This window comes from Pteronotus mesoamericanus, unplaced genomic scaffold (genome assembly GCF_021234165.1).
Source record: "Pteronotus mesoamericanus isolate MK-2021 breed Mesoamerican mustached bat unplaced genomic scaffold, CSHL_Meso_final contig_639, whole genome shotgun sequence".
NCBI lineage: Eukaryota > Metazoa > Chordata > Mammalia > Chiroptera > Mormoopidae > Pteronotus > Pteronotus mesoamericanus.
Window position 1 is genome coordinate 692,075 of NW_026555223.1, and position 64,990 is coordinate 757,064.

The 64,990-nt window shown below is 51.9% G+C and overlaps 4 protein-coding genes across 17 annotated transcripts in view; 3 read left to right on the forward strand and 1 right to left on the reverse strand.

The window, feature by feature from the left end:
- The window catches only part of PRX (periaxin), a 14,297-nt gene extending 3,937 nt beyond the window's left edge, over nucleotides 1–10,360 (forward strand). For 3 of the 4 annotated variants that reach the window (XM_054580763.1, XM_054580764.1, XM_054580762.1), the window contains 4 exons: nucleotides 1–71; nucleotides 2,096–2,252; nucleotides 5,472–5,668; nucleotides 6,294–10,360. The exon at nucleotides 1–71 is cut by the window's left edge and continues 55 nt beyond it. In XM_054580763.1, coding sequence (XP_054436738.1) covers nucleotides 45–71; nucleotides 2,096–2,252; nucleotides 5,472–5,668; nucleotides 6,294–10,172 — 4,260 coding nt within the window. In that variant the 5' untranslated portion in view covers nucleotides 1–44 and the 3' untranslated portion in view covers nucleotides 10,173–10,360. Of the gene's footprint in view, nucleotides 72–2,095; nucleotides 2,253–5,471 lie in introns of all 4 variants that reach the window. The other variant, XM_054580765.1, reaches the window with a different exon arrangement.
- A 2,834-nt stretch (nucleotides 10,361–13,194) lies between these two features.
- On the forward strand, nucleotides 13,195–18,826 carry HIPK4 (homeodomain interacting protein kinase 4). Its single transcript, XM_054580843.1, has 4 exons — nucleotides 13,195–13,659; nucleotides 15,884–16,240; nucleotides 17,250–18,083; nucleotides 18,647–18,826. Exons 1-4 carry the CDS (start codon nucleotides 13,195–13,197, stop codon nucleotides 18,824–18,826), a joined length of 1,836 nt encoding a protein of 611 aa, XP_054436818.1.
- A 1,112-nt stretch (nucleotides 18,827–19,938) lies between these two features.
- PLD3 (phospholipase D family member 3) lies at nucleotides 19,939–37,450 on the reverse strand. Of its 8 annotated transcripts, XM_054580766.1 has the most exons (14): nucleotides 37,337–37,450; nucleotides 36,316–36,445; nucleotides 28,084–28,116; nucleotides 27,102–27,193; nucleotides 26,936–27,010; nucleotides 26,703–26,845; nucleotides 26,097–26,280; nucleotides 24,644–24,764; nucleotides 24,439–24,566; nucleotides 23,154–23,354; nucleotides 21,835–21,974; nucleotides 21,061–21,226; nucleotides 20,509–20,608; nucleotides 19,939–20,425 (listed from the first exon to the last, which is right to left on the reverse strand). In XM_054580766.1, the coding sequence occupies exons 4-14, from the start codon at nucleotides 27,126–27,128 to the stop codon at nucleotides 20,238–20,240; spliced, it is 1,473 nt and encodes a 490-aa protein (XP_054436741.1). In that variant the 5' UTR covers nucleotides 27,129–27,193; nucleotides 28,084–28,116; nucleotides 36,316–36,445; nucleotides 37,337–37,450; the 3' UTR covers nucleotides 19,939–20,237. The 8 variants fall into 8 exon arrangements, with proteins under 8 accessions (XP_054436741.1, XP_054436743.1, XP_054436746.1 ...); XM_054580768.1 differs by lacking the exon at nucleotides 28,084–28,116; XM_054580771.1 differs by lacking the exon at nucleotides 36,316–36,445 and having other exon boundaries at nucleotides 37,381–37,400.
- A 239-nt stretch (nucleotides 37,451–37,689) lies between these two features.
- Nucleotides 37,690–58,757, forward strand: CUNH19orf47 (chromosome unknown C19orf47 homolog). Of its 4 annotated transcripts, XM_054580777.1 has the most exons (11): nucleotides 37,690–37,743; nucleotides 39,316–39,417; nucleotides 41,974–42,025; nucleotides 47,636–47,723; nucleotides 47,848–47,962; nucleotides 49,539–49,620; nucleotides 52,597–52,734; nucleotides 54,492–54,644; nucleotides 55,935–56,005; nucleotides 57,559–57,907; nucleotides 58,576–58,757. In XM_054580777.1, the coding sequence occupies exons 3-11, from the start codon at nucleotides 42,007–42,009 to the stop codon at nucleotides 58,671–58,673; spliced, it is 1,113 nt and encodes a 370-aa protein (XP_054436752.1). In that variant the 5' UTR covers nucleotides 37,690–37,743; nucleotides 39,316–39,417; nucleotides 41,974–42,006; the 3' UTR covers nucleotides 58,674–58,757. The 4 variants fall into 4 exon arrangements, with proteins under 4 accessions (XP_054436752.1, XP_054436750.1, XP_054436753.1 ...); XM_054580775.1 differs by having other exon boundaries at nucleotides 57,559–58,716; XM_054580778.1 differs by lacking the exon at nucleotides 41,974–42,025 and having other exon boundaries at nucleotides 57,559–58,716.
- Nucleotides 58,758–64,990: the final 6,233 nt, after the last annotated feature.

The window sequence follows — 64,990 nt, forward strand, 5'->3', positions numbered from 1 at the left end:
AGAGAAAGCAGAAGCCTGGTGCCCAGGTGACTCCCAGTAGCGCCATGGAGGTCAGGAGCCGGAGTGCTGAGGTGAGTACCCACACATCCTCCAACGGGCACTTGTGGGGCCTGGGTGGGGGGTACAGGCTGGGGAAGTGAGGATACACTCCCTGGCTTCTCTGTGCCTCAGTCTCCCCATGTGCGAAATGGAAATAGCAACAGGGCCTATTTTATGGGTCAATGTGAGGGAAAAAAATGTAACATATGTAAAGTGCTTAACACAGTGCCTGGCACAGACTAAGATTCAAAGCAGCTAATTCATTGGAGCAGAACGGAGTTATATTAATAATGAGCTAAAGAAAATTGATCAGAAACCCATCATTGGAAGCAGCAGGATGGTACAAGGGTTGAGGACATGGGCTTTGGGCTTAAATTCCAACCCTACCACTTCAGATGTGCAGCCCTGGACAGGCGACCTGACCTCTCTAACCTTCAGTTTCTCTACCAGTAAAATAGGGCATGATCCCAACTTCTGAGGGGTGTTGAGGACTCACATAAGATATCTGCACAGGGCCTGGTGCCTAGGAAGCCTCCTTGACTGTCAGCTGCTGTCACTGTTAAGGAGATAAAGCACTGGCATTGATTGCATTCTACCTGATGCCAGGCACGGAAGGGGTCTACTTTTACAGGAGCCAAGCTGGCTGAGGGGTGGCAGGTTGTGTAAAGTGCAAGGAGGTCACTGCCTACAGAATGGTCTATGGGCTCTGAGGTCACAGACCTGAGGTTGAGGCCCAGTGGCTTAACTTGCTGTGTGGCATGAAGCAAGTCGCTTCACTTCTCTGAAACTTTGTGTTCCTGTCCACACTGTGGGAAGGATGAAATGAGGTGCTGCACATAAAATGTGTAGCCCAGGGCCTAGGGATGGTGGCGATCGTCACGTCGCCCCCTGCTGCCCTTATCACAACTCTTCTTACCCTTTCTCTGCCCAGCCCTCTAGTCCCAGAGCCACTGCTGTGTGGCATCTGGCTGAGACCTACTTTCCTCCCTCCAGCCCTGGGCTCAACTCCAGTTTGTGCCAGCCTGGGTGCCTTGCCCAGTACAGCATCCTCTCGGATGCCTACTGCTTTAGGTCTCAGCTCACAGTCAGAGACTCCTTCCAGTACACCCACGTTACCCTACTCGACAGTAGGGAAACAGGCCCAGAGAGGGCAAAGTTCTCCCCCAGAGGCACAACGCAGACTGGGTACCTAGGCAGTAGTGGAACTGAGGTCTCTCGCTGCCTCTTCCGGGAAGCCCAGATGTGAATCCCACAGTGTGCAGCGGGCCCAGGGGCAGGTCAGCCCCTTTGACAGTAAATACCAGGAATACCAAGTCTGCTAGTCCACCACTCATTACCCTTGCGCCACCCTTTCACTGGATTCCCTCTCCCATGGGCGTTCTGCAGGTCTTGGGGTCATAAGATTCCACAATAGGGCACAGTCTCACACACATTCAAGCTGCCAAGGAGGCCAGTCCAACCCCCGCCCCTCTGTTTGGCACCACTTAAGGGTCCGGAATCCCATCCTCATCCCTACCCCTGTTCTGCGGTTATTAAAGCCCCTCCCCATTGCTACTGAGACTCTGGGTCCCCACGCCACCGTCACACAGACAATCTAGCCATACCCCTCTCATACCTTTGGCCCCTTTGCTGGAGCCCGTGCGCTCTACCCGCTTGTGCTCTCAAACTGAGCGCCACACTCCTAGCCCCGCCCTCCGGAACTGGCCACGCCCCATTGAGGGCACAGCTCCGCCCTCTATATCTGACCCGCTTCTCAGTCGCAACTCAGGTTCCCTCTGGCCTCCCCTACCCACCCCGCCTCGCCCCCAGGGGCTTCGGAAAAACCGCGAGCCAGAACTGCGGCTGAACCTTTCCGCGGGGCCCTCCTGAGCAAGCTCCCTTAGCGCTTCATTATAGGGAACATGCCGGAGTGCGTGGGCCTGTACGACCTCCCTGAGCCTCGCAGAAGGATTTGTGTCCTAAGGACCGGTTTAAGAGACGCTTTTAAGCGGGATGGCGGGCTCTGGGCGAGGTCTCGTCCTAGCGTCCAGTGGCGACCTCCCACCGTCCTCCACAGGAGCTGAGGCGGGCGGAGTTGGTGGAGATCATCGTGGAGACGGAGGCGCAGACTGGGGTCAGTGGTATCAACGTAGCGGGCGGCGGGAAGGAAGGAATCTACATCCGAGAGCTGCGCGAGGATTCGCCCGCTGCTAGGAGCCTCAGCCTGCAGGAAGGTGGGCGGGGCGCGGAGGTGGGGCGGGACCTTACACGGGGGTGGGGTTAGGAATCCGCCTCGGGCCCCGCGGGAGGCCCGTGACCAAGAGGCGGGGTGAAGGGCTTGGGGCGGGGCTTTGTGTGTTGGCCTTGTGGTGCTTCATTGTCTCAGAGCTGTATTGTTTACTTGTGATCTTTTTGTGCCTCGGTTTTCTCATCTCTAAAATGGATTCTGGTACTTACCTCAGGGGGTTATTATGTGGATTAAATGAGTCAGCATTTGAAAACACTTAGCACAGCTAAGTGACACACAGTAAGCACTGTGTAAGTGCTAGTTATTGTTTCTGTTGTTTGGCCTGGAGAAAAGAGGTGGAGTTAACAATTTGGAGGGAGTGGAATGGTAGCTTAGTAAGGGATGTCTTAGGTAAAATGGATAAGACTGATGTGATTTATTTATGCAACAACTATTACTTAAGGTCTTCTATTTCCAGATATTGTAGGTGCTTGGGCTACTACAGTGAACAGAACAGATAACACTCTCTGCACTTATGGAGCTTACATTCTAGTGGGGCAAAAGTATGTAAAATATATACTAAGGTAGAAGACAATATATACTGTAGATGCTGGGGGAAGCTGACTTTTTTTAAAAAAAATTTTTTGGAGAGAGAAAGGAAGAGAGAGAGAGAAACATCAATTTGTTGTTCCACTTATATATACATTTATTGGTTGACTCTTGTATGCGCCCTGACCAGGGATCAAACCTGCAACCTTGGCGTATTTGGTCAACGCTCTAACCAACTGAACTACCCAATCAGGGCCAGGAAGCCGAATTTTTAAATAGGGTGAGCCAAGAAGGGAGGAAAGGCCTTAAGGAAGTAAAGGAAGGAGCTATGTGGCCATCTGGAAGAGGATTCTAGTGCAAACACCCCAAGGTAGGCCAAGATAGAAGTGTACCTGGCTTGTTGGAGGGACAGCTAGGAAGTCAGCGTGGATAGAATAGTCAGTGAAGAGGAGAGAAAGAGATGACATCAGAGGGAGGGAAGTTTTTGGAGGACTTTATAGGTAAGGACTTTGGCTTTTAATCTGGGACAGTTGTGAGTGGAGGAATATTAACTGTATTGAACTAGTATATTAGAGGTAGACAGTAGGGGCGGGGGTTAAGCAGTAGGGAGACCAAAAAAGAGGCTACTGTGATTATTTAGGTAAGAGATGGTAATGCTTGGGCCAAAAAGATGTTATTGGAAGTGAAGAGACGGGTTTGGATTCTGGATTTATTTTGGAGGAGGAGCCTTCAGGACTGGATAGAGTGTGATGGAAAGAGAGGAGTCGAGGAGGATGGTAGTCTCACAAATGGAGCATACTGGGGCTGGAGTTTGTTTGGAGGAAGACCAGGAGAACAGTTTGGATTTGTTAAATGAGAAGTACCTGTTGGACATCAAGATGGAGATGTGCAAGGGCAGTTGGACATATAAGTTTAGGCTGGAGGAGAGAGTGCCGGGCTGGAGAGATACACTTGGGAGTTGTCAGCTTATTAATGAACTTTAAACTCCTAAATCTGGATGAGCTTCTCAAAAGGGTGAGTAGAGCACATGGGTGGAGAAGACAAGGGGTCTAAGGCCTGAGCTCTGCGTCAGTGGATCTTTAAAAGATCAGGAGGATAGGGAGGAACCATCCCAGGAGGTTCCAAATGTGTGGCACCCTAGAAGCCAAGCCAAGCAAGTAGATGAAGGAGAGAGTGAAATTTGGTCACAGGCTGAGGGGATAAAGTCTGGGACTTGACTATTGAACTTAGCTATGTAGATGTCATTGCATTGGACCTTGAAAGGAGCAGTTCAGGGTTCTGGGATGGGGTGTCAGAAGTGTGATTGGAGAAGCAGAAATAATGCAGCTAGACAACTCAATGCATTTTGCCATTAAGGTGAAGAGATAAATGGGACAGGATCTCCAGGTAGAGTGATATCAAGGCAACCTTTCCTATGTAAGAAACAATGATATGTTGTATGTTGATGGGAATAATATAGAAGAGAGGGACAAATTAGTGAGGTGGGGAAAGAGAGGAGCATTGCTGGAGGAATTGCCCTGAGCCAGGATTGGGCCAGTTCACCTTTAGGAACAGATGGCAAGTAATGGGGTGGAAGCTGCTGGAAGTTCTCTTCTGATTCTGTTTTTTTCAGTAAAGGAAACAAAATCAGGGTCTAAATAGCTTCTCCCCTCAGCTGCCCATTCCCTTTTTTGAGCAGTCCCCTCTTCCCTCACCTGCCAGGACTGAGGGAAAGGAGTGCTAGAGGGTGGAAGCGGGGGAGCAGGGGAGAAAGGCTTCACGGGACAGGTTGGGGACAAAGTGATGCCAGCTGTGCTGAGGGGCAGATGGAGAGGACAGTGGGGGACAAAGCTTGGGTAGACACTAGCAGGAAGAATTTGAAAGACGTATGTACCGTGACTGGCTAGAGGGGACCTGAGCCTATAAGGAAAAGAACCATGTCGGGAAGGGTTTTAAGGGACACTAGTGGAGGAGAGACTCCTTCTCTGCTGGCATTTTGAGTTGTTAGTGGGGTGCTGTCTTCCACTGACAGACAGATCCAGAATTCCTGGTCTTGGCTCCTCAGCACTTTGCCTCTTGACCATTTCTTCTCCCACCTCCACCTATGGAAACTTCATTCTTTCCCCGCCGCTTCTGCCTGATCTAGTTCCTCCCCAAGAAGCCATGCCCTCTAAATGCTAGGGCTCTGGGCCCTGAACCCTGTAGACAGATGTCCCACAAATTGGGGCATGGGAGAGGGGCTGGGGGACCCCATGACTCAGCCATGGATTCCAATGCCTAGCCCTCTCCCCAGAAGTTTCCTGACAGTCCTATGTCTCCACCCTTCACAGCTCTACGTACATTTTTAAACTTGGCCAAAGATGAAGAGAATATTGTAAATATAAAGTTTAACTGTTTTTTTTTTTTTTAAGTCAGTGTCTGTAATGTGAGGATGGGGGAGGGGAGTGGAAAGACGACAAGCGTGGCCTGAGTCCGTGCAGATTGTTCGGTAGGGAAGGCGGGGCTAAGGCCAACGGGCAAGGCTTCCGTAAGTGTTTGAGCTTCAAACTGGGAGGCTTTGCGAATCCCGCTAGGGGATGGGCGGAGACAAAATTTTGGGCGGGGTCTCGCTGTGCGGGCTCCTGGGTGAGTGGGAGGAGCCAGGCCTGGGTGGAGCCGGGAGATGCCCAGGCCCCACTCACCTCCACCTCGCTTGCAGGGGACCAGCTGCTCAGCGCCCGCGTGTTCTTTGAGAACTTCAAGTACGAGGATGCATTACGGCTGCTGCAATGCGCGGAGCCTTACAAGGTCTCCTTCTGTCTGAAGCGCACTGTGCCCACCGGGGACCTGGCGCTGCGGCCTGGGACCGTGTCTGGCTACGAGATCAAGGGCCCACGGGCCAAGGTGGCCAAGCTGGTACGCGTGCTTAGCCCGGCCCCGACGCCGGACTGCCCCAGTGATCCCGTCACTGCGCCATGAACCCTACTCCCTTACACTGCGGGCCAGCCTTGCCCTGTGTCTTGTCACTAACTCAACCCTAATCCCACCCTTTATTTCCTGTTCTGTGCCCTCTAAACTCCTCCCTAGGAAGGGAGACCCATCCATCCCAAACCGGGGACCTCACCTGCTTTGGAGAGGTATTGTCACCTTCAGCTCCAGGCTTACTAGGGGTCCTGAACCAGGGGACTCCAAATTAAGATGGCACATTTCAGCCTGATTGCTTCTCACTCAACTGCTGAGTGGCCCTGGATAAGTTTCTTTCCTTCCTTAGGCCTCAGTTTCCCCATCTCTAGAATGAAGGCATTGAGGAAAATCCTGAATTTCTACTTCCCTGTTCACTTACTGTAAGATTCTAAATTAACGTTTTTGCCTTCAGGGGCAGTATGGTGAAATGGCAGGCAGGTAGTGGGGATAGTGTTTTGAGGACCAGATGTTCAATTCATCACATCCCCAACCTGGTACAATACCAGGTGGGATTCCCCCTGCCCACCCCCGGCCTCCCACTGTCCCACCGCCTCCTGCCTCTCTCCTCTCTCCCCAGAACATCCAGAGTCTGTCCCCTGTGAAGAAGAAGAAGATGGTGGTGCCTGGGGCCCTGGGGGCCCCTGCAGACCTGGCCCCTGTTGACGTCGAATTCTCCTTCCCCAAGTTCTCCCGTCTGCGTCGGGGCCTCAAAACCGAGGCTGTCAAGGGTCCTGTCCCAGCCGCTCCCACCCGCCGGCGCCTCCAGCTACCTCGGTTGCGAGTCCGAGAAGTGGCTGAAGAGGCCCAGGCAGCTCTGCTGGCAGCCGCTGCTCCTCCCCCAAGGAAGGCCAAAGCGGAAGCTGAGGTGACAGCAGGGGCCCGTTTCACAGCGCCCCAGGTGGAATTGGTTGGGCCCCAGCTGCCAAGCACAGAGGTTGGTGTCCCCAAGGCCCCAGCCCCCAAGGGGCTGGGGGAGGAGGCTCCAGCAGCAGAAGCCGCCACTGGCTTTGCCCTACACCTGCCAACCTTTGGGCTAGGAGCCCCTGCTGCACCTGCTGTGGAGCCTGCAGCCGTAGGGATTCAGGTTCCCCAAGTGGAGCTGCCCACCTTGCCCTCACTACCTACTCTGCCCACACTACCTTGTCTGGAAACCCGAGAAGGGGCTACAGCAGCACTGATGGTTCCCACCCTGGATGTGGCAGCGCCTACCGTGGGGGTGGACCTGGCCTTACCAGGCGCGGAGGTGGAGCCCCGAGAAGAGGTGCCCGAGGTGGCCCTGAAGATGCCCCGCCTCAGTTTCCCCCGCTTTGGGGCTCGAGCCAAGGAAGTAGCTGAGGTCAAGGTGGCCAAGGGCAGCCCTGAGGCGAGAGCGAAGGGGCCCAGACTTCGAATGCCCACCTTCGGGCTTTCTCTCCTGGAACCTCGGCCCACTGCCCCTGAAGCCGCTGTTGAGAGCAAGCTGAAGCTGCCTACCATCAAGATGCCCTCCTTTGGCATCGGGGTCTCGGCACCTGAGGTCAAGGTGCCCAAGGTCCCTGAAGTCAAGCTCCCAAAAGTGCCTGAGGCCGCCCTTCCAGAAATGCAACTCCGAGAGGTGGTACTTCCAAAAGTGCCAGAGATGAAACTCCCAAAGGTGCCCGAGATGGCCATGCCAGAGGTGCGGCTTCCAGAGGTCCAGCTGCCAAAAGTTTCTGAGATGAAGCTCCCTGAGATGAAAGTCCCCGTGATGAAAGTCCCTGAGGTGAAAGCCCCGAAGGCACCAGAGATGAAACTCCCCGAAATGAAGCTCCCGAAGGTGCCTGAGATGGCCGTGCCTGAGGTGAGACTTCCAGAGGTGCAGCTGCCGAAAGTCTCAGAGATGAAGCTCCCGATGGTGCCCGAGATGGCTGTGCCTGAGGTGAGACTCCCAGAGGTGCAGCTGCCGAAAGTCTCAGAGATAAAGCTCCCCAAGGTGCCCGAGATGGCTGTGCCCGATGTACCCCTCCCGGAGGTGCAGCTGCCGAAAGTGTCAGAGATGAAGCTCCCGAAAGTGCCCGAGATGGCCGTGCCCGAGGTCAAACTCCCAGAAGTACAGCTGCCGAGAGTGTCAGATATAAAGCTCCCCAAGGTGCCCGAGATGGCCGTGCCCGATGTACCCCTCCCAGAGGTACAGCTGCTGAAAGTGTCAGAGATGAAGCTCCCCAAGGTGCCCGAGATGGTCGTGCCTGAGGTGCGACTCCCAGAGGTGCAGCTGCCGAAAGTCTCAGAGATAAAGCTCCCCAAGGTGCCTGAGATGGCTGTGCCCGATGTACACCTCCCGCAAGTGCAGCTGCCAAAAGTGTCAGAGATGCGGCTGCCAGAAGTGCAGGTGCCAAAGGTCCCAGAGGTGCAGCTTCTGAAGGCACCTGAGGTGAAGCTGCCCAAGGCTCCAGAGGTGCAGCTAAAATCTGCCAGGGCAGAGAAGGCAGAGGGGATGGAATTTGGCTTCAAGATGCCCAAGATGACCATGCCCAGGCTAGGGAGGGCAGCGTCCCCCTCACGAGGCAAACCAGGTGAGGAAGGGGCCGAAGTCTCAGGGAAGCTGGTGACACTTCCCTGTCTGCAGCCAGAGGTGGACAGTGAGGCTCATGTGCGTGTCCCCTCTCTCACACTGCCCTCAGTGGAGCTAGACCTGCCAAGAGCACTCGGCCTGGAGGGGCAGGCCCCAGAGGCCAAAGTGGGCAAGGTGGACCGAGCAGAAGGCAAAGTGGCAGCAGGAGCTGGGGAAGGGGCCTTCCGGATGCCCTCCGTTGAGCTCGTCACTCCACAGCTGCCCACAGTGGAAGGCGAGGAAGGGCGGGTAGAGGTGATGGAGATGAAAGTCAAACCTACCTCCAAGTTCTTCCTGCCCAAGTTTGGACTCTCAGGGCCGAAGGTGGCCAAGGCAGAGGCTGAGGGGGCTGGGCGAGCCACCAAGCTGAAGGTGTCCAAGTTCGCCATCTCACTCCCCAAGGCTCGGGTGGGGACTGAGGCTGAAGCTAAAGGGGCCGCAGAGGCAGGCCTGCTGCCTGCCCTCGATCTGTCCATCCCGCAGCTCAGCCTGGATGCCCACCTGCCCGCGGGCAAGGTGGAGATGGCAGGGGCTGATCTCAAGCTCAAGGGGCCCAGGCTCACCCTGCCCAAGTTTGGGGTCAGAGTCCGGGACACCGAGGCAGGAGAACTAGTGCCAGGGGTGGCTGAGTTGGAAGGCAAGGGCTGGGGTTGGGAGGGGAGGGTGAAGATGCCCAAGCTGAAGATGCCCTCCTTTGGGCTGGCTCGAGGGAAGGAGGTAGAAATCCAGGGTGGGCATATCAGCCCTGGGGAAAAGACAGAGTTTATCGCTGGTCAGCTTAAGATTCCCGAGGTGGAGCTGGTTACACTGGGGGCCCAGGAGGAAGTGGGGGCAGAGGGGGCGGCGGCCATCAGTGGGGCACGGCTGTCGGGCCTGCAAGTGCCCATGACCAGGCAGACAGGCACTGAGGGCCAGGAGGGGGTGCTGAGGATGCCCCTGGGCATCTCCCTACCGCAGGTGGAGCTGACCAGCTTCAATGAGACCAGTCTAGGTGCCACCTCAGGGCAGAAGGTCGAGAGTGCGGTCCCTTCAGCAGAGGGCACAGCAGGCTACAGGGTCCAGGTGCCTCAGGTGACCTTGTCTCTGCCCGGAGCCCAGGCGGCAGGTGGTGAGCTGTTGGTGGGAGAGGGTGTTTTCAAGATGCCTGCTGTGATGGTGCCCCAGCTTGAGCTGGACGTGGGGCTGAACCGAGAGGCACAGGTGGGTGAGGCAGTCACAGGTGAAGGTGGGCTAAAGCTGAAGATGCCCACACGGGGGGCCAGAGCTGGGGCTGGAGTTGAGGGGCCTGGGGACCAGCCCGCAGGGGTCCCACGAACCTTCCACCTCTCACTGCCTGATGTGGAGATCTCTCCACCTGCCATGGGCAGCCATGCTGAGTACCAGGTGGTAGAGGGCGAGGGAGATGCTGGACACAAGCTCAAGGTGCGGCTGCCCCGGTTTGGCCTCGTGCGGGCCAAGGAATGGGGTGAGGAGGGTGAGAAGGCCAAGAGCCCGAAACTCAGACTGCCCCGTGTGGGCTTCAGCCAGAGCGAGGCTGCCACTGGGGAAGGCTCCCCCAGCCCGGAGGAGGAGGAGGAAGAAGAGGGCAGCGGAGAAGGGGCCTCTGGTCGTCGAGGCCGCCTCCGAGTTCGCTTGCCCCGTGTGGGCCTAGCCACTTCTTCCAAGGCCTCTCGGGGGCAGGAGGGTGAGGCAGCCTCCAAGTCCCCTGGTGGGGAGAAGTCCCCCAAGTTCCGCTTCCCCAGGGTGTCCCTAAGCCCCAAGGCTCGGAGTGGGAGCAGGGACCCAGAAGAGGGTGGATTCCGGGTCCGACTGCCCAGTGTGGGGTTTACAGAGACAGGAGCTGAAGGCCCCACCAGGATGGAGGGGGTTCAGGCTGCGGTTGTCTGAAGTCCCTGGGCAGAGGGAGGCTCCCCTCCTGTCTTCCATCCCCACCCCTGTTTTGTGTGTGATATAACCAGCACTAACCCTCAGAGGGCAGGGAAGGTGGTGACTGATGGGGAAGGGCCGGGGAGGCCTCATGCCGCCTCATTGGCAAGAGTGTCTGTATCTTGCCATACCATGTGAATAAATAACTCAGAGGTAGCCTTGTGTCCGGTCTCCTCTGTACACGGCGGGAATAAGGGAGGGTGCAGAGAAAAAAATCCCTGAGAAGGAAGGAGGGTGACTTGAGCCCGGCCTGAAGGAAACCCGTGCTGAGACACAGGCCGGCCCTGGTCTGAGGAGAGTCGGGGCGGCCTTGGGGCCTGCCCTAGCCCTTCAGAATTCCCAGGAGCCTCTGAGCAGGACTCTGGGAAGTTCCCCAGCAGAGCACAGAGGCAGGCCCCCTCTGCTGGGACTACACCTGTCCTGGGGAACCCCACACTAGCCAGGACAGCCCCAAGGGCCCTAAGAGAACAGACTGATTGCTACCCACCTGCCCTCTGCTGGCCATTTCTCCACCAACAAGCGCGCCGGCACATCCTGGCTGTTTGCTGTCTGGCTGGTTTGACTGCCTGGTCCACCCGGCCCCGCCCAGGAAGGCCCCTCCTGGCTCTCCAGCATCAGGGGTTCAGAGCCTCCACTCCAGACATGTGGCTCCCTCTTAGGACTAGGTTCCTGGTGCTCAGCCTTGGCTCTTAGGGACCCAACCTCACTCCAGATTTAAGCCCCTAAGCACCTGGCCAGCGCACCCCCCATGCCCAGCCCCCACATCTCTGCCACATCCCAGACCGGACTAAGAAGACATGCTGTTCCAAATCACCCCCTGATGCCCTCATATCCACCTCTCCACTCTCCTCCCATCCTAGAGGATGAAGGGTCATGCCCTTGAGTTGTCGCAGACCCCCCACTTACTCTAACAACTTCTCTCTTCAGGCCAGCCCCCCTTGGGTCACTACCCTGTCACATGCTTTCTCTTTGTCTCCACCAAACATGGCAGGAGTTATCTACCCTCATGGCACATACCCCCTGATCAGACCCCCAGCATTTAGTGTTCTCCTTCCACCACAGCTGACCTGACCTGTCAGTGTCCAAAGCGACCCCTCTGTGGTCATGACAAGGGCATCCTCGGTCTCCCTTGTCCTGACTTCTCAGGACCGCTTTCTCCTTCCTGAACCTCTTCCTCTTCTCCACTCCTCTCTTCATGTCCCCCGGGCTCCTCCCAGGCCCTCATCTGCTTCCATACCCACCCTGCGCTTGTCACCCTCTCGGAGGCTCCCACTCCTCACCCCGGGTGATGATAATTCCCAAATTCTTTCCTGGGTCCGTGAGGGGGCCCAGTGGCCTCTGCATGCTCCCCCTGGACATCTCCTGGGCACTAGGAGGATGTGTGGGGTGGCGGTGGCACAGAGCTTGGCTCTGGAGCCAGGCTCCTCGCAGTCAAAGCCTGTCTCTGGCTTTTAAAAAACTTTAAAAACCCAACTTTTAAAAAGACTTTTGTGCCTTGCCCTGGCTGGTGAGGCTCAGTTGGCTGGAGCATCATTCCGTAACTGGAAGGTTGCAGGTACGATTCCCAGTTCGGGCACACGCCTAGGTCGAGGGTTCGATATCTGGCCCCGGCACGTATGGGAGGCGACCGAGCAATGTTTTTCCCTCACATACATGTTTTTCTCGCTCTCCCCCCGATTTCTTCTCCCTCTAAAAGCAATGCAAAAACGTCCTTGGGTGTGGTTAAAAAATAAATAAACTAAAAACTTTTGTGCCTTGATTTTCTCATCCATTAAATAGAGCTACTAAAATGTATGTTGTAAGGATCAGATAAGGTTTTCTTTAAATGTTTTACTTTATTGATTTTTAGAGAGAGAAAAACATCAATTTGCTGTTCCACTTACGTGTATTTACGCATTCATTGGTTTATTCTTGTATGTACCCTGACTGGGGATTAATCCCACAACTTTGGTGCATCCTTGGCATATCAGGACGACAGTCTAACCCACAGAGCTACCCAACCAGGGCCAGATAAGGCTTACAGAGCACTCAGTATGCGTTTAAACGTTTCAGTGTTCAATGTCCTAACTTAACCTCAGCACCCTGTCCCCACAAGTGCTCCTGTTTACGTCCCTGCTTCAGGGACCATTCCACTTTGTCCTGGACAGCTCTCTCTCTTCCCCACAGTTTGTCAGTCTGGCCTCCTAAATGTCTCATCCACAAGCCTCCCCTTCTCCCTAACCTCTCCCCTCTGGGCCCTGCTCTGCGCTCAAGGCCTCCACTCTCGCCCCCTCTAATTCACCCTTCTTCACATAGTATCTTTCCGACACTCACACCTGACCCTTCCCTCCCTTGCTTTCCAGTGCCGTCAGAACAATTCCAAAGTCCTTAGCTTGGCATTCAAGACTTTTATTACCTGGACCTGCCTTGGCCATACCTTCCCTCACTGGCAGCCACAGGCTAGAGCAGGTGTTTTCTGAAAATTCACACACACATACACACACACAACCCCAGAGTTTGGAAAGCCCCTTTTCTCGCCTCCGTTTGGGAATGTTCCATGCTTCTGCCCGAGGTCCACCATCAGACTTCCCTCTCAGTGGACCCTTTACCTCTCTGACCTCTTCAGGGTTCCGCCACCGGATGGGGGAGGGGGACTTGAACTGCCACCCCACCCCCCATTCCACCCAGGGGCTCAGGTCTCCAACAACAGAACCAGAGCTACTCAGCAACGCTGGAACCCATTTGGGGGGGCCTGGGGCCCCTTGTCCCAAGCCAGGAGGGCTTTGGGGGAGGGGTGCAACCCCTGGCATATTCCCCTTGTGGCCCAGGGGTTGGGGGGTACCCGGGAGGCAACGGCAAACCTCGCAGGGGTAGGCACGAGTGCGGTTCTCTTCCCCCACTGAGGGTACCTTGGGGCCGGTTCTGGAGGGGGGCCGAGAGGCCTCAAAGGCAGAGCCTGTGGGGCGGAGGTGGTGGCAGGGTGGTGTCTGGCAGCAGGGGCACCATGGCCACCATTCAGTCAGAGACTGACTGTTACGACATCATCGAGGTGTTAGGCAAGGGCACCTTCGGGGAGGTGGCCAAGGGCTGGCGGCGAAGCACAGGTGAGATGGTGGCCATCAAGATCCTCAAGAATGACGCCTACCGCAACCGTATCATCAAGAACGAGCTGAAGCTGCTGCACTGCATGAGGGGCCTGGACCCTGAGGAGGCCCACGTCATCCGCTTCCTTGAGTTCTTCCATGACGCCCTCAAGTTCTACCTGGTTTTCGAGCTGCTGGAGCAAAATCTTTTCGAATTCCAGAAGGAGAACAACTTTGCACCCCTCCCGGCCCGCCACATCCGCACCGTCACCCTGCAGGTGCTCAGGGCCCTGGCCCGCCTCAAGGAGCTGGCCATCATCCACGCCGATCTCAAGCCTGAGAACATCATGCTGGTGGACCAGACCCGCTGCCCCTTCAGGGTCAAGGTGAGGGGTCGCCCTGGGGTAGCAGCATTGCCTGTTTCTGTCTCCTCCCAGCTTTCCCCAGCCCTGGATGCTCTGGCTGTGAGGGCAACAGACTGGAATGGGGCAGAAGCAGGAGGACGGTGAGGGGTGACTGCACCAGCCCAGATGGGAGACTTGGGTGGGCAGGACTGGAGACGAGGTAGTGCGAGGAGGGCGCAGGGGTGGGTCTGAGGCGATTTTGGAGCTGGAGACAAACAGGATTTGCTGGCAGGTCTCACATGAAGTGTAAGAGAGGACTTGAGGGGGGATGAAAGCCTGTTGGCCTGAGTAACAGGAAGGATGGCAGAGCCATAGCTCCTCACAGGGAGTGTTTTGGTCAACAAACATTTCCTGAATGCCCGCCCTGGGTCCGACCGCTCTGCTTCAGGGTTTGTTCCTGTCTGGTGATGATAGGAACTAGGAGCACCTCGAGGGCAGGGACAAGGCAGTTTTGGTCACCACTGTGTCCTTGGCATCTCCCAGCACAGCACCGTTGTGGAGTCAGTGCTAAGTGAATGTCAGACACAGAGCGATACAGGGACAGGAAGAGGCAGAGCACTCTGCTGTGAGAGAGAAGATGACAGAGACCCAAGGAGGGAGAGACCTGCACAAACTCAGCAGGAGACAGGACGGGTCCACGCCACCCTACCATGTCTGTGGAATGAATGAATGGATGCATCCCACTGGCATTGACTCAAGCTCTCCAAGATTCAGGCCTCGGCAGTGTGCATTCAGGCTGGTAACCATTTTGTCCTACCACCTCCCACAAGTAGAAGATGAGGGATGGCTGACTGAAAAGCAGAGAAACACAGGGGAAAACTGAGGTGGGGATCAAAATAGAGTCATGGAGGTAAACAGATAAAACAGAGTCAGAATAAAAATGGCAGATAGCTCCTCCCAGAGCCATACGGAGAGACAAGGGCTTTCAGCTACTCCATGTTAGTCCAATAGGTGTTCGTCAAGCGCCTGCCACGTACCAAGGTCCTGTGTGGGGGCAAACAGTGCTTGATGATAGGAGGACCTGGGCTCCTGGAGATGTGTTTCCAGTGAGTGAGTCAGAGGCAGATGGAGAGAGACACTGAGAGATGAGAGACAGAGACAAGCGATGAAGAGGCAAAGAACGTACAAGGGAGATGTAAGCAAGAGACAGAAAGACAATAATGGATAAAAAGCCCATTCATCCATCCGTTCATTCATTTATTCATTCATTCTGAGCACCTGCTCTGTGCCAGGCATTGTTCTAGGCATCTAGGGACTCAGCAGTAAACAGGCAAAATCCTGCCCTGGTGGGGCTCACATCCTAGCTGGTTAGAGAAATTAATGAACTCATTAAAAATGTAAAATATATAGTTTGTGAAATGGTGTTGAGAGCTATGGAGAAGAGCAGAGGACTAGGAAGGCTAGGAAAAGCAGGGGTCCTGTTTTTTTTTGATAGGATGATCAGGGGAGGCCTGAGAAGGTGACAGGAAAAAAGACCTGAAGAGATGAAGTGGAAAGTGGTGTGTACATTGGGGGGAAGAGCATTGCAAACAGAGGGAACAGCCAATGCAAAGGCCCTGAGCTGGGAATGCGCCTGGGCTGTTCAGGGAATAGTGAGAGAGGCCCGTGTGGCTGGAGCAGGGTTCCTGAGGGGGAAAGTGGGAGCAGCTGAGAGATGGGCAGATCATAGGAGCCTTCGGCCTGCGGTGAGGACTTTAGCTTTTATTACAGGATGTGGTAAAGCTATAAGAGGATGCTGAGTAGGGGAAGGACATGACCCAACTCAGGTGTTCACAGGATCTCTTGGGTACATGTGAGGAACAGACTGGGGGGCGGAGGCGGGGAGCAGGGAGAGCAGTCTCAGCAGGAAGTGATGGAGGACAGGACCAGGGTGGGGACTGTGGCTGGGATGTTCAGTGGGCAGATTCTTGATCTGTTCAGAATGTGGAATCAACAAGATTTGCTGATGGACAAGGTTTGGGGTGAGAGAGAGAGAGGTTCTCATGCTCACAGACATACACTCTAGTGGAAAAAAATAGAGATACAGACAGATAAAGCAAAGACCAAGGCTGGAGGAGACAGGAACATAAACAAGAGAAAAGACAGACACAGTGACGGACAGTCAGATGGCAGATGCAGACACACAGTGGGGAGAGATGCCAGGGGAAGCCCAGACCTCCTGCCCTCACCCCTTCCCTTGTACACTGGCCTCCCTTTCCCCACACAGGTTATTGACTTTGGCTCAGCCAGCATTTTCAGCGAGGTGCGCTACGTGAAGGAGCCATACATTCAGTCGCGCTTCTACAGGGCTCCCGAGATTCTGCTGGGGCTACCCTTCTGCGAGAAGGTGGACGTGTGGTCACTGGGCTGCGTCATGGCCGAGCTGCACCTGGGCTGGCCGCTCTACCCAGGCAACAACGAGTATGACCAGGTGCGCTACATCTGTGAGACCCAGGGCCTGCCCAAGCCCCACCTGCTGCACGCCGCCCGCAAGGCCCACCACTTCTTCAAGCGCAACCCCCACCCTGACACCACCAACCCCTGGCAGCTCAAGTCCTCGGCTGACTACCTGGCTGAGACCAAGGTAGGGGGGCAGGTGGAGCGAGGCCAGTCAGTGTGGGGGTGCCACATCAAGGGGAAAGAAATCTAGGTTAGACCTCAGGGAGGCCTGGAAGCTCGGGGGGTCAGCTGTGGGGTTTTGTCACAAGAGGGATCTGGATGAGACCAAAGGTGGGACTGGAAGCTTGAGGATCACTGTGGGGGCTGCTGCAGCAAGAGGGATCTGGGTTATATCACAAGTGTGACGGAAAGGGTAGGGTAGCCCCTCTGCCAGTGAGGCAAACTCATGCTGTGTGAAGGATCTAAATGAGGCGCGGGGCTGGGGAGCTCAACATCTAAGACTGTCTGCTCCCCCTGAGGCTTCAGTCAGCACACCTGGGCAGCAAGTCTGGGTGAGACAGCAAAGGGCTAGAAGTTTGGACCAGCTGTCACAACAAGAAGGGTCTGGGGGAGAGACCAAAGATGGGACTGAAAGAAGTAGCAGCTCCTCTGATAGCTCCTTGCCTGGGGGTTCATCAAACTAGTGTGGCAAGGAGTTTGCACGCCTGGAAGGCCGGGAGGGCTGGGATTGGGTGTGGGGACTATAGCAGCAGCAGGAGGAGTGTGTGTTTGACTCCAAAGAAGACTAGAGGCTTAGGGCGGTCCCTCTGGCTCCAGCTGGTAGGGGCTGGACCCACAGCTCTGGGCAGGGGCGGAGGTCTGGGATGAGGTGTGAAACTTGAATGATAACTATGGGTTAGACAACTGGAGGACCAAAGAACACTTTCAGGTGTACTTCCAGCTGAAAGAAGGCTCTGGATTAGGCTAGAGAAAGCAGGTGTGGCCCTCCCAGCAGCAAGAGGGCTCCAAGCCAGATGACAAGCAGAACTGGAAGTCAGAATTTAGGTGTGTGGACTTCATAGCAACAGGAGAGCTCTAGACCCGATTGAACGGCCAACTGGATTTCAGGGGGTCGTCTGTGGGCCCCACTGAAGGAGAGCCTAGGGCCCCAGGCCTGGGCTTGGTGTTGACCCCTGCCCCCTGTGTCCCACCAGGTGCACCCCCTGGAGCGCCGCAAGTACATGCTCAAGTCACTGGACCAGATTGAGACAGTGAACGGTGGCGGGGCAGCTATTCGGCTGACCTTCCCGGACCGGGAGGCACTGGCTGAGCATGCTGACCTCAAGAGCATGGTGGAGCTGATCAAGCGCATGCTGACCTGGGAGTCACATGAGCGCATCAGCCCTAGCGCAGCCCTGCGCCACCCCTTCGTGTCCATGCAGCAGCTGCGTAGCGCCCATGAGACCACTCGCTACTACCAGCTGTCGCTTCGCAGCTGCCGCCTCTCACTGCAGGTGGAGGGCAAGCCCCCTACACCCGTGGTGGCCACTTCAGAAGATGGACCCCCCTACTACCGTCTGGCTGAGGAAGAGGAGGCCATGGGCCTGGGCAGTGTGGCAGGCAGTGGGCCTTTCTTCCATGAGGAGAAGGCACCGGGCATGCAAAAGGCCATTGACCAGCTGGACGACCTGAGTCTGCAGGAGGCAGGCTGTGGGCTGTGGGGTGAGACCCCCGATATGCTGGCCCCACTCAAGGCAGCCGTTGCTGGCCTCCGGGTGCCCGACTCGGGCCCTGAGCCCATCCTGGCCTTCTACGGCAGCCGCCTGGCTGGCCGCCACAAGACCCGCAAGCTGCCCGCAGGATCCAAGTCTGACTCCAACTTCAGCAACCTCATCAGGCTGAGCCAGGCCTCGCCTGAGGACGATGGGCCCTGCCGGGGCAGCGGCTGGGCAGAAGGAGAACACCGTGGGGCTTCCGCCAAGCCGCCCACCATCGCGAAGCGGGACGGGGATGGGCCAGACATCAAGGACATGACCATGGATGCCGAGGTAAGTCAGGAAGGCAGGAACGGTGCAGGTGGTTCTGGGGTCAGGGGCTCCCCCCAGAGCTCCAGTGTGGGGAGCAGAGTGAACCTGGCCTTGACTCCCCACACAGCTGTGTTGCCTACAGCTGGCTCAAGACTCAATACACACTAGCCCACCCTCAAGATGTTACAAGGCTCCACACACACTAACTCATACTCAGGGTATAATTAGGATGTGATGAGGCTCTGCATGTACTGGTCTGCCATCAGGCTGTGTGTAAAAACTCAGAACACAGCAATCCATCTGTAGGAAGTGATAAAGGCCCAGCACGAAGAACAAGGTCTTAGCAAATGCTTACTCAGGAAGATGTGGCAAAGCCTCAGCAGGCACTAACACAACCTCAGCACACAGAGGTTCTGAGAGGTGCGGTCTCAGAACACACTTTCAAAGCCCCCAGGATGTTGATGAGGGTTGCAAAGGTACAGAATCCCCCTCAGAAAGTAACAAGGGTTCAAGTGGGACAGGAGGAAGCCCATGATGGGCAGGCTGGTGGCTCCTTGGCTGATGCCCTCTCTTCTCCCCCACAGAGGCCTGACCCTGAGCTCTTTGACCCCAGCAGCTGTCCTGGGGAATGGCTGAGTGAGCCAGACTGGACCCTGGAGGGCATCAGAGGCCCACGGGCTCCAGGGCTCCGCCCCCGCCATGCCCATCCACATGGTCCGCTCCGGGCCACCAGCTTTCTGCAACATGTCAGCGGGCAGCACTGATGGCAACCCCACCTCTACCCATCACCGGTGGCTGAGCTAGCTGGGCTGGCATTCTCTCCTCAGAGCCATACCCTGAACCCAGAAATTTCTTACAGAAAGATAGTTATCCAGCAATTCCCATTTCCCCTACCCACAGCGCATGCTTGCAGAGGCACCCCGAATACAGGAGGGCCTTGGCTTCTGGTCTGTGGCCCCCTCGGCCAAAGGGACACATAACGGTGGCTGTACCCTGTTGGCCCTGAGCACATTTTTGGCCCTGTTGCCTCTGCCTATTTCAATAAAGAACTGTTCACAGCCCTGCTTCATACTCTTCCTCCTTGCCGGAGGGGAGGCCTAGACTGGGCCGGGGTGGGGCTCAGGCTGGTGCCCCGGCTCTTCTCTGATGCTGCATCCAGTTGGCTCTTGGCTCAGGCTGGAGGCTGGGCTACCATAGCACAGGGAGGGAGGGACAGGCTTTGTTTGGCACAATGACCCACCCCCTAAATATGCTAAGTGCTGCGCACCTGAGAACCCACCCTCAGAACATTCTCTGTTCAGCAGGTGCCAATCCAAGCTTGGCAGATGTCAAGGTTTCATTGTTTACCTGTCCTTGTCACATGTTAGACTTGCCTTGTACTCATCCAAGCTTGGGACATGCTAAATGTAAATTCACTTGGCAGGTGCAACTTCATGCTTGGTGCACACTCCAGTGTTCAGACATGTGAGTCCACTGCTGGGGTTGGCAGTGGTGGAGTGTGTGCTTATCCGTGGGAGCGCCCTGAGTGTGCTGCACACACTACTCCGTGCTGGCTACAGGCGGCTCAGCACACGCCAGCCTCGTGGTCACACATGACATGCTCAGCACGTGTCAGCTCATGTACATTGTACTCTGAAGGCTCAGCACATGCCAGCTGGTGCAGTTACATGCTAAGGGCTCAGCATGTGCTAAACCAGTGGGCTATATGCTGCATGCTCATCAGCCACAGGTTACCTGCTGAGGGCTCAGCACATGCCAGTCACATGCTATGTGTTTCGCACATGGCAAACACATGCTAAGATATCTGCGTGCTCATGTTCCCACCAGAGGTCCATGCTGGCTGTCCCCTACCCCGACACCCCGCCTTACACCACTCAGTCAGGCAGAGGCTGTACAGACAAGTTATTTACTTTTCCTTATAACCTTGGGCCCTCTTTGCCCTGGGAAGGGGGCGGGCCAGGGGACAGGCCCAGCATGCACCCCCACTTCTTCTGGGGCTGATTCCTCCCCCAGCTCGACTGGGCCCCAGGGGCCACAGGGTCAGGCTGGCAGGGGCGGAGGTAGAGGTGGGAGAGCGAGGGGGTCTATGGAGCCACAATGGGACGGAGAGAAGCAGGGGCATGGGGACAGGGACCATGACCCCGAGTATCTGGGTCTGTGGGGGCCTTAAGGGCCTCAGAGCAGGCGACAGGCATTGCCCACGCTGTCAGCTGAGGTGTCAAGGTCATGGCTGTAAGGGGAGTCCCAGTCTCTCAGGAAAACGGCTTCCAGCTGGCTCCGCAGGCCACCCCGCCCATTCTGTGTCACCAGCAGTGAGGTGCCTGTTGTCTCTGTGAAGTAGCTGCCGGACCAGTTGGAGGTTCCTACAGGGCAGAGGGCAGAGTCAGAGCCCATGGCAGTGCCTGAATGTCCCCTCCCAGCCCCCTGGCGGTACTCGGACACTCACCGATGTAGGTGGCACGTTCAGTCACCATATACTTGTTGTGGTTGACTCGGGCATATGGGATTCGGGCCTGGGCCTCGTCCGCAGGGACCACAAAGAGTTTCTGGGGAGGAGGGGAGAATGGGAAGCAGCAGGAGATGAAGTAGGGATTAGAGAAGCCCCAGGGTCTGGGATGGGGGGTGACGCCAGGTCTGCAGGACTGGGGAACCCACGGAACCTCGGGGCCAGAGCAGGGCTGAAGGGGTGGGTGTCAGTCAATGCTGGCTGGGAGGACCTAGTTGCATTTGCCACACGTTCACCTCAGCTGTCCCCTTTTCCAGACAACCTTCCATGATCACTCAGGCTAGGGCAGGTGCTTCCTCTAGGCTGCCCCATCCCAGCCTGACCGTTCCCCCCCCGCCCCCGGGTCTGGGCCCTGACCCATGGTTTCCCCATCACTGCACAACTCATTCTGGGTTGTCCCTTTCAAATGACAGGTGAGTCCACAAGCACCATGTGTCCAGTACTGCCCAGCACAGGGCAGAGCTAAGGAGTTGGTCTGTGGCAGGTGCTTACCACCTGGATGTCAGAGTGGGAGTGGTTGTCACGCAGGGCAGCCAGGGAGAGCAGGAAGGCCCGCATGGATGGCTCCGAGTGTCCCCAGCAGCTGACCAGCAGGCGCACTTTGACACCCCGCTCGTAGGCAGCCCGCCGCAGCCCGTCGTCAATGGCAGGCCAGAACCTTGGGGAGGAGGTGCAGGGTATGGAGGGCGGCTTTATTCACAAGCCTCCCCCTCAGCTTGCTTCAGCTTCTGAGAGCCCCCAAACCCTAAGACCACCCCATCTCTGGCTCCCAGTGCTGTTCCTGCCTCCTTAAATCCCACATCTCCTATTCCCCTATTCTGGCTTCCATTCCTGCCCCCAAACCCAGTCTTTCCATCACCTTGTCTGCTTCCCCCAGACTACTTTCTCTGAGCCCCCAACCCTGCTGTTCCAAACCTGAAAATTCTTAGCCCCCATTCCCAAGCCCTCATCCCATCTCCAGCCCATGTTCCCTCTTCCTACCTCCAGAAATCCCATGCCACCTCCTTAGGGCTCCAGTCCCGATCTCAGCCCCCCAACCCCAATGTTTTCTTCCTTTTCTCTGCTCCCTTTGCTCCTGGCTAGAGCACCCAACCCCTCTCTCCCTGTTACCTCTGCCTTCTCTGCCTCTCCCCATCACTTCCCCTCTATCCGTTCCCTTGCCTTGGCTCCACTGCCTGCCTTCTGGGCCCTCTCGCTCCCTCTTCTGCTCCTCTTCCACTCTTGGGGGCTCCCTGCCTGCAGCCCCGTCCACACACCCAGCAGTACCTGCGCGGGTGGGAGAACTCCATTGTGGGCAGGTAGTTCATGACTGCGATGTAGATGAAACTCCGGGCGTTGTCCACTACGTTGAGCAGAGCCTTCAAGTCTGGGGTGCGGCCAACTGGACACAGTGGTGGGGGCGCACTCTGGGGACAAGGGCACACTCAAGACGTGTGCCTGCCAGGGGTGCCACCACAATGGACCCCATGTACAGAGAGCTTGCCCCTAGCCTGGTCCTGCAGATCTCACTGAATCCTCAGCCTCCATGAAGAGCAGGGATGATCACCACGTCCATTTCACAGGTGAGGAAATGGAGGCTCAGAGAGGGTAAGTGACTTGCCTGAGTCACACAGCTGATAAATGGAGCCAGGATTTGAATCTAGGTTGTCTGGTTCCAGAATTTATGCTCTCACCCAGCAGCTCATGACAAGTCCCTGATCCAGTACTAACAGCATCAGGAATTTGTTAGAATTGCAAATTCTTAGGCCTCGCTACACATGGCATGTTGTGTATGCTGAGGGTGCTGAGGTGGGGCCCAGGAATCTGGGTTTCACAGCCCTCCCAGAAGTTCTGATGCACGATCAGGTTTGAGGGCCTCTGCTCTCATCGCTTCCGTTCCTGACTCACTCACAGGCCGCCTGGCTGGCACCCTTCATGTGCCCATGCACCTCAGGCCCTTTAACCAGCGCTCCCCATCCTTATGACAGGTGAGCAGACTCAAGCTCTGAGACGGGAAGTCGTAATGGGGGAGCTCTCAATCCCCTGTGGGCGCAGGACACCTGCATCCATGCACCTTTGGGTGTCCCCCCCGCCAAGTCTGGGTTTGTCCAGGTGACTTGCTTAGGGGGACGGGCGGGGATAAGGTTGGCAATCCCAGCCAGTGAAAGTATCAATAGTTAAATGTTCAACTATCTGCGAAAGGCAACTATCCCACAGAACTTTCTGAGATGAGGGAAACCTTCCATATCTGCAGTGTCCAATACGGCAGCTGCTTGCTACACGTGATTGCTGAACACTTGAAATGTAGTTGGTACAACTGAGGAACTGAATTTTCAACCATTAGGATATAGGGCTAATGGGGAAGTATGGCTGGGGCCGTGCAAGCCCTAACAGGTTGTAGACATTATGATAACCATTTTCCAGATGAAACCAAGGCCTGTGGAGGCTGGGACATAGCCCGGGGCCCCTGACTAAGCAGAGAGAGGAGTAAGGGCTACTAGTGGCCAAAAGCCCCCTCCCCACAAATCCCTGGGCAGGACTGGATGGAGGCCATGAGTGAGGGCATGTGGCCAGGGTGTGACAGGCCCTTCTTCCTTCAGACTCACTGCCAGGTAGGCCAGAGCAGGGGTCCCATTGAGGCAGATCTCCATTGGTGTCTCTTGATTGTAGCGGGTGTCATAGGACCGAGGCCAGGTTGATGGGATGGAGCTGCCCGCCTGGCCCAGGTACCAGTAGGCCTCGAAGATCTTGGTCAGGTCTTGAGCTAGGCAGCTGCAGTTATACATGACCACGCCCAGCTCCTTGACCTGTGGGAGGGCAGTGCTGAGCCTGGGGTAGTGGCTTGGTGCCCACAGGTGACATGGACACCTCCAGCCCCTTCTCCCTGCCCCCTTGGCCCTTGTTCTTCCCCTTGTCCCTCAATCTCCCCCTCTCTCTGTTCCTGTCCCTTTTTTTTCCTTCTAAGCTCCACACCCCTGCCCCCAAGTTTTTGTGAAAATCATTCTTTCTAAAGCTCCAGTTTTCTTGAACCTCTGCATATGCTGTTGCTTCTACCCTGCAATGAGGGAGCTCCTACTCATTCTTAGGTTTCAGCTGACAGTTTCCTCCTCCAAGAAGTCTCCCTTGGCTGCCCAGACTGCTTTAAGCATTCCTCTAGGCTCTCACGGTCCCTTGGGTTTCCCTCATCCCTCTCTCTGGTGACAAACCTGTCTCCCCATTGGACTGGAAGGACAGGCACCGGGGACATCTCAGTCACAGCTGTATGTTCATCATCACCCCGAGGAGTCGGTGAGATTAGGGGCCAAGCAAATGACCACTGCCTGAGCTGTACCCTCTTTCCTGTCTTGTGCTAACTCCTGCAGATCCTTCCATTATCAGATTAGTTATTGCCTCCTTTTGGAGTCCTTCCCTGATACCCCTGGTTGGGGCCCCCATCCTGCCTGGACCCCTCTGCTTGTTCCTCTCCCATCCCAGCCTTGACTCATCTGGGCTGACACTGCCTGGTGCCTGGTCTCTCTCTGCACTGGACTGGGAGTTCTGAGAGGTCCATTTGTTACCATGATGTTCCCAGCATCATCCAGAACAGGGCTGGGCTTACAGGAGGCATTCAGAGAATGAGTAGTGAGGGCCAAATGGATGGACAGGGCCTTGAACGCCCTGTAGAGGGGCCGGCAGCTGTCACTGGGTACAAGAGAGAGCCCCAGGCTCCCATAAACAGGCGGAGGGCAGTAGAGGGCTGGATTTGGGGACGTTTCTGGTAGGAAGTGGGAAGGAAGGCTTTGCAAACTGGACAGAGAGAACTCTGGAGTTGAAGAGGGGTATAGTTGGAGGCTGGGCACCTGTGGAGCAGGTAGGGGCCTGGAAAGGTGGGTGGGAAGGGTGCAGGCAGACCTGGGTCAGGGAGCGCCAGTCCATGTTGGCACTGCCAATGTAGAAGTGGGTCTGGTCCACCACCCAGAATTTGGTGTGCAGGACGCCATGGGTCAGCTTCTGCATGTCCACCGTGCGTACCTGGGCACCTGCAGCCGACAGGGGTGGTGATCAGGGGTCGGCTTGCACAGCCACAGGCCCAGCCCCCCAACTGCCCCTGGCTCACCACTCTGCAGGAGGGCCTGCAGGTCTGCCTGGGACTGGGACCCGCTGGGCTTGCTGACAGCAACGCGGACCTTTACACCTCGAGGCGCCAGGGCCTGGAGCTGCTGAAAGACCTCCTCGCCCTGCGGGGAGAGGAGAGCCTCTGAGGGGTTGGGCTAACCATCTCTCCAACACCATGCAGCACCCCCATGGGGCTGTTTTGAGATTGGGCTTCCAGATGAGATTAGGAATGAGCAAACTTAACATTAGCCAGTATGCCTGGAATGGTTTTACAGGTTAAGCTATTAAAACCTTCACCTGTTTTAATACCTGTCCACTCTGAGCCTTGCCAGGGCCTCACTGTCACTCCTACCCTTCCAGGGACCTTCTCAATACCCAACCTTGGAGGTGTCAATGCCTCCATGGGCCTCCGGGCACCTTACAGGATATTGGGGGTGTGACTGGCTTGGGCTGGGGGTCCAGGAGGGTACTGGTGAGGCTTGATGATGCCAGTAACAGTAACAGCCATGATTCCCCGGTTCCTACTGTGAGGGGGTCTGTTCTAAGCCCCTTCACATCTAAACTCATCGATTCTCACCACTCTCATTGATGAGGCGGTCACAGTAAAATCCCAGAGGTGCAGACAGGGAAACTGAGTGCAGGATTTAATGGTGAAGCAGGATTTGCACCCAGACTGTGTGCCTCCTTTGTCTGTACTTTGAAGCACTCTGGGAGGAGCCAGCAGGGAGTACAAGCTCCTACCATTTTAAATTTTGTAATTTTTTTCAGTCAGTGTTTAACGAGCCTCACAATGTTCATAAATTTTAAGCCCCCTTCTCACAGAAAGAGGCAGCAGAGTGGAAAAAAGAAGGGAAACCTGTGTTTTTCAATGAAGGGGTGATCCACCTAAACTGTTCCTTTCCAAACTTTGAAGCTTTATGGTTTGTAAGTTTGTCTGCAGGCATAACAAGAATATAATAACAAATGCTTACAAATGGCTTACTGTGGCAGGCACCACGCTATAATTTGCATGGATTGGCCCATTTCATTCTCACAGGGGTGGGTGCTAAATACTGGCCCCATTCCACAGACCAGAAAACTGAGGCCAGACAGGTGAAGTGACCTGCCCAAGGTCACACAGCTGGGAAGCGAAAGCCTGGCTAGAGGCTGGGCTGCTTCGCACTCCACTCTTCCATTTCTTGGTGCGACAGGGTCGAGGCAGCTAGTGGGCGAGCAGCATCTGCCAGCCTAATCCCTCGCAAACAAACCCATACTCGACATTTAGAGGCCTCCAGATGACCATGAGAAACGCCCCCGATCCAGAGGGCCATCTGAACAGTTGTTTCCAAACACTTGTGTCCAACCTGCTGTGTGAGACATGCTTACCTGTCTCCAGGACTGCAGAGAAACTGCTCCCATCCCCTCCCCAATGCCTCCTACCACCCCCGTCTGCCAGGGCCCAGGTTACCAGGTACCTGCTGGGCAGAGGGCTCCTGAGTGTGGGTGTCATTGTTGGTGAGGGTCCAGTAGAAGGAGGCGATGTCCAGGCTGCTGTGGGCCCCGGCGAGCAGGCCCAGCCAAGCCTGGCTGGTGGATGGGTTGCCAGTGGAGGCATTGGGGAAGTCCAGGCCCTCGGGGATGCTCTCCACCAGCACTGCTCTGTAGTATGGAGGGGACGATATTAGCCATAGGGGGCTGGAGACTGCCAGCTGGGATGTGAGCACTCACCTGTCTGACCACGGAGGATGAAAGTCTGTGTACTGTGTATGCCTGTATTCATGATTCTCTGAGTTCATGCATTTGTCTATCTAGAGGTACAAAAAAATGGTGCGGATGTCTGTGTGAGTGCTTGTCCACAGATGTGGATGGAAGATGCCATGTGTGTCTGTGTGTGCCTGTCGCTTCACAGACCTGGATAGAAGATGATGCTGTGGCTGCCATGGGAACAGTGTTGGGGGATGGGGTCACAGAGGGAAGAACCTGTTATGAGCCCTGAGTGACACCAAGCGCAAGCCCTGCCTGTTGTGTCTGTGTCCTGGCCTGTCAGGGCCCCTTCCCCCAATCTGAGGTCCCTCACTTACTCGCAGGGGTCATAGCAGGGGGCTGGGCGCTGGTTGGGCCCAAAGAGATGCAAGTCGCTGTATTCCCATAAGAACAGCTGAGTCATCAGGGCACCAAAACCCACAACGGCCAGGATAAGGACCAGCAGGACCCAGCGGGCTTTCTGTGGGGAGGAAGAGGCAGTCAGCCAGCCCAGCTTGGGCAGCCCAGCCCATGCTCTGAGACAGACTAAGGGGGTGCAGAGGACTCCTACCTTCTCAGCAGCCTTCCATGCCTCAATCTCATTCATGGGCAGCTCACTGGTGGGCTCCTCAGCAGGCACCTTCAGCTGGGGAACAATGGGGATGGTTGAGGGTGCCGGGGGAACCCCGACTCTCCACTGTACCCAGTCCTTCCCCACTGGGGCCCCACCCACCTACCTCCTGATACATCAGCTTAGGCTTCATCTTGCCAGGCAGCCGGGGGGCACGCAGAGCGCAGGTGGGAAAGTGGGTGTGTCAGGGTCTCCAAACTGTGGGAACAAAAGCTGGCACTGTGTGGGGATGTTCCGGGCTTTTGGGGAACATCATCGAAGGCAGATCGGTCTCGGGGCTCACGAGACCTACTGGGTCTCTTGTCCGTGATCACGGGGCCACTGGCACCGCGCCCGCCACTCCAAAAGGAGGAAGCAGATGGCTGGTCAGCAGGGATTTTGAAATCCCTCAGTCTGTAATGCCTCTCCTTTCTCCCCAACAATCTGTGGTAGCCACCCCGCCCTTTTAAGGCTCCCCCTTAGCGCCCACCCTGCTCCCCATTAGCACCTTCCTTTCTCTGCGTTATAATAGAGACATTCCCAAAGGGACAGCTCCAAATGGGCTCAGCGGAACCCCAAATCTTTGTGCCTGGCTTTTCCCAGCCCAGGGACAACCCAAGCCGGGGGCATTTTCCAGGTGACTCCCCTGTCCTCACCCTCAGGTACCCACCAGACAGAACAGCCCGGGAGCCCAGGACCCTCCGGGCCTCCCCGCCAGCTCCCAGCCCATCTCCCCCAGCCAACCTCCTACCCTATCCCGGAGGGGCCTCGGCCTTGGTCAGCAAACGGCAGCTGCTCCCTCCGCGGGGCCCCTGCTTCTGCCTCAACAGGCTGAGCAGGGGCGAGTGGAAGGGGGCGGGGGCCCGAGGAGGCTCCGCCTATCGCTCCTGCAGCAGGGAGCTTGCGCGGCCCTTGCTCCGCCCCGGCCCTCCGCAGGGAGTAGAGGTTTGGCCTCTCAGGTGGGGGCGGGGGCCCCACCTGGCCGGGTGGGGAGCGGACACGGCTAGGGCATGGGCCTTGCCACGCCCCACCCCAGAGCCACCGTGCTGGGTAGGGAAGCCACAGATAAGGAAAAAAATGGGACCCGACATCTTTTCTCGTCTACAAACCTTGTGAGTTTTTGTATCGCGGACATGCATTGCCTAGTCAAAAATAAATACATAAATTAAATTAATGATTTAAAAACTTATACAATTAAATGGAGACATCAAGGTTGCATAAGATGATTTCAAGATGCAGCGATAAAATCAGCAGAAGACACAGCCCACGCTCTGAGCAGGGAAGAGCTGGATGGGGGAAGGAGAAGATGGGTTTTCTGCTGGAATATTTGACTTTTATTTTTTTAACCCCAACTGATAGGGATTTTTAAAAATTTGTTTCCGGAACCCAGGGTCAGTCTGGAGGGTTAGGTTGGGTTTCCCACCTTGGGTCTCCTATCTCCCACGCAGGCTTTCGGGCCACAACTGCAAATATAAATTGGAGAACCAGCCCCCACCCATGTCTCTCAGTGAAAGAGGGGCAGGACCCCATTCCCCTGAACCAGGCAGAAAGTTAAAAGATAAATGCTGAAACGTATTACTGTTGAGAGGAGCAACAGTGTCATAAGTGGTTGGCTCGACGGTGGGACTCGGGGGTGGGTCAGGACTATTTTCAGGATTCCAGACTGGGGAGGGCAGAGCTCAGCTAGACCCCTCCTCTCCCTGCAGGGAAGATGGGGCAAAAGGATCCAGCAAGAAATAGCAACAGACCACGGTTATTTGCAACACCGTAGGTCTCCAGAAGCAGAAGATAACACAGAGATAACAGTCTTAGAGGTGGTTGGCAGCAGGGTTTCAGGGTGGGGGAGGGGGATGCGGGGCAGGAAACTTTCACCTTTTATTTGTGAAGGCCTTGGTGGGAAATGTTGTACTGAGTGAGAATAAGGGGTTGGAATAGCAGATGTGAAATTAGGGAAGCTGAGATGAACCAGAGCCAAAGTGAGGGAGCAGCAAGACTCAGAGAGGTGAGGGATGAATGAGGCTGGAGAACTGAAGATGCCGGCTAATAAACCAAAAAAAGGAGGAAAACAGAAGGGGTTCATTGAAATTGTTAGTGACCTTTTGGCTTTCAAATTGTATAGTGATTACAAGGTCTGTAATGAGGGGTTTAATTTTAATGTCTGTTGTATTTTCATCAAAGTAATACACCTAAGGTGTTTAAAAAGAACACGAGTACTGGAGAGGTGGGTTCCAGAGCTAGATGTCCAAACTGAAAATGAGCCTCCACACTTATGTGACCAGTTAACCTTGAAAAATGGCAATGCATTTGTGCCTTAGCTTCCCCATCTGCAAAATGGGCATGGTAATGATAGCACTTGTTTTTCACAAGGCTGTTCATGAATTTTACACATATTTATTAAGCACTGGGGATACCACTGTGATCAAAAGGGATATGAAGACAGACAAAAAAACAAAATAAGTAAATTATATGTTAGAAGGCAATAAGCACTATAGAAAATCAGGGAAGAGGGACAAGGTAAGGGCGGGGTATGGGTTTGTTTGCAATTTTAATTAAAGTCAGGGAAGTCCTCATTGAGAAGGGATACCTAATAGAAAAAACTTCAAGGAGGGGAGGAAGGGAGCCAATGGACATCCTTAGGAAAGAGTGTTCCAAGCAGAGGGAAGGCCAGTGCAAAGGCCCTGAGGCAGAAGTGTGCCCGGTGTGGAAATGGGAAAGCAAGGAGGCCAGTGTCTTCAGCAGGCTGGACATACAGGAGAGGGAGAGGAGATGAGTCTGGGAGGTGACAGGAGCAGATCCAGGGCTGTGGTGAGGATGGGGCTTCGGGTAGGTTCTGGGCAGAGGAGGGATGTGATCTGCATTGTGGTGGGTTGAATGATAGCCTCAAAAAAGGTATGTCCGATGTGGGCATTACGCTGGGAACTTGTGAGTGTGGCATTTAGAAAAAGGGTCCTTAAAGAGAACAGACTGATGGTTGCCAGAAGGGATAGGGGTGGGAGGACTGGATGACAAATTGGTAGTTACAAAATAGTCACGGGAATGTAAAGTACAGCATAGAGAATATAGTCAGTAGTTTTGTAATAACTATGTATGGTACCCAGTGGGTACTGGAAATATCAGGGGGACCACTTTGTGAAGTATATGATTGTCTAACCGCTATGCTATACACCTGAAATTAATAACAAATAATATTGAGTGTAACTTGTAATTGAAGATTTTATTTATTTACTTTTATAGAGAGGAGAAGAGAGGGAAGTAGCAATGTGCAAGAGATACATTGATTGGTTGCCTCTCATACTCCCCCAACCAGGGACCTGGCCCACAACCCAGGAATGTGCCCTGACCAGGGACTGAACCGGGACCCTCCGGCTCAGACTGGTACTCAACCCACTGAGCCACACCAGCCACCACAGAGTGTAAACTGTAATTGAAAAATGCAGTGTAATCAAATAAAGGATTTTGAGATAAACTCATCCTGGATTATCTGGGCGGGCCCTAAATCCAAGGACGGACAAGTATCTTTAAGTGACAGAAAAACCACGTGGCCAGGGAGGCAGAGATTGGAGTGATTGTCTGAAATCCTACTTAAGCCCAGAGCCACCAGATTCTGGGAGAGGCAGGGAACAGAATCTTCCTCAGAGCCTCTGGAGGGAGCATGACTGGGCCAACACCTTCATTTTGGATTTCTAGCCTCCAGAATGTGAGAGCATAAACTTCTGTTGTTTAAACCACCCAGGTTGTGGTGACTTGTTACAGCAGCCATAGGGAACTAATACAGGTGTTTGCAGGCTCTGCCTGGCTGTGTGGGAAACAGACTTGGGGAAGGGGGGCGGTTTAGAGGCTGGAACAGGGAAACCAGGGTACAGATAGTGTAGACAGAATCAAGGGTGGGGGCAGCCAAGGGGGGAAGACTGGATGGAGTCTGGTTACATTTTGAAGGTGGAGCCCATTGGATTTCGAATCAGACTGGATGCGGATTCCAGGTAAAGGAAGTAATTGAGGTTGACTATATGGATTTGGGCCTGCGCAATTTAAGGATGGAGGTGCCAATAGCTGAGCTGGGAAAGGCTCAGAAGGAGCAAGTTGGGGGAAAGAGCAGGAACAAAGAAAGAATTAATTAATTCATAGATGATAAGTAAATGGCCTTGGCCAGATAGTTCAGGTGATTAGAGCAGAATCCTCTAAGGCCAAGGTTGTGGGTTCAATCCCTTATCTGCACACATGCAAGAAGCAACTAATGAATGCCACAAATCAACAACAAATCGACGTCTCTCTCTCTCTAACTCTAAAATCAATCAATCAATCAATAGCTCTGGCCGGGTAGCTCAGTTTGTTGGAGCATTGTCCGGATACACAAAGGTTGTGGGTTTGATCCCCAGTCAGGGCACATACAGGAGTCAACCAATGAATGCATAAATGGGTGGAACAAGGAATTGGTGTTTCTCTCTCCCTTCCAATCTCTAAAATCAATAAATAAAAATTTAAAAGTATCAATAAATGTAGTGTTTTGAACATATAAATTTTGAGATGTCTGAAATCCATCCAGGTGGATCCTTGGAACTAAAGGATTAGATTAATACATTATCAACTGCACAGAATGGGCATGCAAGGGGTTCTCAATAAATATGACTGTGTCACAGTTAACAGCCAAAAAGAAAAGGAAAAAAGGCATCATTCTCATCTCAACTCCAGCTAAGATGGTTGCTTTTCAGTTACTATTTAATTTTTAAATGGCACATAGGACTTTAATGGAAATTCAATTTTGAGACTCAGGCTTCTAGCTGGAGTGCCCCTTCACCCACATCCCAGTCTCCAGATAAGGACTGTGACGTCAGCTGGAGAAGTATCCAGCACTCCCCATCCCCAGATCCCTCGGGGGAGCAGGGCAGGTGGGCTAGAGCAGCAAGCTGACAAAGCAGGGTTGGCATTGTCCCTAGCTCATCCTCTGTGTTCCCAGGTTCCTAGAAGGCCCCACGGGGCTCCAGTGCAATGCCCAGTCTGGTCCTTGTGCTCGGCTTCCTTGCACCTCTGCCAAGTGTTCCTCGCAGAATCTCCCTGTCCCCTTGACCTATGTTCTCTTTGCTTGTGTGACACCACAGACCGCAGAAGAGGAGGAAGCAAAACCCACTGTGCTTTTAAGACACAAGTTGAGAGAGCTCCCTGAACACCTCACTGCTGGGTGAGGGTGGTGGTTTGGGGGAGATTTGATCTCTCCTCCACAGCGATGCTTTGGATTGGAGAGTCCAGGTTCAAATCCTGCGCTGTCACTTCTTAGTGAGTCACTGCAGGCATGGGGCTTTATACTTCTCCAAGCCCTGCTGGCCTCATCTATAAAACGGGAATCATCTTGCAGTTTTATACACTGTCTGGGGGATCTCCGAATGGAATATGGGGAAGTGTCTCCAAGTCCCACAGCCCTGTATTCAGGTTCTCAGCTCTGTGTGTCACCAGAAAAAGAGGCTCCCCTCTCTGAGCCTCACTTTCATTCTCAGAACAACGGGAGACATATAGCATCCTCACATTTGCTGGGAAGTAAATGAAACCATCCAAGGCAGGTAGGTGGCACAGTAAACTTCCGATACAAGCTGGCTGGTGAGATTTGTATGTCCCTTAGTTTATCACAGATAATCTGTGTCCCTTGAAAAGTTAAGTGTGTATCTGGTTTATTCCTCTACCCCCTCCAGTGCCCAGCACATTGTACACTCAAGAAATGTCTGTTAAAAACAGAATGGAGTAGAATGGCCACTTTTGAGAAAAGACTTCCTTAGCTGTCTCTCTAGACCTAATGATGCTTATTTTATACACAATGATAACTAGCTTGTGTTCTCAGCCCAGAGTGGATGGGGTAGGAGCAGATAATGGCATCTCAGCCTGAGAGTAAGCTTCACGGCTGATTCCAAGTTGGTCCGAGCCATCTGCGAGTGCAAAGAAGGGCACGGGCCGATTAGCTGCTGAAGCGCATGGGAAGCGCTGGACAGGCCACGCCACAGGAAACATTCACAAACCCATGGACCTTCCATATGGTTCAAAACCAAAATGTTCTCATGTTTAAAGGAGCCAATTTTCCTGTAACTGCGCAGATACTGTGGACTGAACAACCAATTGTCTGTGTTTAAGTCTATAGAAAACAGAACAGAGCACTGGTTTTGTAAACTTTTTTGTTTTTGTTTTTAGCAGTAGAATCTTTATTTCAAAGGATCCCTCCCTAGAAGGTGCCCCTTCTGGAGAGAGAAGATGCTTAGTCTGAAAAACAATTAAATAAGTTAAAAAAAACAAACCATCATGAATGGTGAATGCTTCTGATTTGGAATGCAAAAATCTGAGGCTGTCCCTTTCCTCCTCAAAACCCCTTTGTGGGTCTCCATTGCCTTCAGGACAAAGTACAAATTTCTCCTCATGTTCCCGAGGGCCCTACATGGATAGGCCCTGTGGACCTTCCCCACCACTGCAGGTTCAGTTCTCCTTTCTGGCTTCAAAGCCAGCTCCCACCTCCTCCAACTCCCACCTCCTCCCTGAACTCCAGGTCTGGAAGTCCCATGGCCTCCTAGACGCCTCCCCAAGGTGTCCCCTATCCCCCTATATCACCAAATGTCCTTAGCATCTCTCCCAAATTTACTCCTCCCTTGAGTTCCCATTTCAAAGACAGCTGTCCTATCTATCCTTCAGGTCTCAGCCTATGCGCCACCTCCTTCAGAAAGCCCAACCTGACTCCCTGGAAGAACTGGGCCTCACCCTGGGCCCCGCCATGTGCCCACCTGGCCTCCTGAGGGTCTATCCCATCCACTCTTTTTCTCTCCCGTGACCTCAACCTGGATTCTCCAGCCACCTCCTTCGGCTCCCAGCCTTCACTCAATCCTTCCAGTCCCCCCTCCATCTCAGTTTGACTTGTCCTCCATCTGTGGCCCCCCAGTGCCCTCAGGACAAAGTCTCAGCTCCTCACTGTGGACCCCAGAGCCCTGAAAGACCTTCCCCTAATAACTTACTCTCACCGCCCTTTATGTCCCAGCCATTTTTAATATCTTTTGGTTCCTTGAACTGAAACCACACTTTTACCACCAACCCTCCTACAGCTTCTGCTCCTGCCTAACATACCTTTCTCTCCTCTTCATCTTGCTTATTCCTATCAGCTCATGTACCGTGTACTCCAGGAAGCCCTCTCTCACCCCCCAGGTGGTTCAGGTACCCCTTTTGGGCTCTGACAGTCTCCTGAGCTTCTCCATCCCAGCCCTGACCGCTCTGGGCTGTAACTGTTTGAGGATGGATCTGTTTCTCTCACTGGACTGTGAAACCTATGAGGGCAGGACTGGGCTGTCTCAGTCACTTCTGTCTCTATTACCACCCAGCACAGGGATGGTACATGGCAGGTGCTCAGTGGCCAGTTCATTCATCTAGTTATTCATCTTGTATTTATTCAGTGACTGCTTGCTGACAAGCCCTGTCTAGAAACTGGAGATATGGCACAGAACAGGAAAAAAAAAATCCCTGGTAAAACAGCATTTTTGGGGGGGAATGAGACAACAGAGAAATGAGTGAAACAGAGACAGTGCCATGGAGAAAAAAGAAAGCAGGGGAGAGTGATAGTGGCATCAGAATGGAAAATGGTGGGTATCTGAATTCAAATATAACACATCTGGGGCAACAAAGCATCATTATCTCTGTTTTTCAGATGCAGGGCAGGGCTCAGAGAAATCGCAGCCCAGCTTGCATAGTGTTGGGTTTGTTGGCAGGGAATTTGAATGCAGGGCTCAGTTCTGTTCCAGGACACTGCACTGACGAACCCACCTGTGAACACAGAATAAGGCGGAGCATCTTTTCCTTGCCTCCTGGAGGGAGGCCTGAGCCCCTGAAAGTGCAGGATGTGGGGCGGGCAGGTCAAGTTCCTTATTTTTATTGAACCAGGCACTGATTGAAGCACTTTATATATTTAATTATCAGAACGCGCCCCCCCCCCCCTTTCTTTTTTCGGTCCCACTTAACAGATAAGGGAACTAAACACCCGGAGAGGTTAAGTCATTAGCGCAAAGGAACAGTTAGGAAACAATGGAGCCAGGATTTGAACCCAAGCTGCTTAGGGTCCCAGGGGTAGACAGCTGCCTCTCCTGTTTTTCTTATCTGTAGGTCTGAAGCTGCTCTCCCTTCCTCCTTCCCCAACAGCAGATGAGCCCAAAGGTGGTTTTGACCTCTCAAAAACTAACAATATTCCCTTTCCATCCCAGCCTTTGAGAGGGGCATTTGAAGCTTTCTCTAAATACAAAGGATATATTAGTGCAGCTTTAAGAACAGGACTCTCGCTCTCCTTCTGACCAGGCTGATCTCGCCAAGCCATCCTTGGTAGTTCTGGAGCTGCTGCTGCTTTGGGTCACATCATGTCACATCAAATGGCGTCCCTCTTCTCCAAATCCTCCAGTGGCTCCTGCTCACCTCACTCAGAGTGAAGCTAATGTCTTCTCCATGGCCCATGAGACCCCAGCTGATCTTCCTCTATCACTCCTCTGACCTCATCCCCCAGCCTTCTCCTCCTTCACTGGCCTCATTTCTACCCCTTAAATATTTCTAAATATTCTATGTCCCTCCCTCAGGGCCTCCGCATTTGCTATTCTCTCTGCTTAGAACGCTCTTCCCCCCAGCAGCCACATCACTCTCTCCCCTAATTCGGGTCTTGTTCAATAGTCACCATCTCAGAAAACCTGTTCTGACCACCTTCTTTAAAACTACAACCCTTATCATGCAGTCCCCATCCCCCTCCTAACATATCCTATACTTCACTTACCTGTTTACTAATTGTCCCTGCTAGAATGTAAACTCCATGAGGCCAGGGATCTCTGGGTTTGTTCACCCAAGTGTCCCTGGAGCCTAGCACAGGGCTGGGAATATAAAACATGCTTTCTAAACAGATGTTGAGTGAATAACTTGTGTTTTCATTCCTATATTGCAGGTGCAGCAACTGAGGCACAGGCACATTAAGCCGCCTGCCCAAGGTTACGCAACTATTTAAGCACCAATGCAAGAATCAAGATTGGAACCAGGGTGTTCCAGCCCTCAGGTACACACTGCTAACCACTGTCCTACACTGCCTCGTGCACGCAAGCTCAGTATCTAAGACACTCACCATTCCACCTGGGGATTCAGGGTTGCTGCAGTTTAACCGAGGTGTGGTCGGGCCTGCCTCATCTCTCCGTACCCTCAATTCTAGAAGTCAAGGGAGCTCTGGGTCTAAGCCACCTATAGTCTCCCCACCACCAAACCCTTCTCAACTCCCACCTCAGCACCATTTAAATGCCCTCATTTTTGGGGTGTAGATCACTCAATCCAACAAGGTAAAGAGATAGATATTAACTGCTTACATGAGCAAGGTTTGTGATGGCTGATGAGCTTCTCCCTCAGGTGTAGTGATGTGGCAGAAGTGAAGACAATATGGAGATCGTGATGTGGGGTGGCTGCCACCACAGAGAGTACCATGATAACGTGGAGAGACTGAGGCAACAGCAACAATGAAAAGGGGGAGGGGAAGAGTGACAATGAGGAGGTGATGAAGGTGATTGGATGAGGATGGGAATGGCATGGTTAATAACAATACCAGCCCAAATCACCATGTCAAACTGGACATAACACAAGCATAAACTGGCAGAATCCTCACAATCACCCCTGATGTAGGTGTCCTGTGTACATTTCATAGATGAGGAAGCTTAGATCGCAAAGGTGTGATTAGGTAGTCAAGGTTACCCAGAGGTTTAGTGGTGGCACTGGGATTCTGGCACACACCAGGTAATGGGCTCCACCCCAAATGGTGGCGAGTATGTGAGGAGTGACACAGCCGAATGACAGAGATGTGGAGGGAAAAAACCTGTGAGGCAGGGTAGCTCCTTACAGGAAAACTAGAAGCACGAGGCGTGGACAGTGACAGCCAGAGGAGCAAAGGTGACATGGGAGGAATAGTGACATAGCGGTGAGGATAACATAGGGGGAACAGGAAATTGATTTAAGGAGAGGGTGACAGGAGGCGTGCGAAGGTGACATGGTGTATAATGACGGATATGAGAAGTGAGGAGTTCATAAGGGATAAATAGCAACAAAAGATGGGTGCAAGTGACATAAGAAGGCGATGACGACTTAAAAGGGGCAATTGCGACCTATGGTGGCAATGGGGGCTTAAAGGGGACAAAAGAGAGTTAAGGGGCTTGATGGCAACGAAAGAAGGGTGATCGCGACTGAAGGGGAACGGTGACGATTTAAGCGGGATACGATGTGAAGGGAGGAATGGAGACATAAAGGAACAGAGAACGACATGGGGTAGAGACGCATCAGACAGGAGGTGACAACACAAGGAGGGCAGCCGAGGCGCCGCGCCCCCAGATCGCACAGTACCTGCACTCCAAGTCTCCCACTCCGGGACCCAGCCCCGCACGCACCTTCTAAACTGGAGCTGGGCCCGACCACCCCCGCCGCGCGCACGCGCCCTCGGGCTGGACTGCAAGTTTGGGCGGGGGGCGGGGGCCGGACCTTGCCTTTCTGATTGGCCGCACTCTTCGCTAGTGCAGGGCGGAGGGAAGCGCCTGGGTGACTATGAGCTTTCAAGTGGCAGCTGTAGCCTCACTCTCGTTGGTGGCGGTCCGGACGGCTAGAGCGGTCGCGGGAGTGTCAGCCCGGCTTCCGGAGGCGGGGGCGGTGCTTCCGGGACGGGCTTCCAGGCCAAGGGAGGGGGTGGTCTGACAGTTGGTTCCGCCCGGAGGGGGGGGCGGGCTGCGCGAGCGAGCGTGGGCCGGGAGGGCCAGGTGAGGCGCGGGCCGGGGGAGGTGGGACTGGGCCGGAAACGGTGGGGATGGATGGCGTTTGGGGCTCCGGAATCAGTTCTGATGCTGCTGTGCAGCCCGGGACAAGCGACTTCTTTCTCTGAACCTCAGTTTCTTCCTCTGTAGAGTGGGGGGTCATAAACCGACTATAGATTCCTCCTCATGGGTTGGAGTGAGAATTCAGCTCGTGCATGTCGGAGCCCCTCGCTCAGAGCCTGGCACAGTGCTCACTCGTTATTGAACTGTTATTGTTAGTACTGATGATGCTGTTTGTGCTTGGCCTGGAATATCTGGGTGTGGGAGCGTGAAAGATGGTTGGACTTGGAATCCAATAGATTTCGGTTCAAGTCTCAGCTCCACTTCGTGACAGTGGGCCTGTACCTTCACCATTCTGAACCTCATTTTACCTATTTATACAATGTGTGCTAATAGTCCCAATATCATAGGGTCCTTATGAGGATGCCGATGAACTGTGCGTGTAAAGTCCTTAGCACAGGGCCTGGCACAGTAATGAGTAGGAGCTTATTAGACTGAGACTATTATAATAATGATTCCGAGAGTCACTGGTGTAGTTGGAACTTGCAAAGAGGCAGGGGAAAGGAGGAAGCTCAAAAACAGCGATAGGAGAAACTTGGAGTCTGGACTCAGGGAGAGCAACATCCCACCACTTATTATTTGGCCAATTTTTCCAAATCCTGTGATTTTTTTTTTCTTTTCTTTATAACTACTGATGCATTTTCCTACAGTCAGTTAATTTGAGAAGGAAAAATTATTTGCTATCTTAATGAAAACTGGCCTGGATGGCCATGAGAAAGAACACAACCTGAAATACAGTGAGAGCATAACAGTCTGTTAAACTGTAGACAGAGTCCTGGCTAGGTGGCTCTTTTGGTTGGAGTGTCATCCTGTACACCAAAAGGTTGCAGGTTCGATCCCTGGTCAGGGTTCATTCTGGATTGCAGGTTCCATCCCTGGTCGGGGCACATGTGGGAGGCAACTGATGTTTCACATCAATGTCTGTCTGCCTCTCTCCTCCTCCTCTCCTCCCCTCTCTAAAATCAATGATTATGTTCTCAGGTGAGGAGTAAAATAATAAAATAAAAACTGTAGACAGAAATTGAAAGAGAATAATTTGTACTATGTGATCCTGTGTTATCAGGTCCCATGGACCCCATCAAGTTACTTTGTACTCCGCTCCCTGCTCACACTTTGCATACAGCTGACATAAGTCAGTGACTGTCCTACCCCTTCCCTAGCTCACTTAAGATTCATTTATTTTACTTAATGCACATATATCACATACTGAGCACTTTTCTAAGGGCTTGGCATTTATGAACTCCCTTACTCCCTCTAACTTCTTTAGGTACTCCTATCATTCTTATTTTACAACTGAGGGGAGTGAAATCCAGAAAGGTTAAGCCACTTACCCCAGAGTCAAGAGTTGGGAAGTAGTAAGCTGGGCTTAGCACAGGGCATCTGGTACATGGTAATTACTTGAGTTTTGGGAGTAGTCATTTTTCCATTATTATTAACGTTATAATTTTCACTGTTCAGAGAGCCAGCGCTGGAGATGGGCTTTTAATGGTGGAGAAAGAATACTGAGTTCAGCAGGGAATTCTGCAGCTGTAGGAGGATAACAGTACTTAAAGGCTTCTGGTAAGCATTAACTGAAACCTTGCAAAAACAGATCACAGTGCTTGGCTCTTCGTAATCCCTTGACCAGCATTAATCATAGCCACTGGACTCACTCGGGTTCAATTCCTGGCTTTGCAGTTACTGTGTGACCTTGTACCTGCCACTCTCATCCGTAACATGGGGATCATTCTTACTTTCTTTCCCTGTGGTTGTGAGGAGTCACTGAGGGGTGTATATGCTCAGTGCCTGGCATATAAACATTCAATAGGAGCTGCTGCATGGGCGCTGGAATCAGGGAGAACTTGTTTTTGAATCTCAGTAAAGCCACTGGCTAGCTGTGGCATTTGGCAGATGATTGCACCTCAGTGAGGTTTTTGGGGGTTTTTTTTTCCATTTATTATAATGGGGCTAATAATAGTCTTCGCTCCTGAGGAGTTTGTGAGGCATCAGCATGATGCCTGGCTCTGGTCTGGTGCATAGTTAGTGCTTGGTATGTAGAATGTTGTTCTCTCTGGCTTGTCGAAGTCTCTCTATGCCCTACCCTTTAAAAGATGCAGTTGTATTGTCTTTGTCCAGCAGTAAAATCCAGGAGGGAACGTGGGTCTTAGAGAATCAAGAAAGTAGGTGGAATGATGTTTTGTGGTCATGTTCCTCAATAAGTGATGCAACAAAAGCTGGTGAAAGGCAGGATGAGTCCTAGCCAGGGGCAGAGGACAGAATCTCACATGTGGACTTAGGGGAAGCTTACAAAGCAGGTGGCAGCTAAGCAAAGTGAAGAAGGCCTTGCCAGAGGAACAGGAGGAGATAAGCATTCCAGGCACAAGCAACATTCTGTGTGAAAACTGGGAGGCAGGCAAAGCCCCTGTGTATTAGAGGGAAGGCTGGGGTAGAAGGCTGGGGAAGAGGGTAAGAATGGCCCACACTTGTCGAGTACTTGGTGTGCACCAGACAGTGTCTCAGGTGCTTTGTACATAGAAACTCATGTGCCCTCACAACATTTCTCTAAGGTAGTAATGTTTATACATCGCAGCTTATAGATGGGGACACTGAGGCATGACTGGTAAAGTAATTTGCCAAGGCCACAAAGCTAATAAGTGGTAGAGCCAGATTTGAACCCTGCAGTCTGGCTCCAGAGTTGTTACTCTTATACTGCTTCTGTTATTCCATCAAAATGCCAGGGCAGGGTTGGGGAGCAGATTGTGTGTGCTGGATAGAGGGCCTTCTGCATCCCATAGAGGAGATGGAGGAGGGGTGAGGGCGAAGATCAGGATGAGGGGCTGGGATGGGTGGCAGGGAGCAGAGTGAAGGATGAGAGCAGAGGGAATGGAGGAGATGCCAGTGCCCGAGAAGAGCATGAGAGCTTAGTGGGAAGTTTGGGCCAGGGCAGCGTGGGACAGATGGTCCTGGAGTCAGATAGCATTGAATCATCAGGAGAGAAAGTTACTTCCTTTAGTTTCCTTCCAGTGCTGCTATTAATGTCCAGGAGAAAGTCTTCATTGGTGCTAATGTCTAACACCTTTCTAGAACCTGCTAATCTTGTAAGTGAAAATTGGCTCTTCATTTCTTCTCTGAAGCCCCTCATGACCTGGTGCCCCACCTCTCTGGTCTTGTCACCTCTCACTCTCCTCGTTCACTCTGCTGCAGCCACGCTGGCTCCTGCTGTCCCTTAAACATGCCAGATGGGCTCCTGGCTCCAAGCACCGGACTTACTATACCTTCTCTGGAACACTTCTGTAAAGCCACATAGCTCACTCCTCCTCCTCTGTTGGGTCTCTGAACGTCACTTTAGAGGGGTCTTACCTGATCACCCTATTTAGAATTGCAGCTCTTTCTTTCCTAGGCCCTCCATGTTTTCTCCATGACACTAAAGGCTTTCTGACACACTGCATTATTAACTCTTTGCTTGCTTACTCTCTGTGTCCCCCTCTTCCCTGTCCTCACCTAGATGCCAAGCTCTGTGTTTGTGTTCACCTCAGTATACCTAGATCCTAGAATAGTGCTTCACACATAGTAGGTGCTCAGTGAACAGTTTTCGATACCTGGCTGGTGTGGATCAATGGATTGAGCGCCAACCCACGAACCAAAGGGTCGCTGGTTCGATTCCCAGTCAGGGCATATGCCTGGGTTGCGGGCTACATCCCCAGTAGGGGGCATGCGAGGGGCAACCACACATTGATGTTTCTCTCCCTCTTTTTCTCTCCCTCCCTTCCCTTCTCTCTACAAATAAATACATTTTTTAAAAAAACAGTTTTGAATGAATGAATATTTGTGGTTAAAGTTTTGGGCAGGGGGTGTCTTTTTTCTGTCCCTCTCTTATTCCAGCTAGAAACTTTTGAGGTGTGTGGGAATGGATCTGTGGACATTTGCTGTCCCTGGGCCTTGTCCCAGGCAGAAGTGATAGTTATGGTGGCAGCTCTGTCCCAGGCTGACTTCCTGCCAGCTGCTCCAGGCTATTCCTGGGCTCTGAGCCCCTAGTCCAGGAACTCTCCTCTGGCAGACAGATAGGCAGCAAGAGAGGGACATACACCCACAGCCGGTGGCAACTCATGGGCCCTCTCCCCTTGTTCTTTCTTCCAGGCTCCAGGGAGCAGCATCAGGGCCAGGGTGACAATGGTCTCAGTGACTATGGGTGAGTCTGTGGCCTTCTTTTCGGGGTCCCTTCTCCCCATTGCCCTTTTTGAGGTGTGACCTTGGTGGGGGTAGATGAGATGGGGGAGGGAGGGCCTGTCACAGGCAGGAACAGCTGTACTCTGAGGAATGTGGAGGTGGGGCTGGCCCTGCTCAAGGCCTGCCCCCCTCCTCTCTGTATCTTGGCCTCCTGCCAGCCTAGTCCAGCCATAAAGAACTTGGGTGTTGAAGTCTGGCAGATTTCCTACATTGCCTCTCAGAGCCTCAGTTTTCTCACCTGTAAAATGGAGATGCTAATACTCCCTACACCTGGGATGATCCGAGGATTAAGGTTATTGCATGTAAAATCCTGGGCATAGTTCCCAAGATATGTTAGCTGCTATTATTTTTCTCATGAGCCTCATCACCATATTTTCTTTAAATTCTCTACTTTGGAATTGTCAGAGCACGGATATTAGTTGGTAGTTTTAAACATTTTTGCAATTCATTGTACATATAGAAAAGTACATCAAACATTTGGTCATAGAGCAATTAAAAAGCAAACATCTGAGTATATCTGTTAGACTCCATTTATATAAAGCACAGAGACAGGCAAAACAAATCAGGCTATTAGAAGTGGTTGTTGCCCTCTCGAGGAAGGGAGAAGTGACTACACAGAGAGGAGGAGGGGTGGGGGACTTCTGGGATGTTGGAAATGATTTATTTCTTAATTTGGGTGCTGGTTATATGGGTGTGTAGGTTTATGAAAATCTATTAACTTATGTGGCCTTTTGTTGCATGTATGTTATAGTTCAAGAAAAAGGTTTTAAAAAAGCAAACCACCTTTCCCTGGGTGAGTGGCTCAGTTGGTTGGTGTGTTGTCCTGTGCCACAAAAGGTTGCAGGTTTGATCCCTAATTAGGGCACATATCTAGGTTGCAGGTTCAATTCCCAGTTCGGGCACATAAGAGAGGGATTAAAAAACAAACAGAAAAGAAAATTACCTCTAACCATCCAGGTCCAGAAATAGAATATTGCTAGCCCTCCTGTGGGCCCCACCTCAATCACGACCTCTTTTCTCCTCCAGATGAAATAAACCACTATTTTTTTTTAATGTTTGTATTTATTTTATTTATTTTTAATATATATTTTATTGATTATGCTATTAAAGTTGTTGCATTGTTTTCTCCCCTTTAGTCCCCTCTGCCCTGCACCGTCCCTGCCACCAGCATTCACCCCCCGCCACCCTGCCCCGCTTAGTTCATGTCCATGGGTCGTACATATAAGTTCTTTGGCTTCTCTGTTTCCTATACTATTCTTAACCTCCCCCTGCCTATTTTGTACCTACTATTTATTGCTACTCATTCCTTGTACCTTTTCTCCCATTCTCCCCGCCCCCTCCCCTCTGATCTCCATTTCTGTGATTCTATTCCTGTTCTAGTTGTCTGCTTAGTTTGTTTTTTGTGGGGGGGTTTTTTAGGTTCAGTCATTGATAGTTGTGAGTTTGTTGTCATTTTGCTGTTCATAGTTTTTGATCTTCTTCTTTTTCTTAGATAAGTCCCTTTAACATTTCATATATAATAAGGGCTTGGTGACGATGAACTCCTTTCACTTTACCTTCTCTCAGAAGCACTTTATCTGCCCTTCCATTATAAATGACAGCTTTGCTGGAAAGAGTAATCTTGGGTATAGGTCCTTGTCTTTCATGACTTTGAATACTCCTTGCCTGCAAGGTTTCTTTTGAGAAGTCAGCTGATAGTTTTATGGGCACTCCTTTGTGGGTAACTGTCTCTTCTTCTCTTGCTGCTTTTAAGATTCTTGTCCTTATCTTTAATCTTGGGTTGTGTAACTATGACGTGCCTTGGTGTGTGCTTCCTTGGGTCCGACTTCTTCGGGACTCTGAGCTTCCTGTCTCTCCTGGAAATCTATCTCCTTGGCCAGGTTGGAGAAGTTCTCCCTCATTATTTTTTTTCAAACAACTTTTCGATTTCTTGCTCTTCCTCTTCTCCTTCTGGCACCCCTACAATTCGGATGTTGGAACGTTTAAAGTCGTCCCAGAGTGGAAACAGCTGGGGAGCAAGACGGACGATCCAACCCGGTGCTAATAATTTGGTGGGGGAGAATGCTGGTGGCAGGGACGGTGCAGGGAAGAGGGGACTAAAGGGGAGATAAAAATGCAACAACTTTAATAGCATAATCAATAAAATATATATATTCTTAAAAATCATCAATGTGTAGTTGCTACTCGTGCACCCCCTGCTGGGGACCTGACCCGCAACCCAGGCATGTGCCCTGACTGGGAATTGAACCACCAATGCTTTGATTTACAGGCTGGCACTCAATCCACTGAGCCATACCTGCCACGACCCACTATCGTATCTTTGCATTAATCTCACCTTACCTTTCCTTGTAGTCCATGGACTTTGGTTTTGAACTTACATGAATGAAACATGCCACGAGTTCTTTTCTGTCTGTCTTCTTTTGCTGAACATAACGTTTGAGAGTCATCTTAGTGGCCGTGTGTACTGTAGTTCTTTTTGCTGCTGTGTAGTGTTTCACCACAGAAGCAACCACCATTTGTTTATTGATATAGATACTGCAGTGTTTCTGGCTTGGGACTACTACAGACAAGCTTCTGTGAGTATTTTGGTCCTGTGTACAGGAAGCCACGCCTCACTGATTCCAAGACACACATTCATCTTATTTCTGAAATGGGAGCACATCTTATAGCTGGTGGCTTATAACTGTTTGATTGGCAGGAGTTTTTCCTCTTAGTTTCCTTCTTTGTAGTACTATGAGTCCTCACTTAACATTGTCAGTAGATTTTGTGACTTTAAGCAAAATGGCATACAATGAAACCAGTTTTATCATAGGCAAATTGATATAAACAAGAGTTAAGTTATATAGTATCTTATCAATATTGTAACAAAATGATGTGGAACGAGACAATGTTATTCAAGGACCTGCTGGTGCATAAAATGATGCTGCGGCCTGGATGTGGGTGGGGACTTTTGCAGTTCCTTGACTTTGCTTCAGGAAACTAGCTACCCCCAACCTATGTGGCACTTTTTTCTCCTTAAGAGCTTGACTGATAGACAGTTTACATTTTGTACAATCACATGGTCAAAGGGTACAATTCAGTGGTTTTTATATTCTATATTTTCTGTTCACAGAGTTGCTCAACCATCAACACAATCAGTTTCAAAACATTTTCTTTTTTTTTTTTTATTGATTTTAGAGAGAGTGAGGGAGAGAGAGAGTGTATGTGAGAGAGAGAGCTCCATCGATTTGTTGTTCCACTTATTTATGTGTTCACTGGTTGATTCTTGTAAGTGCCCTGACTGGAGAGTCTACCTACAACCTTTGTATATTTGGATCATGTTCTAACCCAGGGGTCCCCAATCCCTGGGATGCTGGTCCACAGACTGTAGAAGCTCACCTGAGCTCCACCTCCTGTCTACCCCTGCCCCCCGCCACCACCAAAATGTTGGGGACCACTGTTCTAACCAACTGAGCTACACAGCCAAGGCCTTGACATTTTCATCTCTTCCCAAAAACCCAAAACCCATTAACAGTTACTCCCTCCCACACCTAACCCCTGACAAACACTAATCTACTTTCTGCCTCTATGGATTTCTATAGATTTAATATTCTGGACATTTCTTATAAATGGAATCATTGTGTGGTGCTTTTTGATACGTAGACAAAGGTGCCTGCTTTTGGCTGATGGAAACCAGGGCACCCTGGCTTGGCAGGCACCCAGCGCCTGTGCAGAGTAGAGGCAGCCCTTCTTTCCTGTGGGCATGAATCCACCTCTCTCAGTTGGAAATACAGACCTTTGGCCGGGTGGGCAGAGACCTCCTAGGGGAGGTGCGGTCCTTGGGCATGTGCCTGAGCCCTGCACTATCACCTCGGATCCAGAGTGTGCCTCTTTCCCTGCTCTGAGCCTCAGTTGTCTTCGAGCAAAATGGGCACAGCAGTACCAACTTTTTTCTAATCTAAACTGGCATGGAATGTTGGATGTGATGTTCTATACCATGAGAAAGAAAAAGAATGTTGCCTGTTAAACTGTGGCACACCATCGATTGTGAGGTAGATCCTGGCTTCAGAGGTAGTAAAATGTGAAAAAAAATTCTACTTGAAATCAGTGGTCTTGTCTGATCGCTGGTCTGACAGGTCAGAGTCAATTTGAAGGTCAAATTGGACCCAAGAGGACAAGAAAGAAATTTAGAAACAATAAAGCTACCTGGGTGAGGTCTGCCTGGTCTTGGCCTTGGCTCTATGTGTAGTGGTGGCAGAATAATATTAATATTAATAACTGCAGTGGGTTGAGGATGTCCTCTGGCCAAGTCTTTATTTTAAAGCCCTTTACATGGACTTTTGCATTGAGTCTGCACAGTGACCCAAAGATATTGGTGCTGTTACCTCTAGAATGTCAGCTCTGTGAGGGAAGGGGCTTTGTCTTGTGCCCTGTAGCATCCCAAGGGCCCTTGGACAGGACCTGGCCTGTGCCAAGTGCTCAGTGCGTACTTCTGAAGTGTTACCCCAGATTTCCAGATGAGGAAACTGAAGTACCAAGTGCTAATTTGCCCAAAGTCCCTCAGCTGGGAAATGGCAGAGCCAGGATTTGAACCCAAGCTCCAGAGCTGGTGCCTGTGGCCTCTACGCCTGATTGCAAGGCATGGCTATTCCTGTGGTGAGGTGGGAACTTGCCTGACACCCAAAAGGTCACAGACCTTTTTGTTGTTTAAATATTTTTATTGGTTTGAGATAGAGAGGGAAGAGGGAGTTTTGTTGTTCCATTTATTTATGTGTGCATTCATTGGTTGATTTCTTTTTGAAAGATTTTATTTATCTGCAGAGAGAGAAGAGAGGGAGAAAGAGAGGGAGAGAAACATCAGTGTGTGAGATGAACATTGATTGGTTGCCTCTCTCTCGCCCCCAACTGGGGACCTGGCCTGCACCCCAGGCACATGCCCTGACAGGGAATTGAACTAGCGACCTTTCGGCTCGCAGGCTGGCACTCAATCCACTGAGCAACGCCAGCCAGGGCTTTTGGTTGATTCTTATATGTGCCTTGACCAGAGATCGAACCCACAACCTTGGTGTATCAAGACAGTGCTCTAATCAACTGAGCAACCTGGCCAGGACTCTGTGACTTTTCTTTCCATTCACCTGCAGATCCTGTCACTCTCAGGGGCTGGGCCCGCTGATGGGGACTGAGGTAGAGAACCCAGAGTCTCAGCTTCCCCTCCTCCATCACTGGCCAAGCTTGGGGGCAGGGGGCTGGCAATGATCACTGTAGGTCATGCTCCAGGGCAGGGCAGAGTTGTAAGGAGGATAGCACGGCAGCATAGGGACCAAGGAACTCTGCTGCTTGTTAGTGTGGCTGGGGGTGAGCTGTCTGGCCTCTCCCTGCCCCAGTGTCCTCACTGGCAAAGTGGAGGAGTCAGTGCTGCTTAACTCACTGGCTTGTCAGGCGGCCTTAACTCCATCCTGTGTGTAAAGCACTCAGCAAAGGACCTGGCATTTGATAAGCATTTAATTTGTGGGAACCGGTGCTATTGTGGTTTTGCTGCGGCTGCTCTCCAAAGAGAATAATGTGAATAATGAGCCCTGTCCACCCCCGCCAGCCACTTCCGAGTGGATCCAGTTCTTTAAGGAAGCCGGCATTCCTCCAGGACCTGCTGTCAATTACGCCGTGATGTTTGTGGATAATAGGTAAGGGCTCCGAAGGGACAGAGCTGGACTTGGAGAGAGGAGGGAAGAGATGGGAGGGGACAGGGAGCTGGCTGGCCCACCCACCCTGGCCCACTGTGGCCTCACTGCTGCCCGTCTCCGGCAGGATCCAGAAGAGCATGCTTCTTGATCTGAACAAGGAAATCATGAATGAGCTGGGCGTGACCGTGGTGGGCGACATCATCGCCATCCTCAAGCATGCCAAGGTGGTGCACCGTCAGGTGGGTGCTCTGCCCCATCCCTCTGTTCCTGGACTTAGGGTGGCGGGGTGGCGGGCAGTGACAGAGCCAATAAGGAGGCTTGGAAGCAAAGGCAGGCGGACCTGGGTTCCAAGGCTGGTTCTGCATTAGCTGAGTGACATTGGGCATGTTGCCTAAACTTTTTGAGCCTTACTTTGTTCACCTGTAGTACGCACATAGGCAAACGTATTTGGTAGGGTGGTTGTAGGTATTATATTATACAAAACTCTAGTACAATATAAAAAGTAGGGCTTCAGTTAAGACTCCCTATAATTATTATTATTACTAGTTCTCATCTTACTAGTGATAACCATCATTACCAGGATTCTTCTCTGTCCCCAGAACAGGAGCTTCCTCTGTGGGACTCGGTTGGTGGCCAACAATAGGGTTGTTACATTACCCCGTCCTGTTTACAGTGTCCTTAGAGTAGTGATTTCACCTCCCTGAATCTCTCTGAAATGGTCTTTTCATACACCCCTGCGGCATAGGGTGGCTGTGGCCACATCCCGAACAGTGTATGTGGCAAGGAGTGCCAGGCCTGAAGTGAAGTGCTTGCGAAGTGACAGTCGCTAGAACACTTGCCAAGCGCCTGCGGTTGCCTGCCGGGCCGTCGCCACCCTTTACACATATTAACTCACTTGCTTCTCCTTCCACCTGACAGAGAGGACGCTTGCCCCAAGCTGCCCTCTCAAGCACCCCGCCCTGCGCTCGGCGGCCGCTGAGGTGCTGTCCTCGGTGCCCGTGGCTCCCTGCAACCTGGAGACGGCCTTCGCGTTCCCATCGTGCAGGACAAGGCCCCAGCGTGAGGGCTTTCCAGGCCAGGGACATTATCCCACTTATCATGGAGATGGTCACCGAGAAACTTGTTTTTTCCCTTTAAACTTTTAAATTTGGGAAGAATTTTCAATTTCTAGAAAAGTTCCAACAACAGTACAGAAAATTTCTGTGTGTCCTTCACTCAGCTTCTGCTGTTAACATCTTACATAGTGAAGGTGCATTTGTCAGAACTGAGACATGAACAGTAATATGCTATCATTAACGAAACTGGACTATTTGGATTTCATCCGGTTTTCCATTAATGTCCTTATTCTGTCCCACGATGCCTCACTGCTTTGACTTATGTCTCCTTTGTCTCTTGATTGGTGACAACTTTATAGTCTTCTGAGGTTTTTGATGACCTTGACAGTTTTTTTCTTTCAAGTTACAGCTGATCAGCTTTATTAAGGTCTTAATATTTTGCTATATTTATTTTAGGTATATATTTTTTAAGTTTAATTTTTTATTACAGTTGACATACAGTATTATATTGGCTTCAGGTGTACAGCAGAGAGACTTGAGGTGACCTTGACAGTTTTGAAGGATGGTCAGGTGTCCTGTAGAATGCTCCTCAGTCAGGGTTTGTCTGATGCTTTCTCATGGTTCAGAGTGGAATGTCTTGAATTCTTTTCTCTAGCAGCTCTGATACCCCTAGTTTCTCTTAGATTTGTGGGTTCCCTGTTCCCGCACATCATGCCCCCCTGTCCGTGGTAACCCAGGCTCCTGTGTTTTTTTTTTACAGGACATGTGCAAAGCTGCCACTGAGTCGGCGCCCTGCAGCCCCAGCCCCCTCCCAGGCGAGATTCGCCGAGGCACCTCCAGCGGTGAGTCCCATCTGCTCAGGCCTCCTCTCCTTCATTATTTACCCCTGCAGCTGAAGGGAGCACATCTGGAGTCTGCAGAGGTGGCAGCAAAGGTCCGAGGCCCTCTTCTCTTAGGGAAAAATACGCTGGATAAGGAGGGGCTGGAGGTGGCTCTGTGCCCCAGTAACTGCACACACTGAATCTGTGAATACCAGAGCACTGCTCCTAGTGGAAGGGTAGGGTTAGGCTCCTGCAATCCTCTGATCATAGCACTTTTCGTCAGCGGATCCATACAGAACCTTCTTTTATGTGTTTCCATTTAAAGACACCTTATTTCATTAACATTGAACTTATGGCCAATAGCACTGTAACTCATTCCTGAATGGAGCTAATCTAACACGTGTGTTTTTTCCGTAAAGCATGTACATCGCTGCCATCTTGCACTTAGGACCACCAGGTAACTCTTCAGCACTGTGCTTAAGGGACATTTTAAACAGCAAAATCACATAAAGCACAAAAATATGAAAATGTGACATTAAACAGACCACAAGAAGAACGCTTATTTATTGTATGAGAGCTGAAACAAAAACAGAGTGTGTGGCCTTGTTTGATCTCAGTTGGGAGCATGGGCGACTCAAGTTTTTGGCCATTCTGCCCATGTCTGTGAATGACCACAAAAGCATCATACGTATTGGTTTGGGGGTTACAAAGAAATTTTAATGAAGAGGTGAATTTGAAAATATGGAATCTGAATGGTGAGAACGGACTCTACTCACACTTTTGTGTTTTCCAGCAGTATGATAATGTTAAAAAAAAAACCCTAAAAAATTTAACATGTATATTAGCTTTTACTGCTTAACAGGCCACCCCCAAAATGGTTTAAAACACAGACTTTTATTTCTCATGGTTTTATGACTTGGCTGGTCATTTCTGATCTGGGCCAGCTCAGCTGGTGTCGATGGCCACCTGGCAGCTTGGGTGAGGCTGGGTGATGTAGGAGGCCTCACTCCCACATCTGATGGTTGGCGTGATGTCATCTGGGCCAACAGCAGCACCTTGGCCACTTCTCTCATTTTCTAGCAGGCTAGCCCAGGCTTGTCCATACAGTGGCAGTGGCAGAGATCCCAAAAGCAGCGTACAGGGGCAGGCCCCATTTCTCAAATCACCTCGTAAGCCTCTGCTTCTATAACATTTGCTATCGTACCATTGGCAGAGCCAGTCACATGACTCAGCTCAGAGTCACTGGGCAGGCAGGGCCTTCCCAAGGGCATGCGCAAGGAAGGCTGGACAAGTTGGAGTTTGTTTCTGCAAACATATCCCACAGCTTATACGCAGAAAAGCATTCAGATCATGACAGTACAGCTGACTGACTTCACAGATGGGGTACCATGCAGGCAGCAGCATCCACATGCAGAAACAGAAACACGACCAGCATCAGCCCCTCATCTCAAGGGTACTTACCCCCTTGATTTCTAACCGCATAGATTAGTTTTGTTAGTCTTTCAAGTCTATATGAATGAAATTAGGTAGTATGTACTTTTTGTACCATTCTGAGTGTTTTGAATAGTTTAAAATACATTTTTTTTAAAATCCTCACCTGAGGGCATGTTTATTGATTTTAGAGAGTGGGAAAGGGAGGGAGAGAGGGAGAGAGAGAGAAACATTGATGTGAAAGAGAAACATTGATCAGTTGCCTCTCACATGTGCCCCAACTGGAGCCTGAACCTGCAACCCTGGTTGTTCCCTGAGCGGGAATCAAGCCTGTGACCTTTTGGTTTACAGAATGACACTCCCACCCTGTCACACTGGCCAGGGCACTTTAAAATAAATTTTAAAAATTAAAACCAACAAAAGCACTAGGGGAGAAAATAGGCAATTAAATAGAAAGGGGAAACAGGCAAAGAAGGAAAGGTGGGGAAGAGTGTTTCAGAACAGTATTCTGATACTGGCACTGGTGTACACTTTGTAACATCGAATGAATGTGTCTGTTTTGGGGGCGGAGGAACAGCTCTTTGGGTCCTGACGTTCTGATTGCTGTTCCTGTTCAGCTGAGCAGTTGTTCTTCCTTTACCCAAGCCGCGCTTGCCCACCTGCCATGACAGAACACTGTCCCTGGCTGTCTCCCTCCCACACTGGGGTGGCCCTCCTGCATGGGGGCTGTATAACTCTCACCTTACACCCTGGGGCATTCCTCCTCCTGCTCTGCAGAAGGTAGGGGCCACCAGAGCCTGTACTCCCGCCCCCCAAGGGAGGTCACCAGCTGGAGCCAGACCCACATTGCCCAGGGGTGTGGCTGAGTCGCAGTTCCCTTGTCTATAAAGTTGGTTGGCAGTAGAGTCCGTCTAGTGGGGATGTGGGGACGTTTGGTAGTAGTGTTCATCTTTTCAGTAGCTGTTTACTGAGGACTTGTGAAGCGCCACAGGTGTTGTAGGCGCTGGGGCTACAGCAGGAAACAGGCAGCTTGCAAGTCTCCTCATGGGGCTTGCGTGCTTGTGTGAGAGTCCTCCAGTAAGCGGACAAATGTAATTTAACATCAAGCAGTAATAAGGGCTAGGAAAAGAAAGTGCAGTGTAGGGTAGGAGGGTAGAAGTTGATGAGTGATCAGGAAGCTTTCTCTGAGGAGGTGCTCTCTGAGAGGAGACGTGTGTGAAAGGCAGAGCGAGCCTTTTGGTACCCAGGGAACTGCATGCCAGGCCACAATCCAGAGGCCCGCCTGGCTGCAGTAGAGCGGAGAGGGAAGAGACAGGGTCAGAGCAGGGCTTGGTGACTGATGGGTGGAGGGCGGTGGGAACCCCCTGGTTCTGAACCCCATGGCAGGGCCTTGGAGCAGAGAGGGGTAGGCTGGTTCCTGGGAATACTGGCCCACCCAATCCCCACGCATCCCCTCCTCAGTGACTCTGCCTGCTTCTGCCCCACTCAGACCCAAGGTTGGCCTTCTTCAGCCAGGACCGCTTCCCAGGGTCCACTCATCTGGACTTTCCCCCTTCCTCCCCACAGCCGCCTCCCGAATGATTGCCAATAGCCTGAACCGTGACTCCCCACCTGGAACTCCCCCCAGGCGGTCAGACACCAGCACCTCTAAGATCTCCGTCACTGTGTCCAACAAGATGGCAGCAAAGAGTGCCAAGGCCGCTGGTGAGGGAACTCGGGCAGCTGGCGGGAGGAGTTGGAGGTGAATGTGGGGTGGCAGATAGTATTTGGGGGTCATGTTCTCCACATTGCAAGTACCTTGAAAGCCACTGAGTGTTCAGAGTGTTTGGATTTGGTCAAGTCACTGCACCTCTGTGGGCCGTGCTTTGCGTGCCTATCCAGTGGGGCCGGTGGTCCCCTGCCCAGAGGGCCGATAGAAGCACTTGAGATGGCGTTTTTAAGCACAGGTGCATGGTGGTTGTCACTCAGTGGTTGGTTCAGTATTTTAAATTTTATTTTATTGTGGTAAGAACACTTAACATAAGATCTTCTCTCTTTACAAAGTTTTACGGGTACACAACAGTATTGTTGGCTATAGGTGGTTTGGTCTTTTTTTAACAGATGTTCGTTCACTGAGCCCCGGCTGGGCACTGGTGCCGGGCCCTGTGCTTATTGCCTGGGGGCCAAGGCAAAGCAGCTACCATTTCCTCTCAGCAGCCAGAGGGATCCTTCAGAACCCTCAACCTGATCCTTTTACACCCTTGTCTAGAACTCTCCAGGGCTTCCCATTATTCCAGTAGTAAAATCCAGCCCTAGTGTGGATTCATCTCTTGTGTCTCTCCCCCTTGCTCACTGCCTCAGGTCCCCTCCAGCCTCCTTCCCCGGCAGGGTCTTTGCTCTGGTGTTCCCTTCTTCTGAAGCATGCTTCCTCCGCAGACTTTTCTGCGATTGGCCTCTGTTTCTCTTCTAGGTCTCAGCTTGAAAGCTGGTAATGGGACTCTGGCCTTAGGGCTTCCACACCTCTCTCTGTTCCCCACTTTCTTGCCTTTGTTGAACCCGTCCCACAACAATGATCTTGGCACATGTGGAAACTGAGGCCCAGGGAGGGGGCTTTGTTATCTGACCCCAGGCCCATCATTCCCTGTCTACTTCCATGGCACCCTGCATGTGCCCTTTTTGCTGTGGGTATTTGGAAGTGCCTCTACCCTCTTCTGGCCCTTTGATTTGTGTGCCATGAGCAAGAAATTTAAAATTAATTTCTAAAGTATGAAAAAGATAGTGAGCCTGGGAGGGACTGGCATTCTTACCCCTTGACACATTTGAGGGGATACTTTTATTAAAAAATGGAGGTGTAGCCCTGCCTGGTGTGACTCAGTGGACTGAGCGCCAGTCTGCGAACCAAAGGATTGCCAGTTCGATTCCCAGTCAGGGCACATGCCTGGGTTGCAGGCCAGGTCCTCAGTAGGGGGCGCACGAGAGGCAACCACATATTGATATTTCTTTTCCTCTCTTTCTCCCTCTCTAAAAATAAATAAGATATTTTTTAAAAATAAAATAAAAATGGAAGTGTAACTTATACACAAATTGTAAGCATACAGCTATACAACTTGATTAATTTTTGAAAAGTGAGCACACCTGTGAAACCACTACCTTTTTGGAGCTCTATAACCCTTCCACCCACCCAATGTCTGAGGGAAGCCTGGCTGGGCTAGGAGATGCGACTGCTTGAGGCAGAGACAGAGCCACAGAGAACCACGCAGCCTGGGGGTTCGGAGTGCCTTCTGTCCCCCATCTTGCCCAGACCTCTGAGTTTCTTGGCGGTTCAGAGTCAGCGGTGATGGTGGTGGTTGAGAAGTAAGGGGTTCCAGTCATGCGGACTCATGGAGATAAAGGGCACGTGAGCGCCCTTTGCAGAGTATCTAGTTCCTACCCTGGGGGAATATTCCATCCCAGAAGGTGTTCACCCCCACCCTCTCCCACAGCTGCACTGGCCCACCGGGAGGAGGAGAGCATGGCTGTTCCCACCAAGAGACGCAGGGTGACTGCTGAGATGGAGGGGAAATACATCATCAACATGCCCAAAGGCACCACCCCCCGGACCCGCAAAATCCTGGAGCAACAGCAGGCGGTGAAAGGTACTGTCCTGGCCGGGGCACGCTTTGGCACAGAGACTATGTTTCCCTTTTGGTCGCAGCCCACTGGGATGGGCTGAGAAGCAGGTTCTAATGGCATTCAGGGGACCTTGGACCAAGGGGACAGTAATGGTGGTCATAGGGGGCAGGGTAGGTCACCACCTGTGCCCTCTTGTCCTGAGGATAGTGTTGCAGGCCTGCTCAGTCCTTCCACTGGTGTTCTTCCCCAGGGGGCGCTGGCATGGATCTCGCGATGGCCTGCCTCTTAAGTGTGGGACCATACCTGGCTGAGGGCAGGTGCCCAGATAAGTAGGAACTGTCATTATCATTCAGATGATGCAGAAGCATATACAGTAAAAACAAACTCTTTCCCCTCCCTGCCACATTCCACACCTGTTGTTAACCTTTCCAGACTAACATCCCTGAACTTATTTGCATCTATATATATGTCAACACATATATAGGCATTCTTTTCTTTCTAAACACATAACATCATCCTGTAGGTGTTGCTTTACGACTCTTTTATTGAGATCTTTTCACATTAGTGCACGTACATCTACAGCCAGCCCTCTATCTCCACAGGTTTCACATCTGTGGACTCAACTAACTGCAGATTGAAAATATTCAGGGGAAAAAAACTCCCAGAAATTCCCAAAAAGCAAAACTTGAATTTGCCATATGCCAAGTGCTACACTGAATCCACGTGAATGCAGTGATGAGTAGGAGTACTCTGCTTTAACCTCTATGGAAATGTAGGCTATATATACTGGACTTGAGCTTTGTGGATTTTGGTGTCCGTGGTGGTTCAGGAACAAGTCTCCCACAGATACCAAGGCATGCCTGTATTCATTCTTGTTAATGCTTATTAAATATTCCCACAGTATTTATATATCATAACATCAAGCATTCTGTTGGTAGCTATTTAGGGAGAGGACTTGTTACCATTCACCAGATTCTCTCAGAGGCCCATGACATCAAAAAGAGTGAGAGACACGAGTAGGAGTTAAGAACTCTTACTGCACACACACTTTATGGACTTGTACTAAGCACAAGGAACATGTATCAGTTTTAGCTGACACTTCCCATATTTGACACTAGCCAGAATCGTGTGGGTCAAGGTCAGTGTTATCCCACAAGTGCAGACACAAAACCTAACTGGGCCCAGTCTGTGCCTGCCTGGGCCAATGCTGCCTGGGGCCTGGGCTGGCCATGTTGTTGCTCCCTTGTCAGCCTGGTCTGGGCCCACAGCGGCCACTCAGCAGGTGCTGGATGATGGCCTCACTTCCCTCCCAGGTATCCACAGGACATCTGTGTTTGACCGCCTCGGCGCCGAGACCAAGGCAGACACAACGACGGGGAATAAAGTGAGTTGGAGATCAGGGAGCCACTTGGGGCTCTCGAATTCTTGTGTTCCCTAGGTGTTGTTCCTGACACTTCCCACATCTCACCCCTAGCACATCCTGGGGCCACCTCACCCACCTTTCCAGCCCTAGTTCCCTTCGTTGCACTGGTGTCTTCCCCATCTGTCTTCTGTCCTGACCTCTCCCGATGTCCAGCCCTGGGGTCTGGCCAACTCTTGAATGCGCTCTTGGACCCCTCCTACCACCATGTCCCAAATCAGCCTTAGCCTCATCCCCCACAGCAACTCCTTTCTTGGGTCCTGGCTCAGGGACGTCCCACTGCCCTCATTCTAGGCAGTCACCAGGCTGACGGCACCGTCGGTCTTGCCTGCTCTGCCTCCTCCCCCTGTCTGGACAGGGAGGTGACCTCCTACCTGCTCTCTGCATAGCTACTGTGAACCCCTTCAGCCCTTCACCCACAGCAGCAGTGTGTGCTGCCCACAGGACAAGCCATCGGCCTCCTGCTCTTCTCGCCTTGGCCTGCAGTCTCGCGGGTTCCAGGCACCGTGCGTGGTTGGGAGCGCCCAGCCTGGGCCCGCTGCCTGGCATAAATCTGGCTCTGCCACTGCCTGGCCACATGGCCTTGGCCATGTCACTTCTGCCCTTCCTACATCAGTTCCCTCATCTGTATAGTATCTACCTCATAGTGCGGTCGTGAGGATTAAGGGATATGTACCTGCATGGAGCTGGGGGTGTCTGGCGCATGATAAGCACACTTTAAATGTCACCTTTTATTAACTGTGGGGGAGCTCTCCAGCTGCATTTCCTGCCTCACCCACTCTGGCCTTGTCTTACTTCCTGGACTCTTAGCATGAGCATGATAGTAGCACTCAGAGTCATGTGGCTTGAAGATGCGGCCGCGTCAAGAGCTTGCCACAGTGCGAGTGCTCCAGTGATTATTATTCCTGACTTGGGGACTTAGCCCACACTCCTTTCACTGCTGATTCAGCTTTGACAGCCTTCCTAAAGCTTCCCATAACTATTATAATTAGAGAATTGTTTGTGTCATTTCCAATGCCAGGTCTGTCTTCCCCTCTGGACTGTGAGCCCCCGGAGGGCAGGGCCAGGTCTATCTTGGTCACAACTGTGTCCTCAGCACCACCCAGCACATGGCTAGATACAGAGTAGGAACTCAGAAAATATTTGTTGAGTGATGACCAAATTTGTCTTTTCTCTCCTGTTCACATGCAATCCTTAGCTGACAGCCTTACCTCTTAGTGGCACATGCTTTCTCCTCCCTTCCCTACTAGACCCACTTCCTGTCAACTTTCAGATCTCTTCTCAGGTGTCTCTCCTCCGGGGAGCCTTTCCTGAACTCCATGCAAGATCAGGAGCCTACTATGGGCTCCTCCCAGCTCCCTGGACTTCCCCTGTCATGGTTCTCCCCACTATCCAGGGTGTCACCAATGGATGACTCTCCCATGTGATTTCCATGAGGCCAGGCATATGAGGCAGCTCACCATGGATACGTGTTGAGTGACTAAATGACTCACTCATCTTGTCTCTGACCTCCACAGCCCACGGGAGTCTTCAGCCGCCTGGGGGCTACCCCAGAGATGGATGAGGATCTGGCTTGGGACAGCGACAATGAGAGCAGCAGCTCTGTCCTACAATATGCTGGGGTCCTGAAGAAGTTAGGCCGGGGCCCAACCAAGACCAGTCCCCAGCCAGCGCTCACTGTCAAAGCCAAGGCCACAAGCTCAGCGACAATGGCCAACACCCCGACACTGCGGCGCCTGGCCCTTTCCTCTCGCCCAGGGCTCGAGAGGAAGCCAGAGTCTCTGTCCAAAGTCAGCATCATCAAGAGACTAGGCAAGACCGCCCTTGTCCCTGAGGCCCAGGACAGCCAGGTCACAAGCACCAAGAGTAAGTCCTCAGCCAAGGTCAAGGTCACCATTAAGAGGACTCTAGGGACCCGGGGGAGCAGCTCCAGCGAGGGCCTTGGTGCCCAGATGGACCACGCAGGCACTGTGAGCGTGTTCAAAAGACTGGGCCGCAGGACCTTCTAGCCCATGGGTGGGGCGCAGGCCCCTGTCCAGGCTCTTGGCTCCGTCAGTCTTCAGTGAGGGCGTGGCCCCGCTTCTGGATGGCACTGCTGGTCTTCCTCAGGCATTTGGGCCAGGTCCCAGTTTTGTGGGGATGCATCTCGTTTTTCTGAGTCTGAGGTGGTCGTTGTAGCCTGGCCTTGCCACTCTGGGACTTTCGCTTCTCTCATGTCCTCTGTTCTGTCCTCTCTGACTGTGGCCTTGGCAAGGCCCAGTTTTCTACCTCTCCCAAATGCCGAGTGCCCTTTTCCTCTCCCACATCCCTCTCCCTCCCTCCCTCTCAGCAGCATCCACTGCCTCAAACCCCAGCTCCTTGGCCTTTTGGTCCCCCAGAGTGGGTGCCACCTGGTGGGTTTCCCTCATCTGTCCCCACTCTGCCACTTCCTGACGTCCCTACTCCTCTGTTCCCCAGCTTTTACTACTTTAACTTTTCTGTCTCCCCCTCTTCACTCTGTTCATTTCTCTTCTGTTTTCTGTCCCTGTGGCAAGGCCCGACTGTGCGCTGCATCCTGCCTGACCCTCCTGCACCTCCGGCCTCCCAGCGGCCTCCTCGTCGACAGTGGCGTCGGGTCTGTAGAGACTGTTAGCAGGCCTCACTTCCAGGCTGGAGGCACCGCCTCAGACCCTGGGCTGCAGCTGGGGCACCTCCGTCTTCCTGCCCTGGGCATCTTTTCCTCTGAAAGGCCATGGCGGGTGGTGTGCAAGGGGCACTGGGAAGGGAGGCCAGTGCCAAGAGAGAAGAAAACAGCTGTTTTAATATATTTTTGTGACTTTCATATGTTTCCCTCCATTCCTTTAAGGTGAGTCGCAAGGTTGTTTTTCACACCATGCACAGTGTTGGGAGGTGGGGCGGTATGAAGGGCTGGGCTTTGCCTCTGAAAGTCAGGCTCCCTGCACACATGCGGGCCAAGTCCCTGCTGCAGGCCCCAAGTCCATGGGAATACTGGTCACCATTCAGTTGGGGTTCCTCCTGCCTGTAACACACTGCCTTGGTTCTGTCACTCTGCCCTCCCCCTCCCTCGATTTCACCTGTTTCTGTCACTCTGTCTGCTGGCTGCTCTCCAAATTGCAGGCCCCATTTGAAGGCGAAAGGTTCTCATGGACTTGATTTTCACCTGCTTGCTACTGCGTAGCCCAGTGCCAGGCCTGTTCTGGGAGCTGGGACCCCGCTGTGAGCAAGGCAGACAAGCCCCTGCCCACGTGACTGGCCACTCCATCCAGGGAGACAGCGACCATGCTGTCCAGAGGACTGAGGGATGTTAAAGTGACCAGGGCCTCTTTAGATGTTGGGTGTAAGAAGGCCTTTTGAAAGTGGTGACAGGTAGGCTGAGCTGAAAATGAGAGAATACAGTTACATGAATTTCAGGAGGGTGTTCAGGCAGAATAAACAGCTGGACAAAGGACTGATGTGGAACAAGGAACAAGGAGAAGGCCAGTGTGGCTGGCAAGGATCAAGGGACCAGCACAGGTGGGGTTGGGTGGGCCAGACGCAGGTGACCTGGGGCTCTGTGACCTAGGGTGAGGAATCGGACATCATCCTCAGAGCACTGAGGCGTTTGGGAAGGTTTGAGGCAGGCAGCAATGACCTGAGCTGCCTTTAATGAAGGTGGCTATGGCCTGTGAGGACGATACATTGCTAGAAGGGTAGGGATGGAGCAGGGAGGCAGTAGCCCATTGAGAAAGGAAGGTTGGCAGTGGGAAGGACAGAAGTGGTGGCCTCGGGTGTGCTTCAAGGGAGCAGTGAGATGCTCTGAGAGTCTGGAATTTGGGGTGAGGGAAGGATGGGAATCATGGATCACACTTGGATGGGAGACTGGAGCATCTAGAGCAACATGCGGCTTGGGAAGCCAGAAGCCGGAGCGGGGAGCAGGCGCGGTGGGAGCTCACCCTGCTTTCACTGTGCTGACTGGCAGGTGGGCAGGTGAGCAGGACAGCGGGGGCTGGGGCCACCTGGGCTGGAGGTCAGCAGCTTTGGGCAATGCTCAGGGTCCTGCTGTGTTCAAAGCCAAGGGCCTGCCTGGCGGTACCAGCTAGAAAGGAGCAAAGAGGAGATGACCCAGAAGGGACTTTGGAGGCCCTTTTCCCATTTAGAGAACAGATCTGGTAACTAGTGGTGGGGAATTTGGAAAAGAAAGTAGAGCAGGTGAAGGTGAGGTTAATCTCATCCATTTTTATTGTGGTAAAATATGCATAACAAAATTTACCATTTTAACCATTTTTAAATGCATTGTTCAGTGGCATTAAGCATATTCACATTGTTGTATAACCACCACCATCCATCTCTGGACCTGCTTTCATCTTCCCAAACTCATCATTTAGTTTTACTTTTTTTATAATGTCATATTGGGAGGCTACTGTATATCGAGCAGTGTCCCAAGCACTGGGTCTGGGGTGCGGACGCCTGGATTTTCAGTATGAGGGACAGTGGTAGCAAGAACAGCCACAGACCTCTGTCCTGGTGAGGGCCCAGGCCAGACCCTCGTGGGACTGAGGTTGGACCTCAGAAGACCAGCAGTGACGGTGATGTTGATTCCAGAGTCCACCCTCCCATGTCTGAGCCACAAGGAGGAGCTCATGCACTTATATGCACTTGCCTTGCTGTTCTTCAACTCCCCTGCCTCCTACTAGTGATTTCTTCTGGTTCCACTTCACGGGTAATTTTAGCAACGGCCAGGGTTAATTGGAAGTGTTTCAATTACCGAATTTAAGAGCACAGGTCAATTTCTTGATGTGTAATAGGAACTACATGTATATAAACACATGTATAGCTCATTTACCATAAAAGCCTTGCCTGCGTGGTGTTAAGGCCCATCACTGTTGCTGTTCACAGAGGCTCAGAGAGAATTAGGCTGCTGAAGGCCTCGCCTAGCTGGCCAGTGACAGGACTGAGCTGGATATCAGGGAGCTGACCAGGATCCTGGCCCCCCATCCCCTAACCTGTGCAGATTTGAAACAGGGTCCTTTTGGAAAGGGGAGGGGTCCTAGGACAGTGGTTTTGGTTTTGCATTTTCTAGACTTATCTGTGTTCCCCACCCGATCAGCTCGCCTGCAGAAGCACTGGCCACCCTGAGATGCCCTGGGCCTCAGGAGTCATGCCCCATCCTGCCACCCTCTGCCAGAGGGACCTGGAGCTGGGTGCCTCCTCTGCCTCCAGCCACTCTGGAGCCCCGGTGTCTCACCCATTTCATTTGGTGATTACCCCCAAACCAACCCCAACAGCTGTGATCCACAGGGATGCGTTATTTTTTCTTTGGTTCTCTTAGATATTTTTGAGCATAAATAATACACACACAGAGTTCAAAATGAAAAAGATACAAAAGACTTTACAGTGTAAAGTTTCTTCCTGAGTCTCCTGGCCCCCAAGTCCTCTCCTCAGAGTTCACCAATGTCATCAACATCTCGAGTGATCCTTCCAGGTGTCATCAATGTCTTGAGTGGGAAGATACAAGCAGAGGAACGTATACATGCACATGTACAAGCACACACATCTTAACAGTCTAATTTCCTTAACCAGTTCTTTCTGGAAGGGAATTCAAGTTTCTTCCAGTCTCTTGCTATTACAAGCTGTGCTGCATTGAATAACCTTGTTCTCATGGGGGGTCCTTCAGGGATGCATTTGAGTTCTAATGATACCACTTCAGTGCAAATACTGAGTTTGGGTCATTAGCAAATCTGTACTTGGCTCTCCCCTAAGGCTATTGACATTCTTCAGATGATTTATTTATACATTGGTTGCCCCATTTCTCAAAGGAATTAAGAGCAGTTGAACTCATCTAATAGGAGAGTGTTGGAGGAAGTGGGGCAGGGGATGCTGAGAGCTAACGTTGACCTTTGCCAGGAAGTACTAAAATGCTTTGCTAACTTGAGGGGCTTGTTGAATCCTCAGGGCCAGGGAATCACCATGAAAGTCAGGAACTTCCTATCCTCATCCTGTAAATAGACATGGAAGTGGAGGGGCAGGGAGCCCATGGTTCATGCCAAATCAAAGCCAGATCTGAGCCAGCCAAGGTGGTAATTCTGTTTGAATGTAGTCTTTGGGTGAGATCTCTTCCAGACGCCACCTCTTCTGGTAGCTCCCACCAGCAGATGCAAAGCAAAACGGGAAACTGCAAGTGCCTGCAGCAGCTGCCAAGATCCTGGCCAGCCCCACCAGCCCTCCTGCAGTACCCGAGCCTGGTGCTGTGAGATGGGTGAGAAGGGACTTGGATCCTCCTCTTTCCCTCCTTTGGGATCTGAGCTAACTCCGTTTGGTGAGCACCACTCCTATAGACCTGCGCCTGAAGGTCTGACATTACCCACACCGAACTTGACCTAATTTGTGAACTCCAAACCAGGCCTTTGCAAACTTCATCAAACAGGACCTTTATTTTCTTTATTTTTCTTCTTTACTTTTAAGAAGAGTTTTAGGTAGATTTACAGAAAAATAGAGAAGTATACTTAGTACAAAATTCCCATCCACCCCATATCCAGTTTCTCCTATTAGTAACATCTTATTTTAGTGTGATATATGTGTTATAATTAATGAGCCAATATAGATACATTAATATTAACTAAAGTCTATAGGTAGGTATTCAGCTATCCTTAGTTTTACAATCTTTTTCTGTTCTTGAATATGATAATACATTTATGTTGTCAAATATTTGTTGAGAAATGAGGCGTTGTCCTGTCTCCTTAGGCTCCCCCAGGTAGTGGCAGTTTCTCACACTTGTTTTTGATGACCTTGACATTTTCAAGAATGCTGGTCAGGTGTATTACAGGATGTCCCTATATTGGGATTTGTTCATGTTTTTTCCCATGATTAGACTACGGTTCTGTGCTGTGCTCAGCAGAGGTACAGTGCCATTTTGTCACATCATGTCTAGGGTACACACTATCAACATGACTTATCACTGTTTATGTTAGCCTTGATCACCTGGCTTGATGACCTATGATTTGTCAGGTTTCTCCACGTAAAGTTGTGCTTTCTTTCTTTCTTTCCATATTGGACTCTTTGAAAGGAAGTCACTCCACATAGCCCAAAGGTAAGGAATTGGGGGGCTAATCTCCACCTTCTTGAGGGAAAAGTACCTACATGAATTATATGGAATTCTTACACAAGGAAGACTTGTCTCTTCTTCCCATTTATTAGTCATTTTTAAAATCAGTATGGACTCATGGATATTTATTTTAGACTTTGGGTTGTAATCCAATGCTATGTTATTTATTTTATTGTTTACATAATTCCAGCTTTGGCCATTGGGGGCTCTTTCAGTTGGCTCCTGGGTCCCTTTGACATACTTTCTTTATTATGTATTTGGATGGGAGGAGTTTGTTTGTTTGTTGTTGCATCCTTTCTGGGACTACAGATACTCCAGGCCCATCTTGTATACTATTTCCTGGCCTGGTCCTAGAGTCAGCCATTTCTCCAAGGGGCCTTAGTGCCTTATATTGTAGAATGGTATTAGAAACTAAGATCTAGGCATGATAAGTGTTCATTGCTACTGGGGCAATATCTTTTTTTAAAAAATGCAGAATTCCGGTCAAGATGGTGGCATAGGCAGACATGGCTCGCCTCCTCGCACAACCACGTCAAATTACAGCTAAAATACAGAACAACCTGCACTCAGAACCATCAGAAAGTGAGCTGAATGGAAGTCTGACAACTACAGAATTAAAGAAACCACATTCATCCAGATTGGTAGGAGGGGCGCAGATATGGAACAGGCTGGTCCCTGATCCATGTGTGGTGGATAAAAATTCTGGAAGGATCTTTTGGGAGGGAGGAGTCCCAGTCCCACACCAGGACCTCCAGCTCAGGGTTCCAGTGCCAGGAAGATAAGTCACTACAACTTCTGGCTGCAAAAACCAGCAGGGATTGAGTCGGTGGAAGAAACCTCTGGAGCCCCAGTTCCTCTTAAAGAACCTCCCCACACAGAATCACCTACTCAGCCTCACTCCCTCTGAGCTCCAGCAGTTGGGTAGGAGCTTGAGAGGCACCAGTAGCATACTGGGAGAAAAATGAAGTGTCAGGCCTCAAGGTGAGCAGAGGCCATTGTTTCTTTTCTAAACCCTCCCCACACAGAGCCACACAGAGCTGGCAAGCTGGTGCCATATCTGAGACTCCATCAACCTGGCTAACACTGAGCTGCCTTGGAGATCCCCAGAGACTCTGCCCCACCCAAACTGTGGGCCCACCCAAGCTGCTTTTCTATATTAATGGCTGGTCTTGGCTCATGTTTCACAACTTCCTCAATCCTCTCAAACAAGTAACAGCTGGCCCCCTCAGTGAGCCCCAGGCCTGGCGTGAGCAGCAGCCAGCCTAGATTCAAGCTTGGCTTTGCCTGGGAATCTCCAAGCTCAGTAAAAGTAGCAGCCATCTTAGATTGCTTTATAACTCAGGGTGGCCCCAGGCAAAACACAGGTGGGGGCTGACATTGGCCGGCACCACTGGGGAAACCCCAGGGCCTATGCACCCAGTGGACAGCTACAGACCACATCAGAGCACCAGCACCCTGCCCCTGCACAGCTGATCCTCCATGGAGGGCAGAGGTTGGTGGTCAGTGGTCACAACCAGTCCTTGCAGCCTGGCCTGGGTAAATCCCCCATTGACCTGCCAACAGAAACCAAGGCTCAACTGCAAGAGGGTGGTGTACTCAGCCCACACAAAGGGTGCACCTTGAGTACCCAGCTTGGGCGATGGGGAGCCTATGCCAGTGGACCCTACAGGACACCTATTACATTAGGCCTCACTACCAAGATACAAACACAGGGAGGCTGCCAAAACAAGGAGACAAAGAGACATGGCCCAAATGAATGAACAGATCAAAACTCCAGAAAAAGAGCTAAACAAAATGGAGATAAGCCATCTATCAGAGGCAGAGTTCAAAACACTGGTTATAATGATGCTCAAGGAACTTAGTGAGGA

Excerpts from the sequence above, each read along its gene's own strand:
- HIPK4 (XM_054580843.1), top strand. The coding sequence starts at position 13,195 with ATGGCCACCATTCAGTCAGAGACTGACTGTTACGACATCATCGAGGTG. Across the intron at positions 13,660-15,883 it reads GCTGCCCCTTCAGGGTCAAG|GTTATTGACTTTGGCTCAGC; the intron begins GTGAGGGGTCGC and ends TTCCCCACACAG. Across the intron at positions 16,241-17,249 it reads ACTACCTGGCTGAGACCAAG|GTGCACCCCCTGGAGCGCCG; the intron begins GTAGGGGGGCAG and ends GTGTCCCACCAG.
- PLD3 (XM_054580768.1), bottom strand. The coding sequence starts at position 27,128 with ATGAAGCCTAAGCTGATGTATCAGGAG. Across the intron at positions 27,011-27,101 it reads CTAAGCTGATGTATCAGGAG|CTGAAGGTGCCTGCTGAGGA; the intron begins GTAGGTGGGTGG and ends ATTGTTCCCCAG. Across the intron at positions 26,281-26,702 it reads CCCTGCTATGACCCCTGCGA|AGCAGTGCTGGTGGAGAGCA; the intron begins GTAAGTGAGGGA and ends TCCATACTACAG.
- CUNH19orf47 (XM_054580775.1), top strand. Across the intron at positions 47,724-47,847 it reads GTGATGTTTGTGGATAATAG|GATCCAGAAGAGCATGCTTC; the intron begins GTAAGGGCTCCG and ends CGTCTCCGGCAG. Across the intron at positions 47,963-49,538 it reads CCAAGGTGGTGCACCGTCAG|GACATGTGCAAAGCTGCCAC; the intron begins GTGGGTGCTCTG and ends TTTTTTTTACAG.